The sequence below is a fragment of the Chionomys nivalis genome, chromosome 13 (genome assembly GCF_950005125.1).
Source record: "Chionomys nivalis chromosome 13, mChiNiv1.1, whole genome shotgun sequence".
In the NCBI taxonomy this organism is placed as follows: Eukaryota; Metazoa; Chordata; class Mammalia; order Rodentia; family Cricetidae; genus Chionomys; species Chionomys nivalis.
Genome location: NC_080098.1, coordinates 74,530,787 through 74,602,875, shown reverse-complemented (window position 1 = coordinate 74,602,875; position 72,089 = coordinate 74,530,787). Strand labels below are relative to the sequence as shown.

General features: G+C 39.4%; 4 protein-coding genes and 1 pseudogene across 5 annotated transcripts in view; 4 read left to right on the top strand and 1 right to left on the bottom strand.

The window, feature by feature from the left end:
• LOC130886000 (cathepsin 7-like) overlaps positions 1-2,509 on the top strand; it is a 3,816-nt gene extending 1,307 nt beyond the window's left edge. The window contains exons 4-7 of one of the 2 annotated variants that reach the window (XM_057787879.1): positions 1-221; positions 687-849; positions 1,352-1,469; positions 2,410-2,509. The exon at positions 1-221 is cut by the window's left edge and continues 4 nt beyond it. In XM_057787879.1, the coding sequence (XP_057643862.1) occupies positions 1-221; positions 687-849; positions 1,352-1,469; positions 2,410-2,509 (602 nt within the window). Of the gene's footprint in view, positions 226-686; positions 850-1,351; positions 1,470-2,409 lie in introns of both variants that reach the window. The other variant, XM_057787880.1, reaches the window with a different exon arrangement.
• A 6,861-nt stretch (positions 2,510-9,370) lies between these two features.
• Positions 9,371-13,774, top strand: LOC130885814 (cathepsin 8-like). Its single transcript, XM_057787599.1, has 7 exons — positions 9,371-9,496; positions 9,761-9,883; positions 10,003-10,149; positions 10,554-10,778; positions 11,241-11,403; positions 12,618-12,735; positions 13,675-13,774. The coding sequence occupies exons 1-7, from the start codon at positions 9,371-9,373 to the stop codon at positions 13,772-13,774; spliced, it is 1,002 nt and encodes a 333-aa protein (XP_057643582.1).
• Positions 13,775-32,938: 19,164 nt separating this feature from the next.
• On the top strand, positions 32,939-36,570 carry LOC130885821 (cathepsin R-like). The gene is made up of 7 exons (XM_057787607.1): positions 32,939-33,061; positions 33,373-33,495; positions 33,592-33,744; positions 34,189-34,413; positions 34,881-35,043; positions 35,650-35,767; positions 36,471-36,570. Exons 1-7 carry the CDS (start codon positions 32,939-32,941, stop codon positions 36,568-36,570), a joined length of 1,005 nt encoding a protein of 334 aa, XP_057643590.1.
• Positions 36,571-43,634: 7,064 nt separating this feature from the next.
• Positions 43,635-43,726, bottom strand: LOC130886315 (U6 spliceosomal RNA; annotated as a pseudogene).
• Positions 43,727-54,875: 11,149 nt separating this feature from the next.
• LOC130885813 (cathepsin Q-like) lies at positions 54,876-58,460 on the top strand. Its single transcript, XM_057787598.1, has 7 exons — positions 54,876-55,001; positions 55,282-55,404; positions 55,496-55,642; positions 56,102-56,326; positions 56,751-56,910; positions 57,624-57,741; positions 58,361-58,460. Exons 1-7 carry the CDS (start codon positions 54,876-54,878, stop codon positions 58,458-58,460), a joined length of 999 nt encoding a protein of 332 aa, XP_057643581.1.
• The last annotated feature ends 13,629 nt before the right edge of the window (positions 58,461-72,089 follow it).

Genomic DNA, 72,089 nt, shown 5'->3' with positions numbered 1-72,089 from the left:
GTTGTGGTGCTTGTTGGGCTTTTTCTGTGGCTGCTTCCATAGAAGGACAACTGTTCAAGAAAATAGGCAAAATGATCCCACTGAGTGTCCAGAACCTAATAGACTGTTCTAGACGTTATGGCACTAATGGCTGCCAAGGAGGCAAAGTTTATAGTGCCTTCCAGTACGTAAAGAACAATGGAGGTTTGGAGGCTGAAGCAACCTATCCATATGAAGCAAAGGTAAGTGAGTTTACAGGGTGGTCATTTCGATTCCACTGGGGCAAGCAGAAAATGGCAGAAATAATCCATTGTTTCCAGAGGTCACATTGAATGGAGAACCTCTCTTTTACACCACCAGTGCTGCCAAATAGTATCCACCATTGCATGCTTGTCTGATTCCATTGTTCAATGTAGGTGTTCTTGATTCTTTGCACATGGAGAATGTGCAAACCATTCCACATATAATACAGATTTCTGTACCATGAAAGTTTCTTATAGATAGGTAGCCCAATGAGGTGTCACTGAAGCCATAAGATCTAATTTTCAGTTTCAAATATCCTAGTAACATTTCCCTTCCTGGAATGATTTATAACAGTCCGGATGTGGGGTTGGTCCCCTGCAAAGTGCCAAGTGTTGTGGTTCTGACTTTTGCTCTCCAGAAGGGAAATGGAAGTAACCAAATCTTTTAACTCTTTACTTTTTAAGGAAGGACGCTGCAGGTACCGTGCTGAACGTTCTGTTGTCAAGGTTCCCCGCTTTTACGTTGTCCCAAGGAGTGAAGAAGCCCTACTGAACGCTTTAGTAACTCATGGGCCCATTGCTGTCGGAATTGATGCTGAACATGAATCTTTTAAAAAATATACGGGAGGTAAGTATGTGGTTTTCTAGACATTAATGAAGAATGCTTGGGACCCTTTGGGACACTCTGGGTTGATGTCCTAATAATGTATAAAATTTGATGTGAGTATTAGTGTTTGTAAATTTTTCACTTGTCCATGCAATAATCATGTGTGTTGTCACTATGTGACATGACATCTCTATCCATGTGAGCCCTTCATTACTCATCATTATTGTTTAACTTTATTTACTTCATTTTTCTCTACCAGGCATTTTTTTTAAGTTGTGGAATGATTGTCTTTTTAGAACTGAATTATAAAGAATGTCTTGCATTAAGTAATTTATGTTCAGTTAGGGTTTCCTGAATCGGGTTCTATTAGTGAAAACACAAAATATGAAAAAGTCATCTTATGTGGGTATAGAGAAAGACTTTCTGTTATTTTAGTGCAATTATAACATGCCTCACTTACTATTGTTGACCATGGTCACTATCAGGTTCCTGGAGCCCTTCACTTCCTCAATTTATTTTTCAGGTATATACCATGAGCCTAAATGCAGACGTGATTCTCCTAACCATGGTATGCTGTTGGTCGGCTATGGCTTTGAAGGCAAAGAGTCAGAGGGCAGGAAATATTGGCTGGTCAAGAACAGGTATAAATTGATGAAATTATTTGTAGTTTAGTTTTCAAATGAGGTTTATGTTTATAGTGAGAGTTTATGTAGAAGTCATAGAAAGCAGTTACAATTAAGTTGAAAAGGAATGTGTGTGTTTGTGTGTGTGTATGTGTGTGTGTGTAGACCTGATGCTGATATCAGTTGTTTTCCTTAGTTCTTATATATTGAGGAAGAAAGAGTTACTTACTGGTCCTAGAATTTTCTATTTTTGGTAGTGTGCTTATTCAGTTTGTTCTAGTAATGGCTGACTTCTGTAGTTACAGATTAACTCCAGAAACATCCTAGCTTTTTTAAAAGTTACTTTCATTTGTTGTAAGTGTGTGTCTGTATGAGTGAATGCTGCATGTGAGCAGATGCTCATGCAGACCAAATGAAGTCACCACAGTCTCTACAGCTTCAGTTACAGGGGAGTGTGAGCTCACTGATTTGGCTGTGCTGGGAGGGAACTTTGGTCCTGTGCAAGAGCTCCAAGTGCTCGTAGGCACTGAAACATATCTTAAATCCTCATTCTGGCTTTAAGGAGAACTTGGACTCATACCCCAAACCTTACGCTTGTGTAATCTGAATTTACTTTCTGATCGCTGTCCTCTGGAGCAAATAACATATAATATAGGAACACAGACTTTAGAGTCTGTCGCTGCTTTCCTTGGCAATCAATATAATCTTTGTATCATCGATTTTCTATTTCTCATTGTTTTTTTCTGAGCAACCTGTGGATGGAAGATGCCCTAATTTTCCCTGCTGTGACTTTTGCTGTCCTCTGTGAGATAACTCTTGGTACTCTGGAATTGATTCTCTGCCTTTTCTAATGCTTTCTATTGCATTGACCTCTGGCTCAGTGCTCAAATGCGGAGCTGTTGCAATAATCCACTCTGTCATGTCTTTTCTACTAAGTGAAAAACCTGATTTCTTTCAGCCATGGTGACCATTGGGGCGAGAAAGGCTACATGAAGATTCCCAGAGACGAGAAAAACTACTGTGGCATCGCTTCCTATGCCATGTACCCTACATTGTGAACTGCTTGGTGATAAGAAGGAGGGGAAGATAGTAAGGCAACACATACAGAAGAACCCCATCCTCTTTAAATTAGGCAACCTCTGCTGTGTGCAGAAGACACTATAGAGATTGAAAAGCCAGGGTAGGAGGTAAAATCTGGTATGTTTGCTCTAGTAAGGCATGATTGCTGCTGTAACTGATGTTCTGTACCGATTTGAGTCTTGAATTCCTGTGGTGACTTGATTGCTAACTGTTCCAATGTACTAAATGATGCCTTTAAAAATAAACATTAAATTCAAATGTAGTGTCTACTCTTTGAATTTTTGTGAGGTGACATTTTTATGGTCAAACACAGTATTTGTCTTGAAGACAGAACTGATTGTGGTGCTGGTGTTCTAGGAGGAAGAGTGGGTGGTTCCTCTGTGATGGATGGCTTTTCATCATTGTTTCTGGTTTGTTTGCAGGGTTCTATTTGCACATCACCAACAGTGGTATGAAAGATCTTATGAAAACTCTTGGCTTCTGTGCAGGATGATGGCACCTTGTACTGCTCTACCATATTGCTGGGTATAACTTTCCCTTGTTCAGGATCTCAATCTTACCAGCTTCCCTGTGACTGTGTCAGAGACATCAAAGTGACCATGTCTGCAGTTACAGCAACACATATACAGAAGGACTTCCCACATCAATACAATATATCCTGAGTATAGTTTCTTTTTTAATTAATTAGATTTTTGTTCTTAATCACATTTTCATTTATTTTTCATACCAACCATAGTAGTTTAGCAGTTTCACCTCCCTCCACTCCTCCCGGTACCCCCACACTTTCCATCTACCCCTTTCCCCTTCCACTCCTCCTCTATCTCCATTTGGAAAGGAGCAGTGACACAGGTCTGAGAAGCGTTTGGAGAGGGGGAGGTGGTTAGCTTTGAAGCCTTTGATAGGCATGCTACAATCCTTACAACCATAGACATTATTTCCTAAGCTGTCGGTTGTTCTCCACAAACTGGTGGTGATGCTCTATTGCTGAAACAACATTTATATTATCTCCCTGAACACAAGTTCAAGCCAGAGAGAATTTCAGCAATGAATGTGGAAGTAGATATGGGCTACCACCCCTAATCTTAACATAGGCATATTGAAAGAGGAAGCAAACAAACGCAGCAATCAGTGAGCAAACCCAATATGATGCCTCCAAGTAATAACAAATTACAGAATGAGTAAAGGAGGAGATTTGACAACAGCTACGGGAGGCCAAGTTTTCTTAATATCCCCACATTTTAATATAACTACAATGGAAATTTCTTTCAATATGCCTATGTTAAGAAAACTACTCAGCCCATAGACATAGACAAATTTTTACATGGAAAAAATGAAATGGTGGATGCTGAATTTGGGAGAGAGGGGATAGTGAATTATTGTTTAACGAGCCCAGAGTGTTCCCAAAGAAAAAAAAACCCATTAATAGAGCTATTTGGTATAAACAGAGACTCTGCTTTGTTTTCCCAGTCACCCCTAGCCAAATAATCTCACAGAAACTATATTAATTACAGCACTGTTTGACCTATTATCTCAGGCTTATTATTAACTAACTCTTACATCTTAAATTAACCCGTTTCTATTATTTTGTATTTTACCACAAGGCTCGTGATTTGTTACCTCTTGCATCTTGGGTGGCTACATGGTGTTTGCCTGACTGCCTTCTTTCCTTCTCTATCTCTGCTTTGATTTCCTGCCTTGCCATTTTCTGCCCTGTCATAGGCCAAAGCAGCTTCTATATTAACCAATGGTAATAAAACATATTCATAGTATACAGAGGGTAACCACACATTAACTGGCAAATAGTTGTACAACAAAGGGGCATGTATGTGGGGCTACTTATATGAAGCAATATCTAAAGTAATACATGTGTCATTCAACTCAAACTTGCATATGACTGCCCGATGCAATCTCCAAATGCAAAAATCATCAGACAGTATCATGATATCAGGAGTGCCTTTGTCTTGAATCCCTTTCCTGTTTGTGGGTTACCCACCCTCACGTTTCTTGTGAGAGCCAGCTGTGTTCCACCTTGACACAGGGAAACAGCATCCCCAGGGTCTGTATTCTCACAGCATCCCTCTGTAGCTGTGGACTAATGAAATACTAAGCTAGAAGAACATACTCATTCCATTCCATGGATAGCAAAACCTCTCACTCCAATCTAAAGTAACTGTTTGTTCTGGATAGTTTTATGTCAACGAGGCACAGGCTAGAGTCATCAGAGAGGAGCAAGCCTCAATTGAGGAAATGCCTCCACAAGACTGGGCTGTAGGTAAGCCTGGAAGGCATTTTCTTAATTGGTGATTTATTTGGGGAGTGTCAAATCCAATATGCATGGGGCCTTCTCTGGGGTGTTAATCCCGAGGTCCATAAAAAAGCAGGCTGAGCCAGCCATGATGAGCAAGCCAATAAGCAGCATCTCTCCATGGTTTCTGCATCAGCTCCTGCTTCCAGGTCCCTGCTCTGCTTGAGTTCCTGTTCTGACTTCCCCTGATGAACTATGAGGAGGAAGCACACGCTGAATAAACCCTTCCTCCTCAAGCTTCTTTGTTCATCGTCTTTCACCACAGCAATAGTAACACTAAGACATTGTATGGTTGACAACTTTACCAGGAAACTTGTATTTTATTTTATTTTATTTTATTTTTGAGTCATCCGTTTACAAAAAAGCATCATGTATCATGTGATCCTTCAAGGAACAAAGACTGGTTCTCTGCCTTCTTCTGATAAGGTCCACACAGTCTCCTGAGGCAGCCCACACCCACCCCTCCAGGACATCTGGGATCAGATCCCAGTACTTGTCCCAGAACCTGGAGGCCCAATCCAGTCACCAGCATAGCCAATCAGAAGGGCAAGACTGACTTACCGGCCAGAAACTTTGTATTTAAGGCCCAAGTGAATCACAGCCGGTCAAGATCCTGGGACCTCAGCCAAGTCTTAAACTGAGTCTGTGGAAAGCATTGAGGCATCAGAAGTCTTTCCGGTAAGGCCACACCTCTTCTAAGACAGAATGATAAGGGACAGGGAACGAGAGGATCCTTCTGGAGAATTCGGCAGAAATGAAAACTATACGTTTAACATCTGCAGCTCTACTGTGTGGAGGTGGAAGTGGGTAGAAAAACAAAAGGGAAAAACAGGCCCCCTATGGGTCAACTTGGCATTGGTTCCCATAAAGTACAAGTCTGGGTCTTTCTACAGAGAGTCATTTAGCTGATCCTTGTACTTCAGGTATCATTTCCTTCTCTTCCTGAACCAACTGCCCCTGGGGAAAATGCAACATTCTTCACTGACATGTGTAGACATTTTGGAAAATGGCATGGCCCTCAACAAGTCTTATAGTGAGTGTGGTTTAAGAAACACATTAAGTCATGACCTGAGTCCTCACAGTGGTTATAGCTTGTATCCCACCTACACTGGTTTTCTGTGATCCTTTCATCACTGAAGTAGAGAATAAAGTATGTAATCACAAAGGTGGAACCAAGGGAATCATATTGATCCTCCTTATATTTTCAAAGAAGAACAGTTCAGAAAATTTTCATTCAAGAGGGAAGTTTTCATGACAAACCTATATAACGACTATTATGTGGCGGTATGATTGTTGTTGAGCCACAACTCTTGGGGTTACCTTATGGTTCGGATCAAACGTCACATAGGACAAGCTTCATGTCATACAACTCCATGTACTAAGCCCCCAGTTGTGTAACTTTTTAATTTTGAGGCATGTGAACATCCTTCTGAAAATAAAAGCTTGTAGTACATAGGCTGTTTCTACTCCTGGAATTTGGACACACACTTTGCATTTTGGTGGAACATCTAAATAACTCCATGGTATCTTTTGATGGAGGTGGGTCATCTTTTTATCTGTTGTTTCATTGGTTAAGTAATAAAGAAACTGCCTTGGCCCCTTTGATAGGACAGAAAATTAGGTAGGCGGAGTAAACAGACAGAATGCTGGGAGAAAGAAGCCCAGTGAGGAGTCGCCATGATTCTCCCACTCCAGACAGACGCAGGTTAAGATCTTTCCTGGTAAGCCAGCTCGTGGTACTACACAGAATATTAGAAATGGGTTAGATCAATATGTAAGAGCTAGCCAATAAGAGGCTGGAACTAATGGGCAAGGCAGTGATTAAAAGAATACAGTTTCCGTGTAATTATTTCGGGCATAAGCTAAGCCATGCGGGCGGCCGGGTGCCGGGGACGCAGCCCCGCCGTTCATACTTCTACAGAGTGGCACCCAACGTGCTAATGAACTCCACGTAAAACCTGAGAGGACTTAAAAAGGACACAGAGAGAATTTAAGACAGCTTTTTGCTGTTTCTGGGTTGCGTGCCGCAAAGAAATTGTCCTGACTCAGCAACAGGAAAAAACTGGCTGTTTTAAAATGCCGGCTTTCTGGGCTGTGCCGCCATCGCGATCTCTGTCTGGCTCCTGCAGGAGACAGAGCTTTTGAATGGAGCATTTGGAGTAAAGTGCTACGATTTGTTTGATGGCAACTAGACTCACTGTGTGCCTAAAAGGAAGTCATTTTTTGCTGCTGCTCAGAGGCACAAGCAGCTCCACCATGCTACTGGTACAATGTGCAAGAATCAGAGGCACGAGTGGCTCCGCCATGTTGGACTGGGCGGGGCAAGCAGGCAGTACCTGTTTTTGACCTAGGAATGTCACAGCTTAGATTCTTAAGCGCTTAGCGATTTAAAAGCACAAAACAAAGTGCTCCTGGATAGTAAAAAAATTACAGATTCACAATAGAACTGATTCAGACACTGTTGGATGAATGTACGTAGGCTTGAGAGAGAGAAAAAAATATATATAAAGAATAAAGTTAATGTCTTAAAAAAAGGGTAAAGTCTTTAAAGAGACAGAGTACAGATAGTTATAGATTAAAAGAAATAAAGAAAAATAAGCCACGTAATAATGGAAAATTCACAGAGAGTCTGGATTCTTTGTATTATTGTGTTTTCTTTAATATTTTTGACTATGAAGGAGCTAAGTACAGAGAGACATTTCATTATATGGGCTGCCAAGCTAAACCAGAATGGATATAAGGGTATTATGATTTCACAATATGGGTCTAAGGATATGATGCTTTGGAGAGGGTCTTCTTTTGTTTTCACAGAGGATGAGACTCTGTGGATTGCGTCTATCCCGATATGGTATGATAGACCACGCCCTCCTGAAAGGTTGCTGTGAACACCTTCAGAAAATTACTTCACTCAACTGCCGACTGAGATGACCCTGACACACAGGTTACACCATGAAAGATCTGAATACAGCGCCCCCATTCAGCAGGAAGCAGTTTGGAGAGAAAAACTGCGCCCATGTTCCCAAATATGGTTTATAAATGTTCTTTTACATTTAAAGGGGGATATGATATAGATATAAATAATTTGCTTTGGTGTGGATTTGAAGGTCAATTTTGTTATATGTATATGCATATTTCTAATCTTGATTAAGGTATTGTGACTGTGTAGTTCATTTAAAAATGTAATGTATATAGGTTGTTAATGGATAATCATCGATAATTGTCAAGCTTTTAGTCATGTTAATTAGATTTTCTAGATGTGCATAGATATATTTCAGCTAGATAGGCATTCTTCATATCTTTCAAGGACTGCAGAATATGGCATTTAATGTTTTAATAACTTAGGGCTTTTCATGACAATGAGACACGTCTGCTCCTGGCAGTACCAATCTACTTTGAAGATGGGCATCGAAGAGGATCCTTATGGAGTTTGATAGCCATTTGAGCAAGAAACTGCTCTTGCCTGGACTATTGCATAAACTGGACACAGAGAACCCTCAGAGAGAGGACTGCTGAACTTGCCTAAAGGTGAGATGATCTTTTGGGAGTCTTGATTTATGAAAGAGTCTACGAGACATTCTGCAGGACACAGCAGATAGTGACTGAACTGTCTTTGAAATTTCCTGCTTCATGGAAATGTCTGCTGAACACTATGGGCCTGAAGGCCGAAGATGGATGCCCCAACGGTACAAAAGAACTTTGGGTGACTGTACAGGCAGCGAGATGTCTCTGTCATTTCTAGAGTTTTGGATCTCTTGTTTGCTTAGGTAATATTATATCCTTCTGGAGTCTTTGATGGAGTTGAAGAATGGTTAGTTATAGTTATAGTTTTCCTTAGTTATGATAAAGGATAAAATAGATATAAATATTGTAACTGCAATTTTTGCTTGATAACTGTTTTGTTATATGTAATTTTACTATGTCAAAGTGAACGCCTTTCTTTTTTGTTTAAACAGAAAAAGGGGAAATGATGGAGGTGGGTCATCTTTTTATCTGTTGTTTCATTGGTTAAGTAATAAAGAAACTGCCTTGGCCCCTTTGATAGGACAGAAAATTAGGTAGGCGGAGTAAACAGACAGAATGCTGGGAGAAAGAAGCCCAGTGAGGAGTCGCCATGATTCTCCCACTCCAGACAGACGCAGGTTAAGATCTTTCCTGGTAAGCCAGCTCGTGGTACTACACAGAATATTAGAAATGGGTTAGATCAATATGTAAGAGCTAGCCAATAAGAGGCTGGAACTAATGGGCAAGGCAGTGATTAAAAGAATACAGTTTCCGTGTAATTATTTCGGGCATAAGCTAAGCCATGCGGGCGGCCGGGTGCCGGGGACGCAGCCCCGCCGTTCATATTACAACAATCTTTATCCAAAATATGTATCTATTCATTTCCAAAGTCTGTAGATAAATATTTGCAATAGTACTTCAGGTAATTTTATCTACCATGGATGTCTTTATTTCTCAGGAAGGAGTATGAGTTATTATAGAAGTGTTGCTGTTGTCCCAGTTCTATTTCTCCTCGTTCTTCAGGTCATGAGAGATGACTCTTTTTGTCTTCCTGGTCATCCTGTGCTTGGGAGTGGCCACAGCTGCTCCCTCATCTGATCACAGTTTGGATTCTGAATGGAAGGAGTGGAAGATAAAATACGGAAAAAACTACAGCCTGGTGAGTAATATAAAAACTGTCCAGAGAGGCCCCACAGAGAATGGTCCGTGTTGTGGTGTTTATGGGTGCGACAGAGGCCAGAGAGACCACCTCAGCAATTGCCCAAAGCCATGCATCGAGAGCGCAAGGTGACCAGGATCTCTGTTCTTAGGTGTGTGGAGAATGGCTTCTGATGCAGTGCCCTGAGATCTGTCTCGTGACCTCTAGTCAGTTTGTGTAGCAATTTGATCAGAAAGAAATGTCATCCATTATGTCTATTTCCAGGAGGAAGAAGGACAGAGGAGAACAGTATGGGAAGAAAATAGGAAAATGGTTTGCCAGCACAATATGGAATATAACCAGGGGAAGAACGGCTTCACCATGGAAATGAATGCCTTTGGTGACATGGTGACTGTGATATGCATTGCTTTACATTGTGGTTTTTGTTGGTTTGTTATTTTGTTTTTTTTTCAATTAGTTATGTGAAGTTGTATGCTTTTTAATGATTTATGTTCTTTTCCGTGAAGACTGGTGAAGAATTCAGTAAAATGATGACTGATATTCCAGCCCAGACTCTTAGGAAGAGGAGAAGTATCCAGCAACGTGGGGTCAGCTATGTCCCTAAATTTGTGGATTGGAGAAAGAGAGGCTACGTGACTCCTGTGGAGACACAGGTATGACAGCGTCATGTGCCCGTCTTCCTCAACTACTGGGGAGACAGATAGAATTGATATCTCTGTGTGCTAAGTGTGCAGTGACACATAATCACTTTTAATATATATTTTTATTTTTTGGAAGGTTTCATGTTTGTGTTATGTATATAGATCATATCCATGACCATGATCTCCATCTACCTAGTGGTCTCGCCCAAATAATCCTCCAGACTTCATGTCCTATGTATTGTCCATATGTTCATGCATACACGAGCAAACTGCTAGCAGTCAGGTCCCCCAGAAGAATGAAAATCCCTCCCTGGCACCAGTTACCTGCTAACAGTTCATTCGTTGACACAGTACTCCGTTGTCTGATTTGATGTTGCTATTTGTTCTTTGATGACCATCTTCTCTTCTCTGCTTAGGGTAGGTGTAATTCTTGTTGGGCTTTCTCTGTGGCTGGTGCCATAGAAGGACAGATGTTCCGGAAAACAGGCCGACTGGCCTCCCTGAGTCCACAGAACCTGGTGGACTGTTCTAGACCTGAAGGCAATCTGGGCTGTTATAAAGGCAACACATACTATGCTCTAGAGTACGTTCAGTATAATGGAGGTCTGGAGGCTGAGGCAACGCATGCGTATGAGGCGAAAGTAAGTGGACCTCCTATGCTACTGTCATTCCAGTCAGCTTCAGACAAGGGGCAACTGCAGAATAATCCATTGTCTTCAGAACTCACGTTGGAAGGCAGAATCGATGTACTCCAGCAGTGGTCTCATAAGAACACCAGTCCTTGCACGGGTTTCTAATGTGATAGTTTCCTTGTAGCTGTTCCTGTGCTATGCACACAGAGACTATGCGAACCACTCCACTTTTAATGGCGATTTCTCCCTGTGGTAATTTCTTACAGACTTAAGGACCTATGAGATGTCACTGAAGACATGGGAGTTGATTTTCAGTTCCCAATCTCCCAGTAACATTTTATTTCCTACGATGATTTATAACAGTCCAGACATGGGCATGCTCAGCTGCAAAAGCAGGGTTGTGATTCTGATGCATGTTCCCTAGGAGGTAGGTGGAAGAAACTGAGCCTCTTCCCTCTTTACCATTTAAAGGAAGGACACTGCAGGTACCATCCTGAACGTTCTGCTGCTAGAGTTATAGACTTTGTGTTTGTCTCAAAGAATGAGGAAGCCTTAATGCATGCTGTAGCAACTATTGGGCCCATCTCTGTTGGAATCGATGCTAGACATGAATCTTTCAAGTTGTATAGGGGAGGTAAGCGGGTGTTTACCTATGTTTGTCAATCTATGATTCTTGACTCCTTTGGGGGTCAAACAGCCCTTTTTCACAGGAGTTGCATATCAGGTATCTTGCATACCAGACATTTACATTATGATTCGTAACAGTAGCAAAATTACAGTTTTGAAGTAGCAACAAAAATAATTTCATGATTGGGATCATTACCACATGACAAACTATTAAAGTGTCACAGCATTAGGAAGGTTGAGAACCACTGCTCGAGATGCTAATGAAGAATGCTTGTGAAGCGTCTGCTAGGCGTCGAGCCCAAGTTTATGCACATAACATTTGATGCTCATAATTAGATCATGTTGTAATAAGAGCGGCGGGGCTGCGTCCCCGGCACCCGGCCGCCCGCATGGCTAGCTTATGCCCCGAAATAATTACACGGAAACTGTATTCTTTTAATCACTGCCTGGCCCATTAGCTCCAGCCTCTTATTAGCTAGCTCTTACATATTGATCTAACCCATTTCTAATATTCTGTGTAGTACCATGAGCTGGCTTACCAGGAAAGATCTTAACCTGCGTCTGTCTGGAGTGGGAGAATCATGGCGACTCCTGACTCGGCTTCTTTCTCCCAGCATTCTCTCTGTTTACTCCACCCACCTAATTTTCTGTCCTATTAAAGGGGCCAAGGCAGTTTCTTTATTACTTAACCAATGAAACAACAGATAGAAAGATGACCCACCTCCATCAAGATCACTGGATTTCCATGTCTGATTATGCAATAATTATGTGTGTGGTTTTCATTCAACATGCCATTTCCATGTCTGTGAGCACGTTGTAATTTATAGCTATTTTTAGGCTTAATTATCAACTTTTTCACACTTGGTATGCATTAACATATGGAAAGACTGCCTTTTTAGAAATGAATTATGAAGAGTGTCTTGGATTAAGTAACTTATGTTCAGTTATACTTTCTTGGACTGGTGTGCCATTAGTGAAATTCAAGGTGAGACGGCACCATATGCATGTAGGAAAGTGTGTATTAGCAAAGCCGGGTTCTTCATTTGTACTTCTTTGGCATTTGATAAGAACCTGAATCAGGAATCCTGCTCACAGTAGGTCCTAATTTTGCTTTTTTTTTTTTTTTTTTTTTGTCCATTAGAAAATGCCTTACTTACTGTTTTGGGCTATGGTCACTATTAGGTTCCTGGGGCATCTCACTCCTTTAATTTTATTTTTCAGGTATTTATTATGAGCTAAACTGCCACAGTGATGTCATCAACCATTCTGTTCTCTTGGTCGGTTATGGCTATGAAGGAAGAGAATCAGATGGCAGGAAATACTGGCTGATAAAGAACAGGTAGAAATTGCAAACATTATTTATATTTAAATTTCCAAATGGATTTTCTGTTTGGAGTCTGAATCTAGATAAGAGCTTCTTTTTTTTTTTTTTTTTTTTTGACCAATTGTACGTGTGCATGCAGCATGTCTATTTGCATGTGTTTGTGTGCAACCAATGACAGTACCAGTTGTTTGCCTTGGCTGTCCTCCTTCAAGGCAGATCTCACTGATTCTAGAATTTACTGTTCAGTATAGTTCCTCAGCCAGGCTGCTGAGGTATGTCCTCACTTACAGGATTTCAGGCGAGCTGCAGTGACCACCAGGATTTTTTAAAAAATATTATTTTCAGTCATGGAAGGGTGTTTTTGTGTTTATTCTACCTGTGAGCAGGTGCCCAGGGAGACCTGAAGAGGATATCAGGTTCCCTCAGACTGTGGTTACAGCAGGCTGTGAGCAGACTGACATGGTTGCTGGGAAAGGAACCTAGCTACTGTGGAAAAGCCCCTTGCTGTTAGGCACAGAGCCCTCTCCAGAACCCATGCTGGCTTCAAGTGGGACCCTGGACTTGAAGTATCCTCATTCCTAGTTCGTGGCCAGCTCTGGACCCTCTGGACTCTCTCTGTGATGGGGACAACCAACTCATAGTGTGTGGTCATAGCATCAGGTTCAGCCACTGGTTTCCTTGGGTGCTAATAGCATGTTTGTGTCCGTGATTTTTCTAAAAGCGAGCATATTTGTTAGTTCTGTGCCTCCTGTAGGTGGAAAGATACCCTGCTTTTTCCCTGCTGTGAGTTTCAGTCCTGTGCGAGGTAGCTCTTGGTTTTCAGAAGCTGACATTCTGCATTTTCTGATCGCTGTGTTAAGTAGGCTATAGGCTCAGTGTTCACGAGAGGAGTTGTTGTAATGAATCCACTGTCCTGTGATCTTTCTCCTAAATGGGAAACATGGTTCTTTTCAGTCATGGTGAGAAATGGGGCATGAATGGCAACATGAAGATTGCCAGGGACAGGAACAGCCACTGTGGGATCGCTACATATGCCATCTACCCCAGAGTGTGAGCTGCCTGAGAGTACCAAGGAAGGACTAGACTGGGGAGAGCCCGTAAAGAGGAGGCACATCCTTTTAGCATGACCGATCTCTGCTGCATGGATACAGTGCTTGAGTCACTGAAGAACACATCTGTGATGTGTTTACTCCAGGAAGACACGGGGGCTACTGTAACTGAAACTCTGCTCTGATTTGTGTTTGATTCCTGTAAAAACTCGATTTTATTTTTTTGAATGACTGTACCAAATGATGTCATTAAGAAGGTTTAAGTTCAAATGTAGTGTCTGTCTTCTTTCAGTTTTTATTGTTATGACTTTTTAAAATTTAAGTAATTCCTTTTAATATGTGTTTTAGCTAAAAAATAACTACATTGCCCACTTTTTTCTTTTCTTCCTCCAACTCCTCACATAGCCCCCTCTTTTCCTCGCAAACTGATGTTATGTTTTTCTTTGGTAATTTTATATATCTAAAATATATATTTTATAATATACTTACTATATTTTAATATATTATTAAAACATTAAACATATTCTAACAAATATTAAAATATGCAAAATATATTTTATATATACTAATATATTTAATACAATATACTTTGGTGTTTATATATAATATATTTGATATAATATATTACATAAGTATATTATATATGATAAAACCTGAAGAATCCAGTTTTGTTGTTTATTTGCACATGACTTCAGGACTGTTTACTTTGCATTGGGTAGGGGCTTGTCTCTGGGAGAGTCTCTGAGAGCTTGTCCTCTTCTTGGCATTCACAACTCCTGCACTTTAGAGCCAGGGAACACTGTGGAAGATAGGGCAGAAGAGAGTCATGAAGTCTGCGATGAGACTGCGTCTCCCAGAATCTGCTCATTAAACCATACATGAACGATGACACTATCAGTAGACACGCTAACTCAGAAGGGCGAGCATCTCAAGAGTCCTAGTCTTAGGCAAAAACTACAAATAATTAACACAGTGACATTGTATTCAAATAAGAAATTCAGCATGAAGACACACATTTTTGTGATGTTGGTGTTCTGGGAGAAAGAGTAGCTGTCTCTTTTGCCACAGTCTCCAGGAGAATCCACTCCATCATGACTTAGGAGAGCAAAATAAGTTGGGGTTGTCAAAAAAAGCCTCGCAGGAGTGCAGACCAGGTGACTTGTCCAGGCCTAAGGATGGGGTCTTCAAATGCAAACAGTTACCTGCTATCTGAGTGGTACACAGTATAAAACAAGGTAGCTTCAAAATCTAAAACCAAGCTCACTGCTCATCTCTTAGAAGCCCCTTCTCTTCCTGTGATCTTGATTCTGTATCAGTGTATATTCCCATAACATCCCGTGATCTCTAGAGAAAGGTTGTGGGCACCTTCTTGTCTTTCTGAATTATGTGGGACAAGTGAGGACACTGAAGACTTGTTTTTAGCATTTTATGATCCTCTGTGATTTAGTGAGGAAAATATTCTCTCAACGTTCATCTCCATGCTCTGATCTCCAGTCAGGATTTTCAGTGGAGATGATTTTCCTGTTTGGGAAGTCACCTCGTATCTCTGCTTTTCCTTGAGCAGGAAGCTAGTTATTGCTCGTAGTGGCCTGAACAGTTCTCCTTTCTAGAGAAGCCAGGTTCTGTCCTTGCAGTAAAAACCCTTCTTTATAAGACAATTCATATATTTTGCTTACATATTCAAATGACTGCTGTATTGGTACAATTCCCCAGCTCATTTTGAATTCACTTATTTTTATCAAGTAGAGTGGAAATCAGAATTGTTGTAATTTCAATCTTTCCCTCCAGGCAGTTCCTTGATAGTTTTCTGATCACTTTTACTCAGCTGTGAGCACTTTGACCTTCCAATAATGTCTGTCTTGGAAAGACATCCTCACTACTGCAATAGCAACATTTACACCATGAGAGTTACCAACCTTTTTCTGATTGGAATTAAGTTTCCTAACAGGGAGCACCTCTGTTGGGGATGAGATGTGGAAGAATTTCTTCTTTTTTGCTCTTAAATTTTTATTATTATTTAAAATTTTTTAATTCTAAATATATTTTGTTTATATTCTTTCCCTCCCCAAATCCTTCCAGATCCTCTTCTCCAACAAACTTTAAGTTCTCTCTCAGAAAAACAAACAAAAATCCAATACAGAAACAAACCCCTCAACTAAGAAAACAAAACAAATCTGTACTCAAAAAGAAAGAAAACAACCAACCATACCAAACTGTAACAAAATAAAAGCAGCACACACACACACACATACACACACACACACACACACACACACACTGGAGTCCATTACATGCTGGCCAGCTATGACTGAACCTGAGGCCTCTCTTGGAGTGGTTGATAGATTCAGCGTCATTCTATTATAGAAAATAAATATTCCTTCTCCCAGTAGCTGAAAGTGACAGATGAGTTGCTAACATTTACCCTAAGTGGCTAGGGTTTCGTTCATTAATTCTGTCATTTTTTTTAAAAAAATAACAAAATAAAATATAAGATAAAACAAAATCTATTACATCGGAGTCAGACAAGGACCTTTAAAAGAAGGAAAAGAGCTCAAAATCAGGTGCAAGAATCGTTTGCACACTCAGGAATCCCATAGTCTCACTAAACTGGAAGCCATGGTATACAGAAAGAGGACATGGTAAGGACCTGTTGCTGGCCCTGTGCATATAACTTTAGTCTCTCTGAGTACGTGTGAACTTCGTTCCGGTTCCTTCAGAAGTCCTTGATTCCTTGGTGTCCTCTATGCCCTCTGGCTCCTACGCTTCCTCTGCCTCTTCCATAGCTGTAGGGGAAGGGATCTGATGGAGACATTCCTTTAGGGTTGAGTGTTCCACAGTCTCTCACTCTCTGTATATGGGCCTCTGTATTTGTCCCCATCTCTTGCAGAAGGAAACTTCTCTGAAGATACATGAACAAAAGTGCCGATCCACAAGCAGAGCAGAATATCAGCTGGAGTTGCTTTATAAATACATTTTTTTAAAGACCAGTAGTATTTGGTTTTACCTATGTCTCAAAACTATCTAGTATATAGGGTTCTTGATTACCCAAGCACTGTTAGGTATGGGTTCCATCTAGTGGAAAGGGTCTTAAGTCAAATTAGTCATTGTTTGGTTTCTTCTACAAGCTTTGTGCCAGGATTTTCCTAGCACACCTTGCTGGCAGTAAATCATTATAGATAAAGGGTTTGTGTCTGGCTTGTGCTTACATTTCTTTTTAAAGAGAGAGTATAGCTTGCTCCTGTACCAAAGAAAGATGCTAAAATGTATGGGAGAAGGAGTTTTGTAGGTATCCACTAGAATTCTCCATGTTTAGTGAGTTCTGTGAGCGTTGCTTCAGCATAGTGGCCTTGCTGTCAGTGGAGAGCAGCTTACAGTCTTGAAAACAGTTTGGGTTCCTTGGGGATTCCTGTGAGATCCTTTTTGTCAAAAAATCAATTAGATGTAACTTAATCCCAGTACTGGATGCTTTGTTTGGTAACAAGAGATAGCCCGTTTGGTACTGTCTCCATTATTTGGGGATTTCATTTAGATTTCCTTCATATATGTAGGTATTCCATAAAGTTGTATTAGGCTGTGAAAGGGTTTCTTACTGTCTTATTATCTGAGCCAGAAAAATAGGAATTTCCTGAGCGGGGAAATTTTTAAATAACTTTAGGTCAGGATACATGTGTCAGTATTTCCCACTAGGTGGCACCATTAGGTAAGAGAAAGACAAGCTTAGCATGTTTTGTAACATTTGTAGATCTTACCATTGAAAATTCTTTGCATTAATTTCATTTGGAAACCCCATAGAAGTCAGGAAATTAGTAACAGGAAGTGTGTGGGGGAGGCTTTAAAGAGAGGGGATACAGAATGCAGTTTGTACAACATTAAAAGGAAACAATTTGAGGAAGGTTTCAATGGTGATTGGAGATCTGAGGGCAAGGGAGAGAATAGAGGGATAAATAACCCTGAAAACCTTTTGAAAATGCCATGCAGTAAAACTTCCTAAAATATTGCACACACATGCCCCATTTCTGCCCTGAGTCACAGAGCATGGGTGTATCACGATAGCACTGACCTGAGCATCCTCCTACTGCCTAACTGTCATAGTGCTGGAAGGGACTATGCACAACACTGGAGGTGAAAGGTCATTACCACTCTTACCAAGCTGTGAGGCCTCTGAGCTACAATGTATTTTGTCTTGACAAGACTTGCCAGTCGGGAGTGTAATAGTGTCATGAACATTACTGAAGTTATCAACCAACTCATGATTGGATTTAAGTACTGCTCCACAGGATGAAAATCATACCTGGAACCATTGTTGGGCAAAGCCTCTGTGGCTAGAGAAGTCATAGACTCTAGTGAAGGAAGATGCTACAATTATTCTATCAAGTGAACGTAGTACCAAACTGATTCCTGTAAGGTCCTTACACCCATGGATTAACCCATCTCTTAACCCTGTTCAGAGAGACTTCCATTTGCAGTAGATTTTATTAAACAGAGATCCAAAACTCATTAAGGTGCCAAGAATAAAAGATACAGAATTGTCTGAGCGAGATGGTACATCTATGTCACACTCACCTCTGAAAGGTCAAGCAAGGATCATGGTCAGTTCCCCTTCTAATGCCAGGTCTTTTCTCCCAAGATTCCTCTCAATTTTGGAGGACACTGCTGCTGAATTCTGAAGGTTACACTACAGTTTTTGGTGTTATGTTGTCTCTCCTCTCAAAGAATTGTACAGCATTTTAGAATCACTTCTTGTTATCAGAACAGCTCTGATAAAATGTCAGCATCCCCATTGCTCATTATGTGGAGAATGGTCAACATCATTCTAAACATGCCTCATCAAGGATCCTTTTTCTTATAACAAGTTCTGTTATTCAGTATGTGGGCATGCTTAGCTAGAAAGATATCTCCATTATATACATTCTAGGATAGGGAAGGAGAGAAGGGAGCAGTATTGGAGAAGAATATGAGAATGACCAAAATGCTCCATGCAGAATCTGACCAGGGGAAGTACAGCTTTACCATTGGAATGAACTTCTTCGGTGATATGGTGAGTGTGGCATGAATTGCTTCACACCGTCTTTCTCCACTTCAGTGCCTTACATGGAGTTTTTTTTTTGTTGTTCTTCAATGACTTATTTACTTTTCCTTTAAGACTGGTGAAGGATTTTGAAAAATGATAACTCATCCTCGAGTCCCATATCCCAGGAAGGTGAAGAGAATTCAGAAACATATGGTTGGTGACATTCCCAAAGAAGAGCTATGCAACTTGTGTGCAGTATCAGGTATGACAGAATCACATGCTCATTTTTCTCATCATTGGGAAGATGAGAAGGAATTGATATCTATGTGTATTCAGTGTAGGGTGACATAAAATTTATTTCTAAAGAATGTTTCCATTCTTTGATGGTTCCACATATCCATATTGATCATACCAATAAACTATTGTACACTTAGAGACTGTACCACATCTTTCTTCAGACTTCATGACTTTTTATAAAAATTGTCATTAGTAATCATCAGACAACAGTATGTCACTTTCCTTGTGGCATAAGCAAGTGGCCACTTGTTAAGTTCCAAAGAATGATGTTCCCTCCCTGCCTAGTGCTCCATCAACTGCTGATAGTTCATTTTTTATTCAAAAACTATTCAGCTGTTTGAGTTAGAATTGCTACTTGTTTGTGGATGACTATCTTTACTTCTCTGCTTAGGTAGATGTGATTCTTGTTGATATTTTTATAGTGCCTGGTGCCACAGAAGGGCAGATGTCCCAAAAAACATGAAAACTGGTTCATCTGAGTGTACAGAACCTACTGGACTGTATTAAACCACAAAGCTCTTCTTCAAGCTCTACAAACTATGCCTGACAGTATGTGAAGGACAATGGAGGCCTGAGGAAAATGTATCCATTTGAAACAAAGGTAAGTAGAATGTCAAAGTTGTCATCTCAGTCCCTTTTAGGCAAAGGGACAACCTCAAAAATAATCAATTGTCTTTAGAATCTTATTAAATGGCAGACTCTCCTTTAAACCATCAGAGCTGCCAACACAATGTCAGCATTTACATGGTTATTTGAATCAGTGGTTTTCATGTAGATATCCCTGTTTCTGTGCACACAAATAATATGCTTAACATTCTACATAAAATATAAATTTTTCTTTATGAAAATCTTCTATAAAAAGGAAGACTTATGGGGTGTCATTGCAGAGAAGAGAGCTAATTTTCTGTTCTAAATCTCCCAGTTGATTTCACTTCCTGGGATGATTTATAACAGCCAAGACTTGAGTGTTCTCAGCTGCAAAGTGCAGAGTTTTGTGGCTGTGGTTCATGCTCCACAGGTGGGCAGAAGTAACTGAGTCTCTTACCCATTTATCTCTTAAAGGAAGGACAATGCCGGGACTGTTCTGAACGTTCTGCTGTTACAGTCACAGACTATGTGATTCTCCTAAGAAATGAAGTAGTCCTAATTAATGTTGGAGGAGCTAGAGGGCCCATTTCTACTGACACTGGTGCTGCACGTCTGTCATTCAGGTTTTATAAGGAAGGTGAGCACATGTCCTAGATATTAATGAAAAAACTTGGTGACACCCTCATGGCAAGCCAGGAATATGGGTTCTATGGAAGAGCATTAAGTGCTTTTCGGGACTGATCAGACCCCATCTTGCCTTATGCTGGGGTCCTGGACTTGAGCTAGGTTTCTTCACCGTGTGTGGGCAGTGCTTATCCCTCTGAGCTCTCTCGACAGCTGTACCAGCAGCACAGAGCATGTACTCATGATATTAAGATTCTGTCACTGTTTTCTGGGGTGTTAATGTCATATTTGTGATGCTACTTTTATAATCTTTGGTAGATTTGTTAGTCGTGAACTACACACAAGTGAAGATACATTCATTCATACCAATTTGTCTTCTGGGCCAGGGTTACCTCACTCAGAATGATTTTTTTCTAGTTGTATCCATTTGTCTCAAAATTTTACAGTGCCTTTTTTTAAACAGTTGAGTAGTACTCCATTGTGTACATGTACCACATTTTCTGTATTTATTATTCAGGTGAGGGACATCTGGGTTGTTTCCAGTTTGGGGGTATTATGAATAAAGCCACAATGAGCATAGTTGAGTGAGTGTCCTTGAGGTAGGATTGAGCATCCTTTGGGTATGTGCCTAAGAGTGGTGTACTGTGGGAGCCTCTTCAGCCAATAGCCTTTAAGATACCAGCCCACTTGGTCTCTTATATCATAAATGCTGCTGTAAAGCTTGCGCTTGCTCTCTTGCTTCTGGCTCTCGCTTCTGGATGCTTGACTCTATTCCTGTTTCCCCCTGTGATCTAGGACAGTGATCTGTGAGTCTCCCCTAAACAAATAACAATTTATTACACATAATTCTGAACTAGTGTAGGATTATTTTGTAACTTCCGTCATCAGTGGTATCTCTGGGTCTTGGTGTAGATGGATTCTCGGTTTTCGGAGGAACTGTCATAATGATCTCCATAGTGGCTGTACAAATTTGCTCTTCCGGGATTTAGAATGTTGGGGCTGTTCCTTAAGATTTATCCATGAATAAGTATTTTATAGGGGACATGCCTCTGATGAGTAAGTTTTCATTGCTTAGTTCTTGACAGGTAAAGAACATTTAAGTGAGGAGGATATGGAAGTAAAATTGTGTAGGGAAGGCAGAGACATGAGACAGAAGGAGAACAAAAGTCCTCATATCTCTATCAGAGGACACTTGCGTAGATGTGACTCAGGAGGAGTGGACTGTTTTGGCCCAAGGCTTCTTTTCCTGTTGACCAGCTCTTTCCTGATGACTGTATATCTCTTAGAGTTCAAAGAGCACCTGACTCAAAGTCTAGAATAATTTGTCACTGGGACACAGTGTGATGGAAGTTCTTCTACATAACTTTGCAAGTCTGGGTTCACTGTATTTGCCTGATGCAAGATCACTCTAATATTTGCCTATATTCTTACCATCTTCTCCCCATAGCTCACATATTCTGACAAAGCAGGGTCTTGGTGGTACAAGATAGAGTTTTAAGAATGTGTCTATACATTGCTAAGGAAGCAAAATAAAAATCAGAAGTTTTGAGAGATCAGCAAGTGAACTGAGACTACAGTGTGGCTTTAGTCCTCTGTGTTTAGCTAGATAGATGCTGTGTGATCTTCAATGTGAAAAGAATCCTGCTGGTAAACATGAAGTAGTTCTTAGCCCCCTTTTCTGCTCAGTGACCTCAGTTCTTCATTCATAAAAATCTCTTAAAGGTAAGTGTGTTAATAGAGTTTAACTGGCCTACCTGATGTTACTGCCTTATGCAAAGCTGATTCTAGCCTCAGAAAAAATACTTACTAAAACAAGTCTCTCACCCATTCCTTATGAACTCCTTGGTCTGGCTTACTCAATTGTATTGGAGATGCTAAGGACAGGGATGTCTCAGGCACACAAGGAACAGAGTGAGAGATCTTTCTACCCAGAATTTCTGGAATCCAAATATCATATAAGAAAAAAATCAGGATGATGATATGAAAAAAAAATTATTAAAGAGTTTATAGTAAGTTATACTGCAGAGTCAAGTACCCAATCACTGTGTGAGTGAGGAATCCTTCAGAAACATCCAACCTGACAGGGTTTAGTTGGTGGTCTTTATCCCTAACCTCAGGAAAGAAGCAGAGGTGCCATGGATTGTGTTTTGCATAGTGTTTGTTGACAAGCAATATTCATTTTACTGATGCACCAAGGGAAAGACTAGAGGGTCTGAAGGTCCTTTTGTTTAATCTAAGCTCAGAGAGATGATGGTTGGACCGCTCCTGTGGAGCACTTGGTATTTAAGGTGAAAGTTCACACATTCGCCCTCCTACTCTGTTCGCTCTACTGCGTTCTTCCCACTTACTGCTGCTTGTTTCTCAGCTGGATCTTGTTACAAAGCAGTATTATTGTGCTCTAAACTCTTCTGTCAAAAATTACTTGTCTGCATCCCTGTTTCTGTGCACACAAATAATATGTTTAACATTCTACATAAAATATAAAATTTTCTCTATGAAAAATTGAGGTTTTTTTCAAAACTTGAAAGTTGAAGCTTCTACCCTTTCCTTTTTCATTTTATTGTCAGAATCTGTGGATTTGGGGTCAGGTTTATAGGGAGCTATAACAAAGGAAGCACCCATGTCTATCACACAAATAATCTATTCACAAGATCAGTGGTCTCTATGTCTGATGTGTTCAGAGATACCATTAGGTAGGTGAGGATTAGCACTGATGAGGAGAAAGTCCCTCTTGGGACAGGAACAAATATCTCTTTAAGGAAGAGATACCACTATTGTAACTGGGTCCTGTACTCATCTGCCAGCATCATTCTTGTGGTTACAGCTAATAGATGTTGTTTGAGCTCTGCCCGAGAGGATGGCTCTGTACTTGGTTCTTGACAGAATATAAGGAAGCCAAATAACTCTGCAGATAAAATAGCCTTTCCTAAGCCTGCTCAAGTCACAATTATACCAGCCAAAATTGTGACAATTTACAATCACTTCAAAAATATATTAGTGATATACATAGTGATACAGTTATAAGATCATATATTGATCAATGTGGCATTGTGAATGCTTCCATTTTAAGCTAAAAGAGGAATCAAGACATAAAATGAGGTATTTTACTATTTTGTTTACTTATTTACTGATTTATTAATGAGATATTTCTTTTCATCTCAAAGTTAATATTTCAAGATTTTTCTTGCCACATTTGAAAAATTGGTGATATCTGGTTGCTCAGAAATTCCATTAGCTCTAAAGACGTATTTATTATGCCCAGTTCTTCTTTGTCCATTTCCAAATGTGCCTTGACTTATGAGTTATATGTTCAAAAATATGCTTTGGGAAAATTAGTTATGGAGTCTTATTATGATGAGTGGAAAATAAGATGACTGTATTTGCAATGAGAGATGCGAGTCTATATGCACTGTCATGGAGTGTCTCCAGAAGGAGCTCATCCCTTATGTCAGAACCTTACAGTCATACAAATAAAAGCATCGACGGAAATTGTTCCTAATGTCTTGTTTTTTCTCGGAACGGACTTATAGATGAATAACATTGAAGACCCCTGCCTTGTTCTGAGCAGTTTATACATCCTCTTGTTATTTTACAACTCCACAACAGTGGTTGCCAAACTTCAGTGGAGATCAGAGTCATCCTATGGTCTTGAGCAAACTCCAATGTCTGAACACAATTCTCTGAAGTATATATGAGATGCACTTCAGAAATATGTTTTCCTAGCCAATCTGAATGATGATATTGCCACAAACCATGACCTCATAGAAAGAATCATTGTATAGGAGATAAGCTGACTTATATGAGTAACCTTACATGTGAACTGTTCAGAGTGGTGGAGCTTATAGATGGAGGATGCTGCCAGATAACTTTCCAGTGTGGTACAATGGCTCCAATATATGTCATAACCGCAAACCTTAGAAATGGGAACTGAGCCATAGATGAATCAACCTCAGCCCTGGCCCCGTCCTACGGTTTGCTTGTCACTGTTCCAACAGTAGCAGACTGTGATTCTCAAAGCCATCTGAGATGAGAGTCTAAGTCTCTGAAACAACATTATATTCATTTCTTGAAGGTGTCTCCTATCATGGTAGAACATTGGAAGAATAATATCACAATAAACTGCTGTATAAGAGAAAATTATTCTTTGACACTCACTTAGTTATAACTAAGAAGACTTTATTAAGGAACACAGAAATAAATACAGGAGTGACACAATCCTGTACTGAGCCAAAGGTCTTAACCTTGTACAAATCCATATAAGGAGATTTTGTTGCCAAAGAGAATATTGATGTTCTATAGATGCAAATATTATGGAAAACAGAAATACCTGTTTTAGTATTATTGGTATCATGGGAGTCATACTAATCGGGAATTTGCAGAAGATGTTTCCATTAACTATAAACACTCCTCAGGTTTGTTCCCCATAATTCTTTCTGTCAATTTCATAATTTTGCATATTATATTATGAATGTGTGAATTCTAAAAACAATACTTAGAGAACGTCACTCAGTTTTTTATGACCAGTGGAAAATCAGATGGAGATATTTGCAATGAAGACACAGGTGCCAATGCAGCATCATTGGGTTGCTCCAGGAAGAGGTCATCCCTGTTTGTGAGGACTTGGAGAACTCCACTTCATTGAGTTGTGCATGCTTTCTGAATTCGTACATGCAGAGACCAGGTTCTTCTTGCCTTATCCTGCAATTTCTCAGGCTCTGGACACATAAGGCCTGTTTTCAGCTGATATAGCCTTAGAGCTACAGGAATGAGTTGGCTTGAATGCTAGCTGCCCACTGACCTGCCAACGGAATAATTGCAAGTTGAACTCACTTAGCTGAGAATTCTCTTTTTGTCCCATGGGAGATATATCACAGATCCACTTACTGAGAGAGTGAGAAAGACTAGGAAGCCTAGCTCAGTGCTGTGGGACCAAAAAGAACCATGTCATCTTTCTCTGCCAGTCTGAGAAACTTATATCTAAAAATTTCTTTCTTGCTGTGAATGGACAAGTAAGGGTCTGTATTATTAAAGCTTTACTGTATATTGATGGCATTATCATTTTTGAAGTTTTGTAAGAGCCCTTAATTTATGTTTATTCATTTAGTGAGTTTTTCTCCTTAAATTAGCCTAATGACGACAAGTAATCAGAAAAAAATTTCTCATTACTTTTTCTTACTTTTACTTTCAAATACCCCAAATTAAACAGATATGAGGTCATGTCCAGTGACATGAATAGATTTCTGTTCAAAATATTTTTGGTTTAACATGTTAGCATCTTCCAAGAAAATGAAAAGACAAGCCACAGACCAGAATGTATTTGCAAGATAATAAAGGATTGATATATAAACTATATATAGAACTCTTAAAACTCAGTAGTAGAAAATAGGTAATCTAGCTTAAAAGTGGGCAGAAGATCTGGAACAGATAATTTAGTACAAAAAGAAGGTCAGATGGCGAAGTAGCCGATTGAGGCTATTTGTCCGATAATGATAAGTGGTTGGCCTCCAATTCATGTGAGGATAAGAAGGTCAGCTATTAGGATTCAGTATATTGTTTGTGTAATTGGGCGGAAGGCAAATCCTCGTTGTTTTGAGGTGTGGAGGAAAGGTATGAGAGATAAAATAAGGATTGATAGGATTAAAGCTAGGACTCCTCCTAATTTTTTGGGGATGGATCAAAGGATGGCATAGGTGAAGAGAAAATACCATTCTGGTTTAATGCGTGGTGGAGTGTTAAGTGGATTTGCTGGGGTAAAATTATCAGGGTCTCCAAGAATATCTGGGAAAAATAAAACCAAATTTATGAGAGCTGTTAATAGAAGGAGGACGCCTAGAAAGTCTTTGATTGTGAAATTAGGGTGGAATGAGATTTTATCTGCGTCTGAGTTTAGGTCTGATGGGTGGTTGGAGCCTGTTATGTGGAGAAATAGTAGGTGGACTAATACGAGGGCTGTAATGATGAAAGGAAGGATGAAGTGAAATGCAAAGAATCATGTAAGAGTGGCTTTGTCTACTGAAAATCCACCTCAGATTCCTTCTACCAGGGTTGGACTGATGTAAGGAATGGCTGATAGGAGGTTTGTGATTACAGTAGCTCCTCACAAAGACACTTGTCCTCATGGGAGAACATAGTCTATGAATGCTGTTGCTATTACAGAAAATAGGAGAACAATTTCTATGTTTCAAGTTTCGATTATATTGTAGGAGCCATAATAAATTCCTCGTCCTACATGGAGGAACAGGCAAATAAAGAATCTAGAGGCTCCGTTTGCATGTAGATAGCGGATTAGTCAGCCATAGTTAACATCTCGGCAGATGTGAGTGACTGATGAGAATGCTGTTGATGTATGTGATTTATAGTGTATGACTAGGAATAATCCTGTGAGGATTTGGAAAATTAAGCGTAGACCAAGCAGAGAGCCAAAATTTCATCATGATGAGATATTTGATGGGTCTGGGAGGTCGATAAATGAGTGACTGATAATTTTAATTAGTGGATTTTTTTCAGATGATTGTCATTAGGTGTTTCTATAGTTGAATAACAACAATGATTTTTCATGTCATTGGTTATAGTTAAAGTCTATGTAGAAATTATGACAGAATCTATTTTCTAAGTCTATTGATTTCGCTAGGTTGTTTAGACACTTCTTTGAAGCCTTCTCCTTTTTACGGTGGGTTATGTTTAATTGTTAGTGGGTATTCAGGTTGTTTAGCAGTGTTAGGATTTGGGGGGCCTTTTTATGTTTAATGGTGTTAAACCTAAAAAAACGGAGAGAGAGAGAGAGAGAGAGAGAGAGAGAGAGAGAGAGAGAGAGAGAATGCAATGCTTTACTTTGGAATTTATAGTATAAGAGACCATGCCCAAGTCAGCTGGTATCTTAAAGGCTACTGGCTAAAGAATTCCTATGGCCCTTTATTATTTACTTTTAAATAAGTAGTACTATATTTTGCTGAGATATTAATGAGTTAATAGTTTTCATCTTGAAGTAAATAAATGTTTTTTTGTCACATTTGCAAGATTATGCCTCCACTGACAATATCTGGTTGCACTGAAATTCTGCTAATTCTGAATCCAATCTATTTTTATTCTGCACAGTTCTCCTTTGTCCATTTCTGTAATTTTTGCCTTGCCTGGTGGATCTGTATATTCAAATACATGCTCGTAGGAAATTAGTTCTGGAGTATTATTACGATCAGTAGAAAAAGATGACAATATTTATGAGAGATGCAGGTCTGTATGCACTATTATATGGTTGACCCAGAAGGCAGTCATCCTGTTGGTCAGAAATAAAAAAAAAAAAACAAAACAAAAACATTGTAGGAAACTATTCCTGAAGCATTGCCTTTTTTTTTTTTTTTAAGGGACTTGCAGATGTAAAGCACTCTGTCTTGCTCTGAGCAGTTTACACACACTCCACTTCTCATTTTACAGCTCTATGACAGTGGTTCTAAAATGTCAGTGGAGCCAGAACCATCCTAGGATCTTGAGCAAACTCCAACATCTAGGTATAATTCCCCAAGGATATGATTCAGTACGTGTGAGATACACTTCCGAAATGTGTTTTCATAGCAATTCTGAGTGATGATATCACTACCGACCATGACCTCGGGAGAAAGAATCATTGCATAGATGATAAGTTGCCTCATATGACTAAGCTTACACATGAAGGTGTTCACAGAAGTGCAGGTTGTAGGTAGAGGGGATGCCAGAAATAGCGTCAATACATGATGTTCCTGAAATCATTAGAAATGGAAGCTGAGTCACGGATCCATGATCTCATGCCTGACACAGCCCTCATGATTTGCTTGGTAAACTCAAAGAGCTCATAGCTCCAAGAGAAGCAGACTGGGATTCTTGAGGCCATCTAGGATGACAGTCTAAGTCTCTGAAACAACGTTATGTCCATTTCATGAAGGTCTCTGCTCCCCTAGTGGAACAGTGGAAGAAGAATATCAAAGTAAACTGTTCTATAAGACAAAGTTATTCTGAGAAACTCATGAAATTGTAACTAGGAAGACCTATGAAGCAACACTGACATACATACAGGGATGACACACTCCTGTACTGACACAAGTCTTAGCAATGCATACACCCATGTAAGGAGATTTTGTTCCAACAGTAACGTTAGTGCTCCATAAATGCGTAAGATTATGGAGAAACAGAAACATTTGGTTTGAAGGAATTGTGACTAATCAGATGTACAGGAACTTGCTGTAGACAGGTACAGTTGAACAGACTTCACCTGGGGCCTGATTGGAAAGAATCCTGATCAGATAGGAAGAGTGCTCAGAGAGAAATAGTGATGATCTGTGCTCCCCTGTTTTATAAAAATTGCTTTTAGAAAAGAGAGGATACATGGATGGAGACAGTGTTAGCAGACACTTGAAACTTTGATTCAAGTAGGGCCATGTCTTACTTACTATATTTTGAGAATAATAAATGTTTCAATAATTTATGGACATAATGACTTAAACATCCCTCACTTTGGGCAGAGGAGGAAATATGATGAGAGATATCTAACACTAAAAGCCTTTTGAAAAGCAGTATGAAAACCAACTACTATAGAAGTGTCTGAAAATAAATACATTCATTGAAAGAATTTAAAAAAAATAAACATATAATGAGGGATACAATATTGCAAATAGACTTTATAGGTATGAAAATAAGTCCCTAGTGCTAAGAATGTAGTGCATGTTTTTAAATATTTGTCAGGATATATGACTCCATTACTGAAGACCTCTTATGGTGTAGAATACAGAGAAAGATGGTTCTTCATTCCTTGCTACTGGGTAGCAGTCATAATGCTTGAAGGTGATATGCATGCTACGTAAGGAGAGAGCCATCATTAATATTACTATGATATAAAATCTAAAATATACAAGAATCCCCCTATAAAATGTGGGGAACAGTCACACAACTATTATGGTAGTAGACAGCTACATTTTGTTGGACAAAAGGGTCATTCTGTGAGATGGATCCCAAACCTGATACTGTAAGTGAGAAAAGTTGATACAAGGTAGAACACAGGCCCAAGGGGAAAACCTACCACTATTATTTTGCTAAAAGACAACAGTAACAGAAGAGTTCTAAAGTCATATTGTCACACCCATAGACCACTGATCAATCCTTGTTAGAGAAGATTCTTGCTGTCGAAGACAATTAACACAGAAATCCTCAACTGGACAATATAAAGAGACCGGACTACTCAGAATGAGTGGCCTTGAATAAGATGTGTTTATCACACCCCTTCCTCCTATGCTCAGGAATTTATGTGGAAGAAAGGGTGGGGAGATTGTCAGAGCTGGACATGATTTTTAAGGAACGAGCATTTTTCAGACACAACTGGCCTGAAGTACTTATAAATGAACTCTAAGACTGTGATAACATGCTCAACACCAACACAAGCTCAAGCTGGACAAAATCCCAATATGAAGGGGAGGAAATGGGCACAATACCCCACCAATAGTGAGAAAGCTATTTTCAAATTCTAGCTGTCTGGAGCAGGACAGTCATATTTGCCCAAAGATTTGACACTTGGTGTTCCACATAAAACCCAAGGCATACCTCATCCTCAGGAAGGACTGTGGTCACAAATTGAATATTACATTTTGTAGTAGCTGTTTTCCTTTTCTTTTTTAAGAGATAAAAAGAACATGAAGTTGGGTGGGCAGGGTGAAGGGCATCTGGGAGAAGTTGGAGGTGGAAAAGAAAATGATAAAAATATAAAACCAAACACAACTGGCAAAAAATTCAATAAAATGATTCCTAATGATATTCTGCTATACTTGTAGATCAGAACCTAACATAAACACCACTGGAGAAGCTTAATCTAGAAAATGGTAGAAGCAGATGCAGAGACCCACAGCCAACCGTTAGGAAAAGCTAGAGGAATTCCATGTGTTGCCATCATCAAGAGTGAAAGATAAGACGGTGCCTCTAGGTGGTGGCTCAGTTTAGTTTCTGAAAGAAAAGGTGGAGTTTCAAGAGACCCCTCACAGCAGGCCATTGGCTTTCCCACTTAGTGCTCAGCCTTACACAGGGTTTTCTTCTTGGGACTATCTCCTAAAGATTCTAGTGAGATGCAGCTGTGTTCTACCCTGACAGAGGGAAACAGGGTATCCCAGGGTCTGTGTTCTCATAAGATTGAACCATCCATAGGTTGGATCAACCGTAGCTGTGAACTATCCACAAAATAGAATATAACAACTAAGTCTAAGTCAAGGATGGTAACCAAACCTTCCATTCTAAAGTGCTAGTATAAAATACAGCACAGCTTTGCCAGGAAATATAGTCATCAAGAAAAATACCAGAGACGGGTGGTGGTGGCGCACGCCTTTAATCCCAGCACTTGGGAGGCAGAGACAGGTGGATCTCTGTGAGTTCGAGACCAGCCTGGTCTACAGAGCTAGTTCCAGGACAGGCTCCAAAACCACAGAGAAACCCTGTCTCGAAAAACCAAAAAAAAAAAAAAAAAAAGAAAGAAAGAAAGAAAAAGAAAAATACCAGGTATAATATGATACAAAGTCTGTAGTATGGCTGGCTAATATTCTCTGACAAGGTCAGCAAAATCAGGTTTTCAAAATCCACAGAGGAAGCCCAAACTCATCCCTGAGGGAGAGTCTGAGATTATATCTCAGAAAGAGCCTTAAGTCAGAGTTCTTGGAGGCTTAAACCAGTCATCAACACAACCAATCAAAAAGAGGACATGATTGAGAGGCAGAGCCAACTGTCTAAATGTTTGGGATTTAAAGCCCGAGAGGGGTGTTGCTGAACCAGGTCCTGGGACTTCAGCAGCATTTGAAGAGTTGAGTCTGTGGAGTGAGCTGAGGCAGCAGCAGTCCCCACAGGTGAGTCCCTGACTCTTCCGAGGCAGAATCCTAAGTTGTCCTGGAGGGGCCTGGGAGAGACTTCATGGGGAATCAGGAAGATCCCCAAGGAGAACACATTCTAAGGCTCGGCATACATGCTGGAATAGAGAGGGGAGGGCAGAGGGAAGGCAGAGAAGAATCCTGTGTTCTTTCCTCTAGCTCCAGGTTTGCAGATATCCACTAAGTACAAGTCTGAGTGTTTCCACAGAGAGTGACAGCAGATGCCATGCACACCAGTAACCGTCAAATGTCACGTCCTGGAAAATATAGATGATCTCTTGCACGTGACCCCTGGGTGTATCTGTTTTCAGTTCGTGTGCAGATGAGGCAGTCATAGAGTGAGAGGTGCCATGTCCCTATGCAGGCTCCAAGGGAACGGTTGCTTTGGAGACCCAGAAAGTCCTGAGCATGAATTGTCATAAGGGTTTTCTATTGTACTCCACATCTACACTTGGATCTGGCTTCCTTGCTTTCCTCCTCCTTCTCCTCCCCCTCTTCCTCCTTTTCCTCCTCCTTCTTCTCCTCCTCCTCCTCCTCTTCCTCCTCCTCTGTCTCTCTGTCTGTCTCTGTCTCTGTCTCTCTCTCTCCTTGTTTTTCCCCAGGGTAGCCCTGGCTATTCTGGAACTCCTTCTGTAGACCAGGCTGGCCTTGAACTCACAAACATTAGCCTGCCTCTATCTCTGGAGTCCTGAGATTAACTACCACTGATTGGCCCATTAACTCTAGCTTCTTATTGGCTAACTCTTACATCTTAATTTAACCCATTTCTAGTAATCTGTGTATCACCACGTGACAGTGGCTTACTGGCTAAAGTTTCAGCATGTCTGTCTCTGGGGGATGTCTGACTCTGGAGGCTCCATATCATCTCTCTGACTCTGCCTTCTTCCTCCCAGCATTCAGTCCAGTTTTCCCTGATTACCTAAGTTCTGCCCTATCAACAGCCCAAGGCAGTTTCTTTATTCATTAATGGTAATCACAGCACACAGAGGGGACTCCCACATCATCTGAGTAGTTGGTAGGGCCTCTGAAGTTATTATTTGAAGTTCTGACCAGAATGTTGTAAGAAGGTGCACCAATTAAGCTAACCAAGTTGGAATCATCTTGAGCAGCTGGTACCCAAAACTGATCTTAAAATATCACTATCAGCATCATGGCATCATATCAACCAGGTTTTCGTTGTTGTGGGGCCCCATATTTTTTTTCTGGAAACTTTAAAGACTACTGCAGGAAAATTTATTGTTCATTGTGGAAAACATTATTCATATAGACATATATTCAATGAAGGGTATGATAGAGCCAATAATAGGTATGGACACCAGATATAGTCCATTATAATAAAGTAGTCCCACACTAGCTCAAAATGGAGTATAATAGAGGTCTCTTTATTTAGGGATAGACTCACAGATCAGCAGTCCTCTCCTTGAGCAGGGAATAGGAACTGAATCCAGCAGCCAAGGGGCTGCACATGTTTCTACATCTGAATATATAGTACATGTGACCACGCCCGGAGTGAGCCAGTATCTTAAAGGCTATTGACTGAAGGCATTCCCACAGCAAAGTTTGCTTGGTAGAAATCTCTTTAGCTTCTGTTCCTCACTATGTATGGAGATCTCGCTGAAATAATAAGATGCAGTAGAACTTAAGTTTTCATTGCTAGAATTCTGAGCTCATGCTCTCCACTTTGTCACTGGATCTAATAACATCAGCAGCTGAAGACATTTTACAAATGTTTTTGTAGTCAGGTCTTAATATCTCTCCCCTCTCCAGGTGCGTTAGTCACGATGTCCATACTCTTCCTGGTCATCCTGTGCTTGGGAGTGCCCTCAGTTTTTCCAACACTTGATCCCGCATTGGATACTGAATGGCAAATGTGGAAGGTGGAATATGAAAAATCATACAGCCTGGTTAGTAACCTAAGAACTCTTCAGAAGAACCTCGGAGCGCATTGTAATTGCTGCTGCAACTGTCCAGGAAAATTAGAAGTCACAGATTCCCCCCCCCCACACACACACACCACTGAGAGATTACATAATCATGATCCTTGTGAGCACAGGATAGCCAGAGTCCCCTTTCCTCAGTATATGGAGAATGTGTGGCTCTAGTGTCCGAGGATAGCTCTCCTAGGCCTCTAATTATCATCAGCAGCAAGTCCACAAGGTCAGCTCATGCAGCAGTTTAATTATAAAGAAATATCACCCATTATGTTCTTATCCAGGAGGAAGAAGCATCAAGGAGAGCAGTATGGGAAAAAAACTTGAAATTTATTAAACATCACAATGGGGAGAATGCCCTGGGGAAGAATGACTACACCATGAAAATGAACGCCTTTGGTGACATGGTGAGTTTGACATGCATTACATCACACTGTGTGTTCTCTTGAGTGCTTTACATAGAGTCTTTTCGTTTATAATCATTTATGTACTTTCCCATGAAGACTGATGAAGAATTCAAGAACATGTTGGTCGAGTTCCCAGTTCGAACTCACAACAAGGGGAAGAGGATCTGGAAACGCGATGTTGGTGATGTGGCTTTCCCCAAATTTGTGGATTGGCGAAAGAAAGGCTATGTGACCCCTGTGAGAAAGCAGGTATGGCCATGTCACGTGTCCGTCTGCTTAAAGCATGTTGAAGAGAAAAAGGACATGGTGTTTTATACACATTGAGTGTGAAGAGAGGTGCAATACATTTTTTAAATGATATCTTTTCTTCTTTGAATGCTTCATACACTTTTATAAGTATATTAATCCTAGAAAAGCATCACACCCTCTCTCTTTTAAACTCATCAGTCTTTCTGTAGAACTCATGCCCTATTACTGTCACTAATAACCCATGAAACCAATTTGTCTTGTTCAAATCTGACATGACCAAGACATGAACAGACTTCTAGCAGTCAGGTCCTTTAGGGGATTGATTATCCCTGACCAATCGTCTATCAACTGCTTTTAAATAATTTTCAAAAAGTGGAAATTTGTCTGAGTTCTTTCTGTGATTGGCATTTGTTTGTGAAAGACAATCTTTCCTTCCCTACTCAGGGCAACTGCAGTTCTTGCTGGGCATTTTCTGCGATTGGTGCCATAGAAGCACAGGTAATCTGGAAAATAGGCAAGCTCACCCCTCTGAGTGTGCAGAACCTGGTGGACTGTTCTAAACCTCAAGGCAACAATGGCTGTAGTTCGGGTGATACATACAATGCCTTCCAGTATGTTTTGCACAATGGAGGTCTGGAGGCTGAAGCAACTTATCCATATGAAGGCAAAGTAAGTGGACCTTCTATGTTGTCATTTTAACTCACTTTGGAGTGTGGGATATTTGTAGAGAAAATCCACTGCCTTCAGAACTCAAATTATTTGGTAGCATCACTCTAATGACATCAGTTCTGTCATTAGAGTGTCTACATTTGCATAGCTTCCTGGTGAAATGATTTCAGTGCAAGTCTCTTTGCTTCTGTGCACATGAAGAATATTCAAGCTATTGTACATATTATACAGATTTCTCCACCATTAAAATATCTTTTGGATAGGAAGACCAACTGGTTGTTATTGAAGACATGTAAACTAATTTTCAGCTCTAAATCTCACAGCAGCATTTCACTTCCTGGGATCATTTACAATAGCCCAGACTGGAGTGTGCTCAGCTGCAAAGTGCAGAGTGTTATGGTTTTGGCTCTTGTTCCCAAGAAGGTGTTTGGAAGTAACTGACTCTTTTACCTCTTTATCTTTTAAAGGAAGGACCATGCAGGTATAATCCAAAGAATTCTGTTGCTGATATCACAGGATTTGTGTCCCTCCCAGAAAGTGAGGATATTTTAAAGGTTGCTGTAGCAACGATTGGGCCCATCTCTGTTGCAATTGATGCTTCTCATAATTCATTCAGGTTCTATGAGAAAGGTATACACATTTTCTTCTAGATAAAAAAAACATTATGACATCCCTATGCCACAACGTGTTCATAGATTGGTATTTATGTATAAATGTGATGTGAATAGTTGGTTTTCTGGGATTTTATTTCTCTCTGTATCATAGACTTGAGTGCAGTTTTTCACCTGATGTGACCACCACATGCAAGTTAATGTGCTATAATTAATAACATTTATTGGTTAGGTAATTTTTCAACTCTCCTCCATTTCATGGAAGTTTTAGGTATTTATAGAAATTGATTGTCTGAAATTAAAATAAAACAGATCTTGAATTAAGTAATTTATCTTGTATGAATTTAGTGTGGCATGAGATTTATATAATAAAAAGTGCAAAATTCCAAGGAGCCATCTCATATGCAAGTAGACAAGTTAGTATCAACAATTTTATGCTGTTTGGGATTGCTCCCCCTTTCTGTGAAACTCTCCTTATAGTGCTATTCTTGGTAATAATTAATCAAGCTCTTTATTGTAGTTTACATCATTTCAGAGAACTCTGAAAATATCTCCTACTGCTGGTGGTAGGGCTCACTGTCAGGTGTTCTGTGCATCTCACATCAGTTCCCACTTTATTTCTCAGGTATTTACCATGAGCCAAATTGCAGCAGTAGTTCAACGAGTCATGGAGTTCTGGTGGTTGGCTATGGATTTAAGGGAAATGAAACAGATGGTAAACAATACTGGACAATCAAGAACAGGTATAAATTGCCAAAAAATGTATATTTTAAATTTCAGGGACTTGAGAAATAGTTCAGTGGTTAAAAGCACTGGCTCTCTTTCCACGGGGTTCATAAAGGAGTTGCACACTGCAGTCAGTAGTTAGAATCATAGCACAAAACTTTATCCCATTTAAGTTGAACAATGTCTGTTCTTGTCTTCCCATGTGCATTCAGGAGGTTTGTGTACATGTGTGAATGTTTGCATATCTGTGGATACATGTATATGCAAGTGCACATGTGTAGAGGTCTGATGCTAATAACAGATTTTTCTCAATTTATGCAGCTTCTATATTGCAGCAGTGTTTCTCACTGATCTACGAGTTTACTGTCTAGTCTGGTTAGCCAGCTTGGTCTAAGTATGTCCTGCCATCATTTCCTGGGAATCTGAGTTACAGGCACAATAAAATGCCCATTGTTTTTCTAAAATCTGACATATTTCTTAATTTTGAACCAGATATGGGCAGATAATCATTCTGCCTATTCTCTACTGTGGTGTTTATAGTCCTGTTTTTGGTGCCTCTTGGTGCTCAGGAGTAGACCCTCTACCTTTTCTGATCCTTCTGTTAGGTTGGTCTCTGGTCAATATATATGTAATGTATAATGTATGTAATATGTATATATTATATAATAAATACAACATGCAATGATTTTTTCACTAAATGAAAAACATTATTTTTTTCAGCTGGGGTACAAAATGGGGCAAGGGGGGCTACATGAAACTTGCCAAAGACCGGAACAATCATTGTGGAATTGCTTCATATGCCCACTACCCCACTGTGTGAGCAGCCTGATGATGTCACAAGGAAGCAGTTGGTGGAAGATAACATTTACAGATGAGTGCTATTTGCTTCTTGGTGATCACCCTTTGATGGGTATTTTCAAGAACTGTTTCCCTGAAAAACTTCATCATCATATGAATTTTGGGACCTTTCAACTGTTTGGCATTATGGCCACTATTGCTCTAACCAATGTATGTTTATGATTCCCGTAGAAACTTAGTATTAGTTTTAAAGATTATGCAAATAAAAATCATTTAAACAGTAAAAAATTTAAATATAATTTCTGGGTTCTTTCTCTCTTTTTTTTTTCAGTGACTTTTTGTGATCAAACTTGCAATTCATTATGAACTCAAGACTGAGTGTTATTCTGGTGTTCATAGGATTATGTGAGTGAATCTACTGTGAGAGATGGTAGTTAACCAGTGGTTGTGGTTTGCTTATAGAGTTCTAGTTATCCTCCAGAATTCCAGTCCTGAAAAGCTATATGATAATTTTTGGATTTGATATTTTTAGCTAACACAAATTCATCCAATCCCAATTCTTGGCCCATTTGTGCAGTGCCATTGACCTCTTGTGCTCCTCAAATGCACAATGCTGGGCTGTGACTCTACATTGTCATGACTTCAACCCTGTACTAGCTTCCTCTAGAGCCAAGAAACCATACTACAGCATGCACTGATAAAAGTAACATAGCTGCAGCACAAGATAAGGACCTTAAAATAGGCTGTATAAGTATCATAGAATTCTTTACAAGATAAATGAAGAAATCAATGCTGACAGAAAGAGTGAAAGGAAATGAACAAAATAAGTCAAGGCCTAAGAGCATAAATAGAATCCATAAAGAAAACACAAACTGAGGGAATTCTGGCAATGAAAAATTTAAGAATTCAAACACAAACCTTTGAGTCAAAACTCAACAAGAGTATAAGAGTTGAAAGAAAGATTCTTAAGGAACCGAAAACAAGATAGAAACAATAAATACCCCAGTAAAGGAAAATGATAAATTAATAAAATTCCAAACACAAATCATCCAGGGAATGTGTGACACTATGGAAAGACCAAACCTTAGAAGAATAAGAATACAAAAGGGAGAATAAACACAGGTAAAAGACACAGAAAATATTTTCAACAAAATCAGAGAGAAAATTTTATAACCTAAAGGATGAGGTGCCTCTAGAGGTACAATGTACAGGAATCACAGACCACCACAAAGACAAAATCCCCTCAACAACGACAATAAAAATACTATGTATACAGAATAAATATAAAATACGAAAGACTGGAAGGGGGAAAGACAAGTAATATATGAAGACAGGACTATTAAAATAGTCCCTGACTTCTCAGTGGAGACTGCAAAAGACAAAAAGCCCAGGGCAGATATTCTACAAACACGAAGAGACCTCTGATGCCAGCCCAGACTAATATATTCCAGAAAACATTCAATAATGATAGATGGAGAAAAAGAGGCATTTCATGATCATTTCTAATTTAACCATTATCTATTTTAAAATACTGTCCTATGGAAGGCACTAGAAGAAAAACTTCTACCTTCAGAGGTTAAAAACATACATGATAAAACAAAGAATAAGTATCCCCAGACTAACAAATAAAATTGGGAGGGGGTACCCAGATAACAAAACTATAGGAATAAAAAAACACTGTTCATTGATAACCTTCCACATTAATGGTCTCAATCCCTACCCTAAAAGAAACCAACTAACAGAATGAATACAAAAATAGAATCTAACCTTATGCTGTATCCAAGAATCATATCAAATATAGATATCACCTCAGAGTAAAAGAAAGGAAAATTATATTCCAAGCAAATGGATCTAAAAGGCCAGTTGTTATATCCAGTCAATACCTGACAAAATAGACGTCAAGAAAAACTGATCTGAAAAGATAAAGAAGGACACTACATACTCATCAAAGGAAAAGTCCATTTGAAGTTTTAGGTTCTATGCACCAAACAGTGGGGCAGGAAAGCTCATAAAGAGACTACTACTACTTAAAACACACATTGATCCTGACACACTGATAGAGGGAGACTACAATGTCTCACTCTAGACCATAAGAAGGTCATCCAGAAAAAAATTTTCAGAAATGCTAGAACTAAGAGACAATATAAACCAAATGGACCTAACAGGTATTTATAGAACATTTCACCCAAACACAAAAGAATATACCTTCTCTACACATCATGGAACTGTTTCCAAAATTGACCACCACATCACTAAAAATAAAGCAAATCTCAAAAGGTACACACACCAAAATAAAAATAAATAAATAAATAAATAAATAAATAGAATAACAGCTTCTGTAAGGCAAGGGATATTGTCAATAGAATAAAATAGCGGCCTACAGAATGGGAAAAAAATTCTCATCAACCCTACATCCAATAGAGGGCTGGTCTGCAAAATGCTTAAAGAGTTCAAGAAACCATACATCAAAAAATCAAATAATCCAGTTAAAAATAGGGTACAGACCTCTACAGAGAATTTTTAACAAACGAATCTCAAATAGCCAAGAAACAAATTAAAGAAATTAAAGAAATGCTCAGCATCCTTAGCCATCAGGGAAATGGAAACCAAAATGACTCTCAGGCGACCAATTTTAACAGACCCAGAACCTCCAATGAAATAGAAACAATTAAAAGTCTACCAACCACTTTTTTTGTTCATGATCTCTAGCGTAGCGACAGAAGTCAAAGTAGAAAAGAAATTGGTAGCAAGAAAAGGGGCTGTTGCTATGATAGACCTGAATGTGTTGTTTCGGAGAATTGTGGTGACATTTAGAACCCTGTCCTTTAAATGCCAATGAGTTTTCAGAGCTTAATGTGATATTTAGTGTTTTATAAAGATTATGGGGCAATCTAGAGGTGAGAAATGATGCTGTCCAGTGTTGTTAGTATCCCTGTTTTCACCTGGGTGTGAAGCAATGAGTGAAGGAGTGTTTAAATAGTATGAATATTGTGTCTAGGAAGAAATATAAAGAGCCCTAATATAAGTCTGGGCATTTTGGCTCCGTAAGTGTAAAGAATATAACTTAAAAAGCGTTTTGGTTAATTTAGTAAAAATGTTGCATTACTAGAAATAATGTAGTACCTGTGAGATAGAAGTTTGCACCAGGCAGATCTTTTAAGAGGTAGGCATCATGAGCAAGCTCCAGACAGGCTACCAGGCAGCTCAAATATGTGCCAAGCCCAGGATATATTTATGATATGTTAATGATCTAAATTCAAGAGGAGGAAGAAGAAATTGTGATCAGGATGTAATGTTTGAGAGAAGAATAGCAGAAAAATTAATTAATTTAGAAAAGAATTTACAGGAAGCTGTACTACGGAGTCCAGTAGCCAATCATCTTGTGAATGAAGAATCCTTGAGAGATAGCCAAAATTGTTGGGTTTATGTGGATGGCTTTATCCCACATCTCAAGATAGAAGCAGAGAAAACATTGGTTATATTTTGAATAATGACTGTTGGCAAGAAACACTTTCCAACTTAGTGGGAAAGCCTTGGATCCCACTCCTGGAGAACATGTGGCATTTAAGTTGCTCGTTCATGAATTTGCCTTCTTTCTCCACTTGCTATCTTTTGTTCTTCACATATACCTCCTTTTTTCTCAGTTGGATCCTAGTATCACAGAGCTGCACATTCTTCTATCAAGGAACTACTCATTTATATCTTCACACTGAGGTTTTTTATTTGATTGCCAGATTGGAGAATTTGAATCAGGTTTACAAAGTCCTGTAACAAAGGAAGGACCCCTGTCTGTTTCACAAAGGATCAGCCTACAGTGTCAATGCTTTCTCTAAGTCTGCATTCAGAGAAGCCATTAGGGCTATAAGGGGAAGTAGTAATTAGTACTCATAAAGAGAAATCCCCCTCCATTTGTCAGTATGCTAGGGAGTGGTGAGGTTGTTGTCACAGGTATGGGCATGCTAAGTTCCCCAATGCATCAAGCCCATGGAAATGGAAAATATTTATTTCTTTATGGAAATCTAAATTCTCCCAGATGTATCCTATGGAATCCTGCCTGGAGTTAGATAATTCTCTCAAATTTAGTACCCTAGTGTTGACTCACATGACAAGAGCAATGTAAAATTACTCTGGCAATTTCAGTATTTTGTAAAAGACGATGTTTCCATTCAGTTCTCCTTGTTGTATAACCTCATTAAAAAATACAGACAATAGATTTAATGTATAAATCATATAAATTTGAATTTCAAGAGTATTCTGAAGTTTGAGGTATCAAATATTTAGTTTTATCAAAACAACCCCATTCATCAACATCTATTACTTTATCAATTATAATAAGAAAACTGAGAAGCAAAGTGCCATAGTATTTTCACTTATGCCCAGCATAAAGGAAATCTAAGAATATTCAGTAGGAATGGAATCTCAGGATAGATGTAGAGAGATCTATGCACGCCATTTCAGCACACTTCTTGGCCTGCAAGATCAGCACCATGGATGTAGGTCTATGCAACTACAGCATGCTCCACATGACTGAGAGATAAGGACATTGTAAACTTCCCAAAGGAGGCCTTATCCCCTCTGAGAAATAAATGGGGGTGAGAAGGGGGAAGTGGAGAGTCAGAAGAAGGGGAGGGAGGAGGAACTGGGGTTGGTATGCAAAATGGAAAAAATTTAAATGAAAAAAGAAAGCTAGGGAAAGGCAGGGAGAAAGACAAAAGTAACAGGGAAATAATGAGGAAGGAATAAGAGAGGAAATGAGGTACAGTGGAAAGATATGTGGAAAGAAAATGTAAGATGAAATCATTTATAGGGATAGAAAGAGAGTAGATCAATGATAGATAAATAGATAGATGATAGGTAGATAGATATATGATAAATAGATGATAGATAGATAGATAGATAGATGATAGATAAATGATAGATAGATAGATGATAGATAGATAGATAGATAGATAGATAGATAGATAGATAGATAGATAGATAGATAGATAGATGATGGATAGATGACAGATATCTGGTAGTGCCAGACCTGTTCTGCATTAACTTTTTCACTCATTCTATGGAAGTATAGAATCCAGTAGCAATGGTGAGAGGCAGTGCAGTTGTTCCTCAAAAAATTGTCCATATGACCTAACCTGCTGCATAAACAACCTGGATGAATGGAAATATGTATTAAGGAAAATTCACATGAACAAATATTCTAAAACAGCTAATAATAACAGCCTAAAACTGTGACAAATTATCACTGGTTGAAGAATATATAAATGAAATGTATACTCATAGCCTAAGGATTTTAAGTCACAAGATGAAGTGTTGACATATGCCACAGCACGAATGATTTTAAGTTATTAAGTCAAACAAAAAGTCACGACATAAAATGAGATACTTTGTCATTTTATTTTTATGTAGGAAGCATCATAATATATTACTGGGATATTTGTGAGATAATAGTTGCTGTCCTATCAGTTCTGAAGTATGGCATTGCTGCTGACTGTGAAGCCATGGGAAATAATCATTGTGTAGATGGTAAACTGCCTCATGTTACACAAGAAGATGTTCACAGTCGTGGTGCTTAATGGGAAGTGCTGCCTGAAACTGTATAATGTGGGAAAATGACTTCAGTGCACATCATGCCAGCAATCCTTAGAAATAGAAGACGAGCTATAGATGGATTAACCTTACCTGACCCAGAAGAAGGAGGGTATATACTTCAACCTAGCATCCCAGGGAAGGTGTTTCTGGGTAGGACTGTGTGTCATAGGAACTAAGACCTACTACTGACTCTAAGGGCTTTATTAGAGTCCAGTTACTGAGCAGCAAAGGGAAGTGCCGCTTGAGTGAATAATTAGCCCACACAGTGGGAGAAAATACTTGCTGACTGTATATGCAAGAGAATTAGTGTTGCGGATATGTTGGATATGCACTGAACTGAAAAATAATAAACAATAAAACAAACTAAGTAGAAAGATGGACTTTTGAACTGGACAGAAAGTTCTCAAAAGAAGAAATAGAAGGCCAGGCAGTGGTGGCGCACGCCTTTAATCCCAGCACTTGGGAGGCAGAGGTAGGCGGATCTCTGTGAGTTCGAGACCAGCCTGGTCTACAAGAGCTAGTTCCAGGACAGGCTCCAAAATCACAGAAAAACCCTGTGTCGAAAAAGAAAGAAAAAGAAGAAGGAGGAGGAGGAGGAGGAGGAGGAGGAGGAGGAGGAGGAGGAGGAGGAGGAGGAAGAAGAAGAAGAAGAAGAAGAAGAAGAAGAAGAAGAAGAAGAAGAAGAAGAAGAAGAAGAAGAAGAAGAAGAAGAAGAAGAAGTAATGACTGGTAGACACTTTAGAAAGGTTTCAAAATCCTTAGCTACCAGGTTCCATCCCATGATAATGAGAATGGTGATGATCAGGAATTCACATGACAACGCGTTCTGATGTGGATGTGGGAAGGGGACCCTTACATTCTGCTGCTGACAAAAGCACAGCTCCATTCAGTGATCTTACCTGGCTCCTCCAGATTTGGGAAAATTTTCCAGTTAGCCTGCGAAGAGTTAATCTTTCCTCATGAGAAAATGAAAGCTAACGATCCAGAAGAAGGGAAACTAGGAATACAGACATCCGGTCGGAATTCAAACAGCACTGACACATCCTGATAACGCTCATTCTCACCCCAGCATACAATGCAGATGAATATCTTCCCTGGACACAGTGCAGATGCAGAGAAATGAGTGGGCTACACACAGCCAGTGAGAAAAGTGGAAATGCCAGCTACTATAGAAAGTCAAACGATGAAAAATAATGGCCTGAGAACAAATCTCTTTCTACATTTGGTTTTATAAATGAAATGATTCAAACTCAGCCACAACTTTCTTTAACTCTAGTCTGTGGCTACTGGTTTGTATACAGGGCTTTGTTAAGAGATACATCAGAAAGGTTTTTCTTCAAGACTTCGTATTTCTACTGAAGGAATGTTAGTTTCATGGAGGAGGTATTTATCGTGATTGTATATAACACTATAACTATTCAGTTTGATCACACACATATAAAAACAAATGAGGAAATCTTTATTATGTTGCAAAACCATCTATGTAAAGTTCATAGTATAAAATAAAAGATTAATGATGTGTCATCCTTTGCACAAGTGCCATGTTAATCTTCTCTGTTTCGTTATGATTTTAAAAGAATTTTATACAACTTTGTTATTACAGCACCTTTGAATATGTTTGAAACATAAGCAATAATCAACTTGGTGAAATCTAGGACAGATCTTTTACATAACAAAACCTGTAAGAAGTGTTTACAAAGTGTGACAAGCATGGGAACATCTAATCACTTACCTGGGAATGTCTAAAGTGCTTTCAGTGCGTGGGAATGTCTAAATAGAAAGTTTGGCAGGAGTATTTTGTTTTGAAATTAAAATGCTAGTAAACATTGTTCAAAACAGTGATTGAATAAACTAAAATTTAAAAGCTGGGAACTTGCGGGTGAGGTGGCATGGGGCTAAGGGGAAATGGGGTGAGAAACGTGAGAAGGGGAGGATGGAGGGAGCTTGGGGGAATAGGATGGTTGGGATATAGGAAGGGTGGATACGGGAGCAGAGAAATATATTTCCTAATTAAGGGAGCCATCTTAGGGTTGGCAAGAAACTTGACTCTAGAGGGGCTAGGATTTCAGGGTAGCAGTGATTCATTCATTCAAGGGGTTGAGGTACCCCTAATGTCTGGTCAAATTTTAGAATGTGGAAGATGTTCCTTATTCAAAAACAAATATTATATTGAAGTCATAAATCTGCTGAGTAATTTTTCCCTGTTTGGTTCTTAACAGGCAAAGGACATTTTAGTGAGGAAGGTATAGAAGTGAAAGGGTGTAAGGAAGTCAGCTACATGACAGAGAAAGAGTATAGGTTCTCCTTACGTCTATCGAGAGGCCCTTGGGTGGATTGTGACTCAGGAGTGGTGGATTGTTTTGGCCCAAGGCTTCCTTTCCTGTTGACTAGCTCATTCTTGCTGATCGTATCTATCTCTTAGGGCTCAGAAAGTATCTGGCCCAAGGTCCGGAATCATTTGTCACTGGGACACAGAGTGATGAAAGTTTTCTGTACATCTTTCCAAGCTGGGGTCCACTGTAGTTGCTAGATGCAAGATCACTCAAGTCTCTGCATAAATTCTGACCATTTTGTGCCCACAGCTAACATATACTGCCAGGGGAAAGATTTAGTGGTATATGTTAGAATTTGAAGAATGTATCTATACATTTGGAAGGGATCACAATAAAGAGATGTCTTTAGAGATAACCAAGCCAATACAATCTACATTGTCAACTCAGTCTTCTATGGTTAGCCACATAAATGGTGTGTGTATGATTTATTGTGAAAAACTTGTAGTGGTGAAGAGGATCAGGGATTTCTTGTCATTTCATCATGCTCAGCGACCTCAGTTCTTCATTCATGGGTCTATTTAAAAGATATGTGTGATAATCGAGTTTAACTGGCCTCCCCCATCTTACCAAGTTGTGCCAAGCTGATTCTAGCCTCAGTAGTTATACTTTCAAGTCTTCCATGCTTTCTGGAGGAGCTACTCCTTCTGACTTCTCTATGGTATTCTCAGACACAGAGAGAGCTGAATGGGCAATCATTATATTAGTTATTTCCAGGCTCTAAATGTCATGTGAGAAAACTTCATAATGAAGAATTGAAATTCGTATTAAAGAATTTAGAGCAATTATACTGCAGGCCAAAAAAAAAAAATCTTGGCGTGCGTGAGAAATCCTTATGAGACATCCAACATGACAGGATTAGTTAGTGGTCTTTACCCCTAATTTTGAGAAAGAAACATAGGGAACATAGACTTTAAACAGTGTTTGTTAGCAAAGTATATTCATTTTAGGTCAGAAGCCACTTCTTGTTGAACATCAGCTCAGTGGCAAGACTGTCGACACTTCTAGAGAGCATGTGGTGTCTAAAGTGAAAGATCTCAAGTGAACTCCTTCTCCACTTGCTGGTTTTTGCATCTTTTCCACTTACCTCCTCTTGTTTCTCAGTAGAATCCTACTAGAAAATCTGTCTCACTGAGCTGTGAATAACTTCTTTATATTCTCACAGTGAGGCTTATTTTAATGGCAAGTCCTTCTGAGCCTGTTGGCCAGTAACTTGAACGTACTCCAGGTTTGGTTGCAAATACTGCACCAACAATGAAGACTCCTCCATTGATGGGCAACTTCTACAAGAGGGCCTGCCTAAGACAGGGAAGGGGCCTCCCAAACATGGGTAGGGGTTTACTCTTCTCAGATGACCTAAGACAGAAGGGTCTTCTGTTTTATAAAAAATTTAGGGGGGGAAATGGGACTAATTGAGTCCTGGCTTTCAGCTGCTCTTCCCTGTCTAGAGCCTTCTAATTGAAGTTACTAGAAGCTGTGCCTGGCTTAGAGGATCAGAGGATGGGATTTTCACCTGTTGGCCATTGACTTCAGTGTATTTAAGCCTCCATGGTGCTATTAAAGAGGGGCTTTTTGGTACCAGTGTTGGAAGGTCTGTGTGTCGGTCTGTCTCTGCGTGTGCTTCCTCAACCTCCAGCCCCTTGCCCAAAGCTCACGAACTGGGTTCTAGCGCATAGAGTGCAGACAGGGGCTTCGGTGCGGCGCAACTAGAAATAATGCAGTTTATGTGAGATGGAAGTTTGCACCAGGCACCTCTGAGGAGAACCAAGCAAGCTCCAGGCATACCAAGGAGCTCAGATGGGAGCCTAGCTGAGGACATATCTATGAGATGCTAATGAGGTTATCTAAGGTGGTCCTGATGTGCCAGAAAACCAGCCTGAAGTAGTGAGTTCAAATAGTGCAAAGCTATTGCCTGATGGAAGCATTAAAAACATGGAAGAATGGGAATGGTCTGCAGGATGACACCACTGTGCTCCCATGACATGAAGACAGCACTGTGGCTGGGCCCACACAGTTCTACCTAGCAGCCATAGCTCACAAGGATGTACTGAAAGTCAAACTGCCCGGCTTACCATGAATGAAGGACTTTAGTGACAAATGGAGATCAGTCTTGCAATCTTCCAAAGTGTTCTTACTGCACTACAATTGGTCCCCGCTTGGTAACTCTTATATTATCATGATAATACTCTGTGCATCTTTTATATTAACATGACATAATAAGGAATGCTGGTGTGAATAAGTTGACTATATTCAAAAGACAAATCCTGTGGTGTGGACACCCTAATGGCCTAGCACCTAAAGCCCATATGCCTGAGCACCCTGCAAAGAAGATGCTGTAATTTTGGTACTTGAGCATTGTCGCTGGTGCCAGGAATAGCTTGTTTGCCCTTACAGATAAAATGCCTCCTTGCCGCCAAGGAGTCAGAGCAGCAGTGATGCTTCTGAAACAGTGAGGTGCCCATGGAGCCTCGTCAGGGTTTTAGACTGTGAGGATGTTCCTTGTAGCTTATTCATGAAAAATATATCAAGGGCTTAACTCTGCCAAGTATTTTTTCTCTATTTCATTTTTACCGGGCACATTTTAATGAGGAAGATAAGGAAGTGAAAGAGTGTAAGGAAGGTAGAGACATGAGGCAGAAAAAGAGAACAGGTCCCCCTTACGTCTCTTAGGAGGCACCTGGATAGATGTGACTAAGGAGGATTTGACTGTTTTGGCCCAAGTCTTCCTTGACTAGATCTTTTCTGCTGATTGTGTCTATCTCTAAGGGCTCATAGAGTACCTGACCCAAGGTCCAGAATCATTGGCTACTGGGACAGAGTGATGGAAGTTCATCTGTAGACCTTTGCAAGCTAAGCTTCACTGTAATTTCCTGATGTAAGGTCACTCAGTTGTCTGCTTGTATTCTGACCATTTTGTCCCCACAGCTCATACATCCTGCCAAAGAAGGGCCTTAGTGGTATCTATTAGAGTCTGAAGAATAGGTTACACAATTGAAGGGAGCAAAAAAAGAATGAATGCTTCTAGAAGTTTGCATGGAAATTCAGATTACAGTGTGAATTTGGTCTTTTTTTTTTTTTTTTGGTTTTTTTCAAGACAGGGTTTCTCTGTAGCTTTTGGAGCCTGTCCTGGAACTAGCTTTTTGTAGACCAGGCTGGCCTTGAACTCACAGAGAGAGATCCGCCTGCCTCTGCCTCCCAAATGCTGGGATTAAAGGCATGCACCTCCATCCTCCAAATTTGATCTTCTATGTTTAGCTGCAGAGATGGGTGTATGAGGAGGAAGGGGTTCCTGTCATTCCTTCCTTCTCAGATTCTACAATCCTTTATTAATGGATGTCTTTAAAGGTAAATGTGTTAATAGAATTTAACTGGCTTAGTTAATGTTTGAGAGTCATGCAAAGCTGATTCTAGTCTCAGAAAAGATACATATACAAATGGATCTCTTACCAATTCACTATGAACCCCTCAATTTGACTTTTCAATGACCCTGAAGGATGGTAAAGACTGGGGATGTCTCAGGTCAAGAGAGAACAGTGTGTGCTACTTTTATAACCAGTATTTTCAGGATCAATATGCCATAAGAAAAAAAATCAGAATGAGTAAATGAAAAAAAAATTACAAGAATTTGAATGTGTCAAGTACCCACTCAAGGGATGAGTGTAGAAAGGGAAGTTGGCAATCAGGGAGGAAAGGAGAACACATGAAAAGTAAAAGAAAGATGATAGAGTTATAGAAATCAATGATAGATAAATAAATTTGACATATACATTTGACATATACATCATATATATAGATTTGACATATACATCATATATATGTATATAATAATAAATTTGATTGCTAGACAGAGAAATGATAAATAGAGAGATAGATAAACAGATGAGTGTGGTAGATTATGGCAGACCTGTTATGAATAAAATTTTACTCTTTCTTTGGGGGAATGAATGGACTACAATAGCAATGAGGAAAACCAATGTGATTGCTCCTCAAAAAACTGCTCATATATCTGACCCTGCTGTGTAGTCTGCCTAGACAATTGGCAGTGTTTATTAAGAAAATTCAAGTGCACAAATATTCTAGAACCTTTACTCATAGCAGCCACATATTGTGACAAATTATCATCATTCAAAGAATATGTAAGTAAAATGTATAGTTATGGAGTGAAAATTTCATTTTAAAAGTAGAGGGTTGCTACATGCCATATTGTGAATAATTTTTAATTATTAAGTCAATTGAAAAATAATGACCAAAAAATGAGGTGCTTTATTAATTTATTTTTATGTAGGCATAAGTGTAATATTTTATTGAGATATTCATGATATAATAGTTTTCATCTCAAAGTGAACATTTCAATTTTTATGCCATATATGCTAGGCTGTATATACACCTTCATTGATGATATCTGGTTGCACACTATGCACCATATGCACTATCATGACATAGTTCTGGAGGAAGTCAACCCCATTTGTGAGGATTTGGTAGTCATGGAAATCAGAGCAAGCATAAAATTTATTCCCGCCATGTTGCTGTTATTCTTCTGCTAAGAAGTTTATACTTGCTCTTCCTCTCATTTGTCAACCACTCCACAAAAGTGATTCCCAAACTTCGGTGGGGCTCATAACTACATTAGGGTCTTGAGCTAACTCCAATGCCTGGATATAATTCCCCAGGGGTGTCATTCTGTAGATGTAGAGCTTATTTTTAAAAGTTTTCCTAGCAGTTCTGAAGGATGGCAGACTGTGCTATCAACCATGAACTCATAGAAAAGAATCATTGTGTAGATGATGAACTGCCCTGTATGACTAACTTTACATATGTAGGTATTAAAAGCAGTGGGGGCTATAGGTAGAGGGTGCTGACACCTAACTTTCTAATGGGAGGAAATAACTTCAATGTATGTCATGCTCACAAGCATTAAAAATTCAAGCTCAGCAAGAAATATGTCTACTATCCTTATCTCTGAACCTTTCTTCATGATTTGCTTGACAAACTCAAATCTGTAGGTTCAAAGTTCCAAGCATACCAAATGTGATTCTGAAGGACACCTTAGATGAGAATCTAAATCTCTAAACCTTTGTCATGTTCATTTCATAAGGGTGCCTGCTCCCTGGAGATAAATTGAATAATATCAACGCAAACTTCTTAGAGGAGAAAAATGATCTTTGACACTCACACAATACAGGATATATTTAAGAATGACACACTCCTCAACTGAGGCAGAGGTCTTAGCATTGAAATAAGCTATGTAAGGAGATTTTGTTGCCAAGGAGAATATTGGAGCTCAATAGAAGAAAATTATTATGAAGAATGAAAATAATTGGCATAAAGTACTTTTGTAATAAGTAGAAGTACAGAAACTTGCTACAGACTGGTAAAGTTGAGCCAGTTTCAGAGGGTACCTGATAGAAAATGATCTCGATTAGATATGATGGGTGCTCAGATAGAAATAAAGACCATTCTTGTTCCTCTGATTTATCAGAATTGCTGCTTGACATAGGATGATACAAGGATTTAGACAGCATTAATAGATACTTGGAGCTCTGAATCAAGCCATGTCAGGTCTTATTTACAGATTCAGAGAATAAAGATTTCAATCACTTATGAACATAATGATTTGTTACTTTCTCTGTCTTAAACATCTTTCACTCTCAGCAGAGGAAGAAATATTTAGATCGATAACTAATAATTAAGTTTTGAAAAGCCATATAAACAAACTATGATAGAAGTGTCTGAAAATACATATACACATAAAAGAAACACAAGTGGGTCATCTTGTAATAGAGGAGATAGTACACCAACTAAACATGATATGTTACCAATTAAAACCTAGTTCTAAGAATGAGTTTCATCTCTTTGAATCATGATGTGGTATGTCCTTTGGTATATGTGTTCTTTTACTGGTTGATGAATAAAGTTGTATTCACCTATGGTCAGTCAAAATACCACTAGCAGGAAATTTAAACAAAGATACATGGAGAGTGTACGTGGACTTGAGGAGATCTTGTGCAGTCTCTGAAGGAGAAAGTTGCCAAGTCATTATCAATATGCTGCAGCACGTGGCAATACAGAGGTTAATTTATGGTGTAAAAGTTGACAAGGAATATGCCTGAGTCATTAGCCAAACAGTGTTGTACTTAATACAGTTTCTGTGTGATTATTTAGGTGGGGGCCATCATGAAATGAAAGTGCAGTCTCCATTTATATAATCATATAGCCTGTCTTGGTCAGTGTTCTGCCATTACAGAGAGACGACATGACTGTGGAAACACCTATAAAGGAAGATATTTAATTGGGTCTTACAGTTTCAGGGGCATTGTCCATTGTTATCATGGCAGGGAGCACAGTAGTATAAAGGCAGCCAGGCATGGTACTAGATAAGTAAGTGAGAATTTCACATTCGAGTGATACTGGACTTGGCATGTGCTTTTGAAACCTCAAAACCAACTCCTAGTGATATATTTCCTCCATCAAAGCTATACCCCCTAATCCCTTCAGATAGTTTCATTGACTAGTGAACAAGCGTTCAAATCTGTGAGCTTGTGGGAGAGATATTCTCTTTCATATCACCCAATTCCCCTCCCTGGAACCATAGGCATATAGACACATCAGAATGCAGAAATGCATTCAATCCAAATTAAAAATATTCTGTAGTCTGTAAGAGTCTCAACACCATTTAAAAGTCAAATATTCAATAATCCAATAAAAAAATGGAGTACAAACCTAAACAGAGAACTGTCAACAGAGAAATCTAAAATGGCTGAAAGATACTTAAAGAAATGCTCAACATCCTTAGTCATCAGAGAAATGCAAATCAAAACAACTCTGAGATTCCATCTTACACCTCTAAGAATGGCTAAGATCAAAAACACTGATGAAAATTTATGCTGGAGAGGTTGTGGGGAAAAGGGAACACTCCTGCATTGCTGGTGGGAATGCAAATTGGTACAGCCCCTTTGGATGTCAGTGTGACAATTTCTCAGAAAATTAGGAAACAACCTTTTTCAAGACTCAGTAATACCACTTTTGGGTATATACCCAAAGGATGCTCAATCATACTACAAGGACATGTGCTCAACTATGTTCACAGAAGCTTTGTTTGTCGTAGCCAGAACCTGGAAACAACCTAAATGCCCCTCGACCAAAGAATGAATAAGTAAAATGTGGTACATTTACACAATCTTGAATTTTGCAGGTAAATGGATTGAGCTAGAAAACATCATTTTGAGTGAGGTAACCTAGACCCAGAAAGACAATTATCACATGTACTCACTCATAAATGGATTTTAAACATAAAGCAAAGAAAACCAGCCCACAAATCACAATCCCAGAGAACCTAGACAACAATGGGGACACTAAGAGAGACATACATGGATCTAATCTATATGGGTAATAGGAAAAGACAAGATCTCCTGAGGAAATTGGGAGCATGGGGACCTTGGGAGAGGGTTGAAGGGGAGGGGAGGCCGGGAGGGGGGCAGAGAAAAATGTAGAGCTCAATTTAAAAAAATTAAAATATGCAATGTTCAAAGTCTCTAATACTTGTGTCATTGACTTTATTATTATTATTATTTTATTACTTTAAAAATACCAATCCAAATTCCCACTTCCTCCCTCCTTCCACTCTCTCCAAATATCCTCCCTTTCTTCCCCTTCTAATTCTAAGAAAGGAAAAGGCACCCTGCCCTGTGGTAAGTCCAAGGCCTTCCCTACTACATCTAGGTTGCTGTGGTAAGTCCAAGGCCTTCCCTACTACATCTAGGTTGACCAAGGTATACATCCACAGAAAATAGGGTCCCAGAAAGCCAGTACATGCAGTAGAGATAAATCCCAGTACCACTGTCAGTGGCCCCCTCAGTCTGTCCCAACTGCCACCCACATTCAGAAGGACTAGTTTGATCCCATTCTTATTCACTCCCAGTCCAGTTGGAATTGATGAGCTCCCATTAACTCAGGAAAACTGTCTCAGTGGGTGAACCCCTCATGGTCTTGACCTCCTTGCTCATATTCTCACTCCTTTCACTCTTCAAATGGACCTTGGAAGCTCAGTCCAGTGCTCTGATGTGGTTCTCTGCCTCTGTTTCCATCTGGTGTTGGACAAAGGTTCTATGGTGATATTTAAGATAATCATCAGTCTAACTACAGGGCAAGGCCAGTTCGGGCACCCTCTCGTCTATTGCTTACACTAAGAGGCCATGGATGCAAGCCCAGACTACAATACCCAGGAAAGCTTTCATTGTGTCAATGTCTTAACTGTAACTCCTTGTAAAATTAAGCTTAAAAGCAGATCAAATTCTTCCAGCATACAATGGCACAGGATATAGATTACAATTATAAAGACAAAGAAAGAGAATATAGTGAGGAAATACTCTACCAAAAGAGGAACTAACACTGGCAGGGAAAACTCCAAATTCTATATCTCTATGTCTGATGTCAAAGTGTTCTTCAGATTTCCAACTCCTTTTAATTCTAAATGCCTCCAGGTACTGATTGCAACAATGTGAGTGACTGTCCCTAACCCACCAGGATAAGTCCTGAAGCAGTAAATATAGTAACCTTAAATTGATGCTGTGCTGGGACAATGAAGAATGCCAGGTACACGGTGCTTCTAGATGGCAGGCCCATGTAACATCCAAAAGAGAAAAGTCAGAGAGTTTCAAGAGATGCAGCCAGAGCCTGCCATTTATTTCCCCTCTTGTACTTCAACCTTGAAAACCACTTGCCCCTTTGAGGTTCATATCTCCTAAATGTCTTGTGATATCCAACTGTATTATACACAGACATATGGAAACAGAGCATCCCAAGAGTCTGTGTTCTCTAGGATCCAACCATAGCTGAGGAGTAAACACAAAACAGAATGTATTGATTAACTCCTGCCAGGGATGGTAAACAAAGCCTCCCATTCTAACTGCAAGGGTGCATCACACATCTTTTCCAGAAAGTGTAATCAGAAAGCAAGAAGCTCAGTATACTGTGATCCAAAACCTACAGGACTGCTATCCAACTTGCTTTGACAAGGCTCACCAAGTCAGCTTCCTGTTGTCCAGAGAGGAATCCCACAGCCATGCCAGAGGGAAAGTGAGAGGTTATCTCTCAGAAAGAGCCTAAAGTACTAGTGCTTGAAGAATTATTCATGTCAGTAACACAGCCAATCAAAGGGAGAGCATGATTGATGGGTGGGTTCAAATGGATAGATATTTGAGATTTATAGCATGAGTAAGTTACTGCTGTGTCAGACTCTGGAACCTCAACAACCTCTGAGGCGTTGAGACCGTGGAGTGGACTAAGGCAGTAGCCATCACGACAGAGAGGTAAGACCATGACTTTCCAAGGCAGGATGTCAGGTACTTGTGGGGTGAGGGTTGAGAGACTCCAGGGAAAATCAAGTAAATAGCAAAGACTATAGTCTAATCCTCAGAAACGCTGGTGTGTGTAGGTGTAGAGGAATAGGTGGCAAAGACAAAGATGACACCAGATCCCTTATAGATCTGTTTGTGTGGGGTCCCATTGTGTGTATGTGAAAGTCTGGATCTGCCCACAGAGATTTACACCAGGTCCTTTAATATCAGTTAACATCACTGGCACTTACTGGTCCAGAAGAGATCATCTCTTCCACACAACCCCAGAATGGATCTGTTTTCAGTTCACATGGACAGACGTAGTAGCAGATGGTATGTTCCTATCAAGTCCTTTGGGTAGTGTTGCTTTTGAGATCCTGCAAGTTCAGAAACTGGTAATCTCACTATCAACTTGGTATTGTACTCCACCTACCCCCATGGTTCCGGCCTCCTGTTGGTTTTTAATGTGATGCTATCCTCATATAGGTAGTGAGTTGGGAGTTTGGGTATTCCCAACAGCAGAACACAAGTAATAATAAATGACTCTTCCAACATTCTTATAGAAGATATTTCACGAAGTTTCGTTGAAGAGGGAAGGTTTAAAGTCAAGCCTACCACTTTCTGTACATTAAAAATGCTTACGTTATCATGTAGTCCCAACTGTTGACCTATTTTGAGAGTAGAATCCAATACCATGTGAGAGAAGTTTTGGTTGGTATAAAAAATGAGTCAGTCAGTGATATCCTAAGAAAATGGTTGTCTTTTGCTTCTGTTTTTCACAGAGGATGGAGACATTTCTGAAATAGTGAGATGCAGTTCACCAAAAGTTTTCACTGCTAGAATTCTAGGGACAGGCTCTTCATTTTATATTGGATCTAATAAATACCAGTGGATGACTCAGTTCAAACACATCCTCAATGTTTTCTACAATCTTTTAAAAAAATATTTGGGACAATAATTCAACAACTTTTCTTGACCACATATGGATTAATTTCTTACGACGGAATAAGAAGACATAAAAGCATTGCTATAATTATGCCTTCATTTCTCTCTCTAATCCAGGTTCTTCAGATATGACTCCTACTATCTTCCTGGTCATCCTGTGCTTAGGAGTTAGGTCACATGTTTCGGCACTTGATCCCAGTTTGGATGCTGAATGGGAAGAGTGGAAGATGCTCTATGAAAAATCATACAGCCTGGTTGGTATCCTGGAAACTGTCCAGAAGGGCCCCAGCTGTCTAGGCATAGTAGAGGTCATAGGTGCCCCACCACAACTACCACCACTGAGGTTGCTTAATCACCACCATTGTGAGCAATGGGTTGCCAGATTCCCTTTCGTCAGAATGAGGAGAATGTGTGACTATTGTGTCCTAGACTAGCTCTCCTGGGCCTCTAATTACCTGGACAGCAAATCCACAACATCAGCTTGTACAGGAGTTTAATTATAAAGAAATGTCACCCATTTTGGTTCTTATCCAGGAGGAAGAAGCACTGAGGAGAACAGTATGGGAAAAGAACATGAAAATGATTAAACTTCACAATGTGGAGAATGGACTGGGGAAGAATGGCTACACCATGAAAATGAACGCCTTTGGTGACATGGTGAGCGTGACATGCATTACTTCACACTGTGCTCTCTTGTGTTTACATGGGGTCTTCTCTTTTATAATCATTTATGTACTTTTCCTTGAAGACTGATGAAGAATTCAAGAAAATGGTGGTTGGTTTCCCAATGCAAACTCACAAGAGGGGGAAAGGCATCTGGAAACGATCTCTTAGTGGTTTACCCAAATTTGTGGATTGGCGAAAAGAAGGATATGTGACCCCTGTGCGGAAACAGGTTTGACAGTGCCACCTGCCCTTCTTCTTAAACCATATTGAAGAGGAAAGAACTTAGTGTCTCTGTTTTCTTGTAGAATGGGGAGAGATTTGCAGCTCATTTTTTAAATAATATATTTTCTTCTTTGAAATCTTCATACATTTTTCAATATATATTGATTTTGACAGTTCAGCAAACACGTTCTCCAGATAATAACTTCTACCACATCTCATTGTAGAGTTGATGTCCCTTCTATTGTCATTAATAACCGATAAAAGCAAGAAGTCTTTCACAAATGTGGGTGGGGGGACCCACAGGAGCATGTGCACACTACCAGCATCCAAGTTTTCTTGGAGACTGACAATTCCTTTCTGGGCATCTGTCAACTGCCAGTTCCTCATTTTCACAAATTATTCACCTGTCTATGTTATTACCTGAGTTAGTATTTGTTTGTGAAAGACCATATTTTCTTCACTCTAGGGCCGTTGCGGTTCTTGTTGGGCTTTTGCTGCAGCTGGTGCCATAGAAGGACAAATGTACAAAAAGACAGGCAAACTCATTCCTCTGAGTGTGCAGAACCTAGTGGACTGTTCTAAGCCTCATGGCAATAATGGTTGTGCATGGGGTCACATATACACTGCTTTTCAGTATGTTTTGCACAATGGAGGTGTGGAGGCTGAGGCGACCTACCCATATAAAGGAAAAGTAAGTGGATCTCATGTTATCTCAGCTCAACCTGTAGCGAGGAACAACTATAGATATGATACGCTATCTTCAGCACTCAGATAGGATGGTAGAATCTCTCTGTATAGCATCATCACAGCCATTAAGTATCATCCTTTGCATAAAGTTTTGGTGTGATGATTTTGGTATGACTGTCTTCCATGTACATCGAGAAGATAGAAACTATTAAACATATAATACAGATCTCTGGAACAGTAAATTTTCTTATGGATAGGGGGAACTATTGGTTGTCATTGAAGACAAGAGAACTTATTTTCAGTTCTAGATCTTTTAGTACCATTTCACTTCCTGGGATGAGTTACAATAACCCAGACATTTGTGTGCTCAGCTGCAAATTGCCAAGTGTTGGAAGAAACTGAGTCCTTTATCTCTTTAACTTTTAAAGGGAGGACCATGCAGGTACAATCCTCAGAATGTAGCTGCTAAAATCAGAGAATATGTGACCCTCCCAGAAGATGAGGATATTCTAATGGATGCTGTAGCAACGCAAGGGCCCATTGCTGCTGGAATGCATGTGTATAAATCTTTTTCATTCTACAATGAAGGTTAGCATATTTCCTTCGAATAAAGAAAAAAAATTGTGACATCTCTGTGTTATGACAAGTTCTAAGACTGGCTGTTAAGTAAAAAATATGTTGTGAATGGTTAAGTTTCTGGACTTTACTCATCTCCAAATAATAGTCCTGAGTACTGAATTTCTCCTGATATGCACCCTCATATGAAAGCTTATGTATCCTATTTAAAAAATTTATTGGTTAGCTGATTTTTCAACTCTTCTCCATTTCATGGATGTTTTAATTGTTTATAGAAACTGATTATTTGAAATCAAATTATAACAGAGCATTTTAATTAAATAATTTATGCCTTCTAAGTTTAACTTGGCATGAGACTAGTAGAAAAACTACAAAGTTCTAAGGAGTCAATTCATATATATGCAGACAATAGCTATCAATAAAACTCACTACTTTGGATTTCTTCAGTTTTCTGTGAAGCTGTGTGTATGTGTGTCTGTGTGAGTATGTGTGCGTGTGTGTATTAGCATTCTTGCGAACAATTCATCTAGCTCAAGTCTGACTATAGTTTATATCGAGTTCAAGCATGATTGCAGTCTTTTTTTGTATGATTGCAGTTTGTATTTAGCTGAAGTCTGATTGTGGTTTATATCATTTCAGAGATTATTGAAATAGTTCTACTGTTGGTGGCTGTGGTCACTCTCAGGTGTCCTGTGCATTTCACATCAGCTTCTGTTATTTCCCAGGCATTTATCATGAGCCAAACTGCAGCAGTATTGCTGTGAATCATGGAGTTCTGGTGGTTGGCTATGGATTTGAGGGAAATGAAACGGATGGTAATAACTACTGGCTGATCAAGAACAGGTATAAATTGCCCTGAAAATCTGTATTTTAAATTCTAGGGACTGGAGTGATGGTTCAGTGGTTAACTGCACTGGATCTCTTCCAGGAGATTCTTCCAGGCATCAATTGTTGCAGTCATTATATACCTTCTATATTGAGGCAGTGTTTCTTGCTAATCTAATAATTCACTATTTACTCTGCCTAGCCAGCTTGTTCTTGGTATGTTCTGTGTCTATGTCCAAAGAATGTGGGTTACCGGCACACTATAATGTCAATCTGGCCTTCCCGGGGCTCTTGAAACTGATCTCAGCTCTTTAACTTTCTCAGCTCTCATATAGCCCCAAGAACTTACTAACAATATGTTATCATAGAATTCCCAACCCTTCACTGGTTTCAAGGGTATCAATGTCATGTATGTGACACTGATTTTCTAAAATATGATACATTTGATAGTTCTGAAACATGTAACGTTAGAAAGGCATCCTGCTGTGGTTTTTACATTCCTGTGTGAAGCACCTCTTGGCACTCAAGAATAGACCCTCTGCCTTTCCTGATCATTTTGTTAGGTTGGCCTCTTGCCTATTGTAATAAATCCAGCATGTGATAATATTTCTACTAAATAGAATATGATTTCTTTCAGCTGGGGACAAAGCTGGGGCATGAACGGCTACATGAAAATTGCCAAGGACAGGAACAACCACTGTGGAATTGCTTCATATGCCCACTACCCTCTTGTATGAGCAGCCTGATGCCCACGTAGAAGCAGTTAGCAGGAAACTGCATTTCCAGAGAGGTTATATCCACTTCAGAGACCAGCCTTTGCTTAGTGTGTTAAACTGCTGAGTCTCTCAAGATCCACACTGCAGTGTGAATTCTGGGAGATTTCAAGTATTTGAAATTATAAGTTTTGTAACTGCCTCTGTCTAATGAATGCTTATGATTACTGCAGTAACTTTATTTTTAATTGTAATGCTTGTGGAAATAAAATCATTTAAAAATTAAAATTCAAGTATCATTTCTAGTTATATATATTTTGTGCAGTTACTTTTTTGTGGTCAAACATGCGATTCACCTTGAAGTGGGACTCAGTGTTGTGCTGGTGTCTGGAAGAAACAGTGAGTAGGTTCTCCTTGATGGAATGTACTGTTCATCACCGTGGTTTGCTTTAGGGATTCTGTTTATCCACCAGCAACTCTGCTCTGAAGGAATCTATGACAATACCTGGATTTGAAAGTTTTAGCTAACACAAATATGGGAGTCCACAGAAGTAGCTTCATTCCACCTTGACTGAAAATCAGAGAGTTCATGCCTATTCTTTCTCCTTCATGGCTATTGACAAGAAGTTTGGCTTGAGGTGTGTCTACTAATAAAATATCTTGACTTACGGTGTGGTTACTTGGTTCTTTGGGTATTAAGATGACCCACAGAGGGGGATATATTGCACCTTGACCAAAGGTCTGAGAGGTCAGATATATTATGCTTCTTCAAGGAGATGAGAGAATGTTTGGCCCAAGGAGTGACTGTCTTCAGGATGCTTGGTCTAAGGTGTGATTGCTGCATGTCCTGCCTAAACAACAGAATACTTAACTCAGAGAAAAGTTTCTTGATGCTTTAGGCACTGAGGCATGAAACTGCTCTATTTCTTCTGTGTATCATGTTGAAGCAATCTTTTGACTTCTTCCCCCACCTTTGGATTGGGTTATATAAGTATATGGAAAATAAATGCAGGCAAATTCAGTATTCACTGAATTGACCTTCCAACTGTTTTCTGTGAGTCTGTATCTCTGTTCCTTTGAATATTTCTAATTCACATGCCCCTACCCTGGAACATGTGACCCCTGTTGAGGCTGGACCCTGACAGATGTTGCCCCAATGCTGGCCCCGGTTTCAGTTCTTGACTCCTCTCTGCAGTGCAATGGCACCATGTGCTCCTTCACTGCATGGAATTGGGCTGAGACTCTTCCTCATTCACTAATTAACTTCGTATTGGCATTGACTGGAGCCTAGGAACCCTACTACAGTAGGCTCTAATAAGTGTAACACAACTGAAACACATGACAACGACTTAGAAATAGCCTTTATAGCTATGAAAAAATTCTTAAAGGAGGAATGAAAAGGTAAATGAGGAGAGAAATGGTGTGGGACAGTGGTCTGTATTCTGTCAATTATATATTAAATAAATGCTGATTAGTCAGTAGCCAGGCATGAAAACTGAAATAGAGACAATAAAGAAAACACGACCATGGGAATTCTGGAAATTCAAAGTGTGGGTAAATAAACAGGAACTGCAGATGCAGGCATAACCAACAGAATACAAGACATAGAAGAGAGAATCTCAGGTGTTGAAAATACTATAGAGGAAATAGATTCGTTGGTAAAATAAAATGTTAAATTCAACACATTCTTAACAAAAAAAAAACATCCAGGAAATCTGGGACTCAATAAAAAGATCAAACCTAAGAATAATAGGACTAGAAGAAGAAAACATGAGATCAATGGCACAGAAAATATATTCAATAAAATCACAGAAGAAAGCTTTCCCAACCTAAGGAAGGATATCCCTATAAGGTACAAGAAGCTTACAGAACACCAAATAGTTTGGACCAAATTAAAGTCCCCTTGACATTTAATAACCAAAGGCAAAACATACAGAATACAGAAGGAATGTTAAGAGTTGCAAAGGGAAAAAGGCCAAGTAACATATAAAGACAAACCTATCATAATTACATCTGACTTCACGTTTGAAACCATGAAAGGCAGAAGGTCCTGAAGAGAGGTGTTATAGCCGCTAAGAGATCATGGATGCAAGCCCAGACTACTACACTTAGCAAAGCTTTCAATCACCATCAATGGGAAAAACAAGGTACTCCATGACAAAGTCAGATTTAAACACTACCTATCCAAAAATCACACCCTATATAAAGTACTAGAATAAAAACACCAACCCAAGGAAGCTAACTGACCCACAAAACCATAAGCAACAGATAACCTCACACCAGCAAACCCCAAAGAAGGGAATCACACAAACACAATCGCTGAAAAATAACAGGAATTCTCAGTCACTGGTCATTAAAATCTCTTAATATCAGTGGACTCAATTCACCTATGAAAAGACACAGGTTATAAGAATGGATACAAAAGCAGGATCCATCCTCCTTCTGTGTACAAGAAATATGTCTCAACCTAAAAGACAGACATTGCCTCAGAGTAAAGGGGTGGGAAAAAACATTTCCCAATTAAATGGACCAGGAAACAATTGACTGTAGCAATCCTAATATCTAATAAAATAGACTTCAAACTAAAATCAATCAGAAGAAATGGGGAAGAACACTTCATACTCATCACAGGAAAACTTAGTCAAGATGAAGTTATAATCCTGAACATCAATGCCCCAAGAACAAAAAGCACCCACATGTGTTATAGAAACATTACTAAAACTTAAATTTCACATCAAACCCCACATACTAATAGTAGAAGACTCCACTCTCCCTAATGAACAGGTCAACCAGACAGAAAATTAACAGAGAAATACGAGAACTAACAGATGTCATGACTCAAATGGAATAAAGAGACATCTATAGAACATTTTGCCCAAAGACACCTTCTTCTAAGTACCTTTTTCTAAGCACCTCCTAGTACCTTCTCTGAAATTGACCACATACTTTGTAACAAACAAACCTTAACAAATACAAAAAATCAAAATAAGCCTCTGTACTTATTTTATCCCCATAAAAGTTAGAATTCAACAACATACTAATTGCAGAAAGCCTACAAATTCATAGAAATTGAACAGTGCTCAATCCAGCACCACTGGATCAAGGAAGAAATAAAGAGAGAAATTAAAGACTTCTGAGAGCTCAATGAAAATGAAGAAACAATTACCCAAACATATGAGACACTATGAAAGCAGTGCTCAGAGAAAAGTTCATAGCACTAAGTACCTACATAAGGAAAGTAGAGAAATCTCACACTAGTGATTTAATATCACACCTAAAAACTCTAGAACAAAAAGAAGCAGACTCAGCCAGGAGGAGTATATGACAGGAAATAATCAAATTGATGGCAGAATCAACAAAATAGAACACAAAGAAAACAATACAAAGAATCAATAAAACAAAGTGCTGGTTCTTTGAGCAGTTAACAAGTTAGACAAACCCTTATCCAAACTACTCAAAAGGCAGAGAGAGAAGTTCCAAATTAATAAATTCAGAAATGAAAGTGGGGACATAACAACAAACACTGAGAAAATCCAGAGACTCATTAGGTCATACTACAAAAACCTATACTGCACAAAATTGGAAAATGTAAAAGAAATGGACAATTTTCTGGATATGTACCACATAACAAACTTAAAACAAGACCAGGTAAAAAATTTAAATAGACCTATAACTTTCAAGGAAATAGAAGTAATCATCAAGAACCTTCCAAGAAGAAGAAGAAGCAGAAGAAGATGATGATGATCAGGATCAGGGCCAGATGCTTTCAGTTGAACTCAACCAGGACTTTAAAGAAGAGCTAACACCTGTACTCCTCAAAGTGTTCCACATATTAGAAACATAAGAAACATTGCCAAATTCTTTTTATGAGGCTACAGTTACCCTGATACCAAAATCACACAAAGAGTCAACCAAGAAAGAGAATTACAGACCAATCTTCCTCATGAACATTGATACAAAAATACTTTATGAATTGCTGGCAAACCGAATCCAAGAACACATTAAAAGATCACACCATGATCAAGTTGGCTCCATCCCAGAGATGCAGGGATGGTTCAATATACAAAAATCTACCAATGTAATCTATCATATATAAAAACTGAAAGAAAAAAACCATAATATCATCTCAGTAGGTGCTGAAAACACATTTGTCAAAATCCAACATCCTTCATTATAAAGGTCTTGGCAATATCAGTGATACAAAAAGAATGTATCTAAACATAATAAAAGCAATATACTGCAAGTTGACAGTCAACATCAAATTAAATGGAAAGAAACTCAAAGCGATTCCACTAAAATCAGGAACAAGAAAAGGCTATCATTTGGACCTTAAGAGCTCAGACCGTTGCTCCAAATTGAGTCTCTGTCTCAGATGAAGGTTCTAAGATGATATGTAAGACATTCATCAGTATAGGATAGGGTCATTTCAGGTTCCCTCTCCTCAGTTGCCCAAGGTACCAGCTGGGGACATCTCCCTGGACACCTGCGAACCCCTCTAGAGTCAAGTCTCTTGCCAACCCTAAGATGGCTCCCTTAGTTAGGATATATACTTCGCTGCTCCCGTATCCACCCTTCCTATATCCCAACCGGAGCAGAAGGAGGGAGAACATGAGCAAGGAAATCAGGACCACGGGGGATGCACCCACCCACTGTGACAGTGGATCTGATTTATTGGGAGCCCACCAAGGCCAGCTCGTCTGGGACTGAATAAGCATGGGTTGAAACTGGACTCTCTGAGCATGGTGGACAATGAAGGCTGATGAGAAGCCAAGGACAATGGCACTAGGTTTCGATCCTAATACATGAACTGGCTTTGTGGGAGCTTAGCCTGTTTAGACGCTCACCTTCCTGGACCTAGATAGAAGACCTTCGTCTTCCTGCAGGGCAGAGAATTTGGACTGCTCTTCAGTATCGAAAGGGAGGGGGAATGGTGTGGGGGGTGGAGAAGAGGAGTGGGGATAGGGGGAGGGGAGTGGGGGGAGGGGGCAATATTTGGGAGGAGGGGAGGGAAATGGGAAACGGGGAGCAGATGGAAATATTAATTAAAAAAGAATAAAAAAAAAGAAAAGGCTATCACCTTGCTCCATATCTATTCAAATAGTTCTTGAAGTTTTAGCTAGAACAATAAGATAACAAAAGGAGATCAAGAGGATATAAGCTGGAAAGATAGAATTCAAGCTTTCTCTAGTTGCAGATGATATGACAATAAACATAATTGACCCCAAAATCTCTACCAGGAAACTCATAACTTCAGCAATGTGGTGTTGCGGGAGGTCCTTCCGCTCCTCCAGCCAATAGCCACCAAGATACCAGCCCCATGGTGGCTATTGGCTGGAGGAGCGGAAGGACCTCCCGCAACAATGTGGCAGGACAAAGAATCAACTCAAAAAATCAGTAGCCCTCCTATATAACAATGATAAAGAAACTGGAAGTAAATCAGAGAAACATCACCACTCATAATAGCCACAAGTAACATAAAATATCTTGGGGTAACACTAACCATAGAAGTGAAAGAAATGTTCTACAAGAACTTTAACCCTTTGAATAAAGAAATTGAAGAACATACCAGAAAATGGAAAGATCTTTCATGTTCTTGAATGGGTAAGATCAACATAATAAAAATGAGAATCCTACCAAACACAATCTATAGATTCAATGCAATCCCCACAAAAATCCCAATACAAATTTTCACAGACACTGAAAGAATGATACTCAACTCCATACGGAAAAACAAAAAACCCTGGATAGCTAAAACAATCCTGTACAATAAAGGAACTTCTGGAGGCATCACCAATCCTGACATCAAATTCTATTATAGAGCTACAATACTGAAAACACCCTGGTACTGTCATAAAAATAGACAGGTTGACCAATGGATTAGAATTGAAGACCCAGGTGTTAATCCATACACCTACGAATAGTTGATTTTTGAAAAAGAAGCTAAAATTATACAATGGAAAAAAGAAAGCATCTTCAACAAATGGTGCCGGTATAACTGGATGTCAACATGGACAAGAATGAAATAGATCCATATCTATCCCCATGAATAAAGCTCAAGACCAAATGGATTAAAGGCCTCAATATAAATCTGATCACTCTGAACCTGATAGATGAAAGAGTAGGAAGTATCCTTCAAAACATGGGGCACAGGAGATCACTTCCTAAATATAACCCCAGTAGCACAGACCCTGAGAGCAACAATAAATAAATGGGACCTCCTGAAACTAAGAAGCTTCTGTAAAGCAAATGACACAGTCAATAAGACAAAAGGACAGCCCAATGAATGGGAAAAGATCTTCACCAACCAAAATTCTAGATTTATTTATCACACACATAAATAAGCAATACAGAAACATTATGGGTGCACAAGGGACCAAGATAACTGAGGCAATCTTGAACCAAAAGAATGCTAAGAGCAGCAGCATCCTATATAATTTCAAATGATAGTGCAGAGCCACAATAATGAAAACAGCATGGTGCTGACATATGAAACAGACATATGCATATAAACCAATGGAAAAGAATAGAGGAGCCAGATACTCCTACATGACTGTTTCTACAGTACACAAAACAAATGAAAGAACAAAAACAACAAGAAAAATAAACTAAAAGCTACCAAAACAAGCAAAAAAAAAATCGAAAGAAATACAAAATCCTCAAAAATTGATGGTACAAAATTTTATTTGAAGAAACAGAGTTGGATGCTTCTATTTCATCCTGGGAAAGAAAACAAAACAATAAAAAACAAACAGAAAAATAACTCCAAATGGATCAAACATCATCCTAAAACCTAATAATCTGTAACTTCAAAACCTGGCACAAGCTACTCTTTCAAGAATCTACAAGAAATACCTGAAGTAAAACCCTCAGCAAGAACACATACATAGCCTGAACTGGCCATTTCTTGTGACCAGATCGGTGTCTAGCCAGACTGACATCAGAGAGGCTTCATTCAGCAGCAGCTGATAGAAGAAGATGGAGACACACAGTCAAACATAAGGTGCAGTTTGGCGAACACTACAGAAGAGGAGGAAAAAGGATTGCAGGAACCTGAGAGGTCAAGGACACCACAAACAACACACACAGAATTGGCTTAATTGGCATCACAGGAACTCACAGAGACTGAACTGACAACCAGGGAACCTGTTTTGGACTCACCTGGCAGTCTCCATCTGTTTCAGTTGTATAGTGTGATCCTCTATGAGAAACCACGCAGAAGGAACAGCCCCTATTTCTGACTCTTATACTGGCTGTTAGAACCCTACACCTCTTACTGGGTCACCTTGCCAAGCCTTACTATACAGGAAGGTGCCAAGACTTAGTGCAACTTGATATGTCATGTTTTGTTGATACTCATCAGAGATCTATCCTTTCCTAAACAAAAACAGAATAGGAGTGAATTGCAGGTGGGAACAAAAGGGTAGGGGCAAGGGACTGGAAGAAAATGACGGAGGGCAAACTGTGGCTGGTATATTAAATAAATAAATAAATAAATAAATAAATAATTTTCTATTTGAAGAAAGAAGTAGGATATACACTTCACCCTAGTGTCACATGGATGACATTTCTGGGTTGGACTCTGTAGCACAGGAACTAAGACCAGCTACTTACAAACTGTACCACATTAAATGACAGTTTCCATGAAGCAAAGGAAAGTATCAACTGAGAAAAGAATTTGCCCACATAGTAGTGGAAAAATAATCACTGACTACTCTAAATCCCACAGAGAAATAATATCTTTAATAGGCACCAAACTAAAAAATGATAAACAAAAAGCCAAACAAATTAGAAATATGGGCTTTCGAACTGGACAGAAAGTTTGTTGCAGGAAGTTGCTTGTTCTTCCCGGCTTCCCAGCTATCTAAGACTTGAAATAATCACACAGAAACTGTATTAATTAAAACACTACTTGGCACATTAGGTCTAGCTTCTTATTGGCTAACTCTTACATATTAATTTAACCCATTTCTATCCATCTATATATCACCATGAGGTCGTGGCCTACCAGCAAAGTTAAAGCACATTTATCTCCGAAGGCAGCAGCTCCATGGCATCCCTCTAACTCTGCCCTTCTCCCTCCCAGCATTCAGTTTAATTTTCCCTAAGTTCTGCCTTGCTATAGGTCCAGAGAAGTTTCTTTATTCATTTATGGTAATCATAGCACACAGAGGGGACTCCCACATCAAAAGTTCTCAAAAAAAAAAAAAAGAAATAGAAATGACTTGTAGACACTTTAGAAAGTTTTTGAAATACTTAGATACCTGGGAATTCTGGTTAAATCTACGTAGAGATTCCATCTCATGTTAGTCAGAATGATGATGGTCAGAAATACACATGACAGGAAATTCTGATGTGGATGTGGGGAAGGGGACCCTTACATGCTGTTGTTGGCAAAGGATCAGCTCCATTCAGTGATCATACCTGACTCTTGCAGATTTGAACAGACTTACCAATCAGTCTTGGGGGGTTAATCTTTCTGATGAGAAAGTGAAACAGGAACCTAGAAACTTGGATATCTACTAGGAACCAAACAGCAATGCCCCTTCTGACAACACTCATTCTCACAAACATTGAGAGGACACCACAGGATTTGGCATAGATAAGTATCTACCCTGAACACAATGCAGACACAGTGAACTGAAGGGGCCAGACACAGCCAGAAAGAAACTTGAAAATGCCAGTGTGCTGACTGGATTGTGCCACATTGATACAGACTGGAGCTTTCTGGAATAAAGGTGCCTCAATGGAGAAAATGTCTCTTTATGATTGACCTTGCTTTAAAGCCTTTCTAAATTAGAGATTATGGGTTGAGGTCCAATTATTTTGTACAGTACCATTCTTGAGTTTATGGTCTTGGGTTCTAAAACAAAGTAGGCTGTGGCAGAATGGGAAAAGATCTTCACCAAACCCACATCAGATAGAGGTCTAATCTCTAAAATATATAAAGAACTCAAGAAATTGGTCATCAAAAGAATAATCCAATAAAATATAGAGTACAGACCTAATCAGAGAACTCTCAACAGAGGATTCTAAAATGGCTGAAAGACACTTAAGGAAATGCTCAACATCCTTAGTCATCAGAGAAATCCAAATCAAAACAACTCTGAGATTCCATCTTACACCTGTAATGCTGACCAAGATAAAAAAAAATGATGACAACTTATGCTGGAGAGGCTGTGGGGTAAAGGGAACACTTCTGCATTGCTGGTGGGAATGCAAGCTGGTACAACCCCTTTGGATGTCAGTGTGGTGATTTCTCAGAAAATTAGGAAACAACCTTTCTCAAGACCCAGCAATATCATTTTTGGGTGTATATCCAAAAGATGCTCAATTGTGCTACAAGGATATGTGCTTAACTATGTTCATAGCAGCATTGTTTGTCATATCCAGAGCCTGGAAACAACCTAAATGTCCCTAGACCAAAGAATGGATAAGAAAAATGTGGTACATTTACACAATGGAGTACTACACAGCAGAAAAAAATAACATCTTGAAATCTGCAAGCAAATGGATCTAGAAAACATCATTTTAAGTGAGGTAACTGAGACCCAGAAAGACAATTATCATTTGTGATCACTCATAAGTGGGTTTTAAACATAAAGCAAAGAAAACCAGTCCACAGATTACAATCCCAGAAAACCTAGACAACAATGAGGACACTAAGAGAGACATACATAGATTTAATATACATAGGAAGTAGAAAAAGACAAGATCTCCTGAGTAAATTGGGAGCATGGGGACCTTCTGAGAGGGTTGAAGGGGAGTGGAAAAGTGGGAGGGGAGCAGAGAAAAATGTAGAGTTCAATAAAATCAATTAGAAAAGCAGGCTGTGCAACCATAATGAACAAAGCAGTTAGCAAAACTCTGCCACTGCATCCTCACCCGCTATGACTTCCAGATCCCAACCCTGTTTGAGTTAATGTCCTGACTTCTTTTGATGATGAACTGTGGTGTGGATGTATAATCTGAATAAACCTTTTCTTCCCCAGGAGCTTTTGGTCATGAAGAGCTATCAGAGCAACAGTAACTCTAAGACAGACAAGAGATGAGAATTTCAGAGGCTGGCAAAAATGATGTAAAAACAAATTGTTATCTTTTGTTTATGTAAATAAAATATATTTGGATTCAATATATGTTATTTAATTCTAGTCTGTATGTAAGTTATGTTAAAGAGATATGTCAGGGAAAATTAGGCCAGTCCCACAAAGATTTACTTCCACCTGGTGCATGAGATTTGCCATCCGTTAGATATGAAATGAGATGCATTGACATGAGTAGAAGACACCATCACTATACCAACATGGAAGCCTTACAAGTAAAATTGGTCAATCGGAAGCACAGTGTCAAACCTTGAAAACAAAGTAGAGGATTTAGACAGTCACTGAAAAAATATGAATAAAGACAAAACCAGAAACAATAAAAGGAATAAGTAGAACTTTGGGACACTATGAAAAGACAGCATCTATGTATAGAGGGCATAGAAGAAAAAGAATAATTCCAGCTGAATGGCATAGACCAGATTTTCAGTTTGTTCATTAAAAAACAAAACTTCCCAGACTCCTCAAACTAAGAGAAGTCATACCTGTTTAAAAACAAGAAGGCAGAACAGCAAATAGCACCAGAACAGAAACTCCACATATCATTTTATAGCTAAAACAGTAAATCTGCAGAACAAAGAAAATAAAACATACTGAGCACTACCAGAGAAAAGTCACAAATCACAAACAAGGACAAACCCATCAGAATAACAGGTAAAGCCTCAATGGAAACTAGAAGACAGAAGAACTTAGAGCCATGTTTTCCAAGTTCTAAGAGATCACAGACACCAGCCCAGACAACCTTACCAGCAAAATTATCTGACAGAGTTGAAGGACAGTGAGAACATTTCCACGATACAGGCTAACAAGTCTTCCAGACCAGGCATGATGGCTAATCTTGGTTGTCAACTGAACATACACAGGAGAGAGAATCTTGTTTGAGAAAGACCTTCCATTAGGTTGGCCTGTAGATATGTTTTTGGGCTTTGTCTTGACTGGTAATCGACATAGAGGGGCCCAGCCTACTTGGGGTGACACTATTCCTACACAGATGGGCCTGGGCTATACAAAAAAAAGGTGTCATGGGGAGTAAGTCAGTATTTGGCATTTGAGTATGGGTTTTACTTCAAACATATGCAATAAATTCTATGTCTTGGTTTCTCTCAATAATGACCTAAAAATTGTGAAATAAATTCTTTATTATCCCAAATATCAGTTTTCTTGTGGTCATTATGTCTAGCATAGCAAAACTGCAACAACAGAACCAAAATAGATGTTGTATAACTAAGGTGTTGCTATGATACATCTGACTGTACTGTTGTGGAGGATTGTGGTGGCCTTTGAGGCTTTTCTTCTACAAGTCATTGTGAGCTCAGATCTTAATGTATAGTTCGGTATATTCTATAAATTGTGTGGAAGTTCAGAGTCAAAAGCAAATGTTGTTCATGGTTGCAATTCTCCTATGTCTGTGTGTGAGTGAAGCAACGAGAGAAGAGACGATACCATAGTGTGAATACCATGTCTAGGGAAAAACACACTACACTCTAATGCATGTCAATGAATTTACATTCCACCAGTGTAAGGAAGAAAATATTTTGGGTGATTTATAAATCATGTTGCGCGAGTGGGAATGATCATATCAAACATATCAATGAGATCATAGTTTGGCACCAGGAACTCTGGTAAAAGCTAAGCATCATAAACGAGCTCCAGGCAGGCCATTAGGCAGCATAGATATGAGCCTACCTAGCCCAGGATATAACTGTGAGCTAAATCCAACGAGCTAAATACAAGCTGCTACTGATGTGCTAGACAATCAATCCCAAGCACTGAGTTCTGATAGCGCAAAGTTACTGCACAAAGAAAAGATTTAAAAACTGGAATTGTGGGTATGAGTGTAGGATGATACTGTTGTCCTCCCAAGAAATGAATTTTATAGTTTCTGTGTTGATACCCATTTGCTAGAAGACCTAAGACTCCATGCATGCCGCTGGCCTCAGTGACCACTGACTTTCAGAATTTTAGGTGGGCCAACACAGGCCTCCTGTCAGGCATAACCATTGACTAAACTCAGAAGAATGTCCTGGATAGTTACCAATGCCACCCTGAGGATGCCACAGGTGAGAGACTTTACAGCACAGGTGGGTCAAGGGTAAAGGATTGCAAGTGCACTCACTGGAAAATTTCTCCAGTGGAACCCAGCAGCAGTAGCAGTATTTCTGCACAACAGGTATTTCCTGCTTGGTGAACTATCTGCTTACCATTTATATTGGTATCATATTACATGTAACATTTGTATGATTATACTATATATATATTCAAAAGACAAATCCTTTGTGGACATCCTAAATGCCTAATGTCTACAGTCCATATGCGCCAGCACTCTGCAGAAAGATGGGTCATTTTGGCACCTGAGCATTGTCCTTGGTGTTAAGAAACAGATTATTTGTTCCTTATGAGTGAAGTTTATCCTGGTGGTCAGAAATTCAGAGCAGCACAGATTCATCCACGGCAGTGAGTGACACATGAATAAAGCCTTGTCACAATTTTAAAATGTGGAGTATGTTCTTTTTCACACATTCATTAACAAATATTACACTGAGGCATTTCTCTGCTGAGTTATTTTTCTACATTTGGTTCTTAACTGACAAAGGATATTTCAAAAAGCAGTTAAGGAAGTGAAAGGGTGTAAGGAAGTCAGCTACATGACAGAGAAAGAGAGTATAGGTTCTCCTTACGTCTATCAGGAGGCACTTGCGTAGATGTGACTCAGGAGGAGTGGATTGTTTTGGCCCAAGGCTTCCATACCTGTTGACTAGCTCGTTCATGCTGATTGTATCTATCTCTTAAGGCTCAGAGAGCATCTGACTCAAGGTCCAGAATCATTTGTCACTGGGACAGAGAGTGATGGAAGTTCATTATGACTTTCCAATTTCACTGTAATTACCTGATGCAATGTCACTCAAGTGGCTACATGTGTTCTGACAATTTTGTCTCCACAACTAACATATCCTGACCAATGAGGGTCTTAGTGGTATATGCTAGAGTTTGTAGAATGGGTCTCTACATTTGGACATAGAACAATAAAGAGAAGAAGCCCTTAGAGATCACCAAACAAATTCACAGTACAGAGTGAACTAGGTCTTCTGTTTAGCTACATGGATGAGGTGTGAGGTTTACTGTGTAACACTTCTGCTGGTAATGAAGAGGAAAGATTTCATGCCATTCTCTCCTGCTTAGTGACTTCAGTTCTTCACACATGGGTGTATTTAAAAGGTTAGTGTGCTAATAGAATTTATCAAGCTCCCCTGATATTTGAGAACTGTGCCAAAATGTTTCTTGTTTAAGAAATATAGAGTTGGCCGGGCGGTGGTGGCGCACGCCTTTAATCCCAGCACTCGGGAGGCAGAGGCAGGTGGATCTCTGTGAGTTTGAGGCCAGCCTGGTCTACAAAGGGAGTTCCAGGACAGGCGCCAAAGCTACAGAGAAACCCTGTCTCGAAAAACAAAAACAAAAAATAAGAAAGAAAGAAAGAAAGAAAGAAAGAAAGAAAGAAAGAAAGAAAGAAAGAAATATAGAGTTACCAATTCAAGTCAATCTGTCTTTTCTTTTGAAA

Coding starts and splice junctions, on each gene's coding strand:
- LOC130885814 (XM_057787599.1), top strand. CDS start 9,371: ATGACTCTTTTTGTCTTCCTGGTCATCCTGTGCTTGGGAGTGGCCACA. Junction 9,497..9,760: donor ACGGAAAAAACTACAGCCTG/GTGAGTAATATA, acceptor GTCTATTTCCAG/GAGGAAGAAGGACAGAGGAG. Junction 10,779..11,240: donor CGCATGCGTATGAGGCGAAA/GTAAGTGGACCT, acceptor TACCATTTAAAG/GAAGGACACTGCAGGTACCA.
- LOC130885813 (XM_057787598.1), top strand. CDS start 54,876: ATGACTCCTACTATCTTCCTGGTCATCCTGTGCTTAGGAGTTAGGTCA. Junction 55,405..55,495: donor TGAACGCCTTTGGTGACATG/GTGAGCGTGACA, acceptor TTTTCCTTGAAG/ACTGATGAAGAATTCAAGAA. Junction 55,643..56,101: donor TGACCCCTGTGCGGAAACAG/GTTTGACAGTGC, acceptor TCTTCACTCTAG/GGCCGTTGCGGTTCTTGTTG.
- LOC130885821 (XM_057787607.1), top strand. CDS start 32,939: ATGTCCATACTCTTCCTGGTCATCCTGTGCTTGGGAGTGCCCTCAGTT. Junction 34,414..34,880: donor CTTATCCATATGAAGGCAAA/GTAAGTGGACCT, acceptor TATCTTTTAAAG/GAAGGACCATGCAGGTATAA. Junction 35,768..36,470: donor TACTGGACAATCAAGAACAG/GTATAAATTGCC, acceptor TATTTTTTTCAG/CTGGGGTACAAAATGGGGCA.